This window comes from Dermacentor silvarum, chromosome 1 (assembly GCF_013339745.2).
Source record: "Dermacentor silvarum isolate Dsil-2018 chromosome 1, BIME_Dsil_1.4, whole genome shotgun sequence".
Lineage (NCBI taxonomy): Eukaryota > Metazoa > Arthropoda > Arachnida > Ixodida > Ixodidae > Dermacentor > Dermacentor silvarum.
In genome coordinates, this window is record NC_051154.1 from 423901471 (window position 1) to 423967471 (window position 66001).

The 66001-nt window shown below is 46.3% G+C and overlaps 1 protein-coding gene, 1 non-coding gene and 1 pseudogene across 2 annotated transcripts; 1 reads left to right on the forward strand and 2 right to left on the reverse strand.

Moving 5' to 3' along the window:
* The first annotated feature begins 2277 nt into the window (after window positions 1-2277).
* Trnag-gcc (transfer RNA glycine (anticodon GCC)) lies at window positions 2278-2348 on the forward strand. The gene has a single exon. It is a non-coding gene; the product is annotated as a tRNA-Gly (tRNA).
* Window positions 2349-28448: 26100 nt separating this feature from the next.
* LOC125944089 (uncharacterized) lies at window positions 28449-52799 on the reverse strand. The gene is made up of 5 exons (XM_049663944.1): window positions 52390-52799; window positions 35907-36009; window positions 31822-31876; window positions 30574-30693; window positions 28449-28569 (listed from the first exon to the last, which is right to left on the reverse strand). The coding sequence occupies exons 1-5, from the start codon at window positions 52648-52650 to the stop codon at window positions 28449-28451; spliced, it is 660 nt and encodes a 219-aa protein (XP_049519901.1). The 5' UTR covers window positions 52651-52799.
* A 12090-nt stretch (window positions 52800-64889) lies between these two features.
* LOC119437916 (U2 spliceosomal RNA) lies at window positions 64890-65059 on the reverse strand (annotated as a pseudogene).
* Between the last annotated feature and the right edge of the window lie 942 nt (window positions 65060-66001).

Here is a 66001-nt window from a genome sequence, read left to right on the forward strand (position 1 = left end):
CTCGGGTTAGATATGGGCGTATTCAGCACTCCCTATCTACCCAACGCCAGTTATTTTTTGAGAACCCCCATTTTACTACCGCAACATCCCCTTAATGTTCATCTGAATGAGGTCGAGGGTAAAATAAAGGTTCTAGCTTGTTTTACTCCATCTCGTGGCGTAACTGTTTTGAGCTTGGGAGGAAAAGGGCATGTCAGCTGTTAAAACGCCCATATGGGCTAATTTGTGTTTACAGTGACGGTACTGCGCTTGTGCAGGCCCCTCTGCGCATGCGCAGTATTGTATCCCCTAGCGCTAGGGGGCCCCAACGCTTGCGTCCCCCTAATCTAAAACTCTCTATTACCTTGTACCGCGCAGTGCAGCCTTTCTTTACGTTAGCGTTGGGTCGCACGATAACGCTAACGTAAGCGTTTTCCGCTTTACTAAAACTCCCTATTTTAGTTTCGGTTCAGGGCTGCCCACAGGCGAAATACTGCACTCAGTAGTACCTACGACGATTTTTGTGAAGTTGTTGGGCAACATACGACTTCCTGGCTTCAATTTTGCAAATTCAATATTGCCTCTAAAATCGCTATTTAAAACTTTATTTAACTATGTTTGTTACTTGTGAGCCATATTTTCCACGATGCCGCATCTGTATTGGCTGCCAAGCCTTACAGTCTGACAGCAGATGTGCACATGTGCTTATCCCAAGTTATTATTGCAGCACCCAGTGTTATTTGGTGCAGAAAATAAAACAGCGTGTACACCTGCTACATTCGCGATCTCTGGGAACGAAAAGCGAAAGGGGGGGTGGGGGGCGTATCTAAGGTGGCTGTGCTGGGGCTGAAACCTCACCCCCCCCTTTTCCCCGGAACTTTTCGTTATGCTCGCCTTCCTGACTACACCCAAGGGGGGGGCGGAGTGACAGAAGACCTATGGGCTCCGGGTGCCAGACGACCTAGCTACGCCACTGGCCATGGACGCGAACTTTACCACGTAAATACGAGTACACAGGCCTCCTTCCGACAGCTCATCAGTGAAAGCATGTTCGACAAAGTTGACGAAGTCTCCAATGATTCAATTTCTTACTAGACTAGTCGATGAACCTAATTTGACTTCTCTCCGATGTCAGGTCCCCGGCAGTCACTGTTCCTTTCGAACCATTCTCCTCTCAATCAGTCGAGTAAATTGGTTATTTAAGTATATGTCTTTTAATAAGTTTCACCTTTTCCTAAACAATGCATCGATATTTAAAACAAAGCTTTCAGAGGTGCTATCAGAGGTGCCGGAAACACCACAGGGGTTGCCTTTTATAAAGCTATATATATATTTTTTCATTAATAAACGTTTCTTTCTCTCTCAAAGTTCCGTGCGGATGTCGCGGAAATGCAGCCGAAACATTCCTCGACCATTTGTTTTTGTCTTTCCTTTTATACCAATTAATTATTGTTTTTCGGTGCCGAAGAATGTCTTTGTCCACGTTAAAATCTGTAGCGTTTGTCATCATGCTATTCACGCTCGACAATAGACACCAAAGACTTGCCGCATCGCGTGCGTCATCGACTCTTGCCCGCACCTGCTAGCTTCCCAGAGAATCAGCATAATAACTGCAGAAGGAAAAGCTCAGTGAAAAGGTGACAACCTCAAAGGCGCCGCGATGTGAAAGTTCCTCATTTTGGACAGCGCAATTATTTCGAAATTGCCGAAATTAATTTTATATAGCGGTAAAAATACTCGGAATGTAATGCCAAAATAAGAATTTTCGAGTAGCAAGTACGCATAGCCATTGTGAAAAGCTAATTCCGTGTACTTTTAGAAAGATCCGGTGGGAATTTATGAAAGCTTTATCAAATTTGCCGGGCCTGAGAGGATGTGTTTGCAGGCGCCTTAACTAGATGGCGCCACCATAACCAGCGAGGTTCGGGGTCTCGTCAGAAGCGCATGTCGGCGTCAGCGTTTGCTGTTGCACTTGTGGTGCTGACGGAGTGGATGTCGTTGTTGTTGCTGCTGCTCATATGTCTTTAGTTTCTCAGTCTTTTCTTTACTTTCTCTTTTACCATTACTTATTTTAGTGCGGCGAGCAATAGACATGTATGGCTTTGGGTCTGTCATTTGTTACTCACTTTCTATTTGTATCATAACTTTGGCCCGGAGTTGCATGACATCAGCCTGCTCCAAAGGCTCAGATTACCTCAGCTAGCTACCTGCTCGGTTTTTCGCCGGGCGTTTGCAGCCAGTTACCCTTGGACAGGTCTCCTTATATGTGTATGTCTGTTTCACAGTCACATGTCGAGAGCGTCGGTGGTTCAGTGGTAGAATACTCGCCTGCCACGCGGGTGGCCCGGGTTCGATTCCCGGCCGACGCAGCTTCTTTTTTTTTTCTTTTTCTTTGGCACGTTTTTATAAGGTTAATGGAAGTCGACGTGTTACAGTCGCCTGTGGCGGTATTTTCTTGATTGCTGCTATAAGAAAACATCCTGACAGTTGTGCTCAGATCCGGGCACACGTACGTACAAGGGAGACATGGAATCAGAGCTACGAGTTAAGAAGCGTGAATTAGAGAGCGGTAATTGCAGCGGCCACACATTTAATAGTGCTGGCCTCGGCTCCCCAGCAACCTGAGGCTTGGGGCGACGAGTCGAGGCGGTCTGTTGGATGCATGAAGGGAGGCAGCGCCGGGTGCCCCGCCCTGCCTCCCTGGATCAACAAACTCTCCTTTGCTGGAACTGGGTTCGGATTCTTTTTCTTTTCTTTTTTTTTCTTCTCTTTTTGCACTCATCAAGCGCAGCCTAATTCAGCGAGTTCACATTTCATTGCTCTAATTGCATGAAACTCCTATATGTACATCCATCGCTTAGCTATAAATGTTCATTGAGGTTGCGGTTCAACACACATGTGGAGCGTAAGGACACGATGACAGAAACCAGTGAGATGATCAGAAACGACAGCTAATTTTTTAACAGCGGAGCTTTTTAAGATCTTCGTTGCGCCGCTTAGCATAGACCAGAAACTGCGCCTGGCAATGGCGTCACCGCGCGTTGCCTAGCAACCACTTTGCACAGCTGCGCCTCGCTTCGCCTAGCTTCGGCAACGCTCCTCCGCCGCTGCGCCAGCTGCTGATCGCGCACCTGCTCCGTCTAGCCATGACGTCACTTCGCATCGCCTAGCAACCACCTGGCATAGCTGCTCCCCCGCTTCACCTTGGCATGCCATAGCTTCGCCAAGCTCTTCACGCCACCCTTCCCAACTACCGCGCACACGCTTCGCCTAGCGACACCGACACCGCACGCCCGCCGAGGGATCACGTGACCTCACCACAACAACTACCGCGCACACGCTTCGCCTAGCGACACCGACACCGCACGCCCGCCGAGGGATCACGTGACCTCACCACAACATCTGGCTCCCGCCAAAACCTCCTCGCTCCGCCGGGTAGGTGGAGCCGAAAACCTTGACGTCATTGCGCGCCAACACGATGCGCGGGTTGTGTGGGCTTTGCCTAGCTGTGCCCGGCAAATGTGGAGGCGGAGCTTAGTCGTGACGTCACCGGGATATATAAGTTCGGAGCCGCCGTGACGGCGGCATAACTCTCGTTGACTCTGTTGCGAGTACGCCTCGACATGGGACAACTAAAGCCCCTCAATAAGGGGCTTTAGGGACGACCAAAGAAGATCCGGACCCCACAAGAAAAAGCCGCTCATCATGAAGCGCGTTGCGCGGCCAAGCAAGAATCTGCGCGTCGGCGGCGAGCCGATTCAGAATACCGTGCCTATAGCAGCACTTAGCATTTCCTAGCAAAACTTAGCCAAGCGTAGTAAAACCTGGAAGAAGTAAGGTCGATCACCAGCTCCGCTGTTTACTCCAGCCTTGCACCACTAGTGCAAGCTGCCCACTTTTTATTCCCGGTTCGTACTGTACTACATCGGTGCCCAGCCTGGCACGTGCACCACTGCGGCGCTATGGAGTTGGCAATTCGGATTGTCCGGGTCACGCTGACTGCTTATAACACGTATGAGGGCCATGCCGCTACAGACATATATGGTTCTTTGAAATGGCACTGAAACAAGTTTCACAAATACAAATACACTTCTTTCGAGGGTGTTGAATTAACACGGCACACGCACTTCTCCTTCGTTACGCTTTCGTACTTCAAACCCCGCTTTTTGTACTCTTGTAAGCAATGGACCGTTCGCGCAAACTACCGAAAGGAGTATTATAATCTTGGTTGGCAAGCTTCTAAAAACCTAATGTCACACTGCTTACATAACTGATCGCATAATACATATGCGGGCGTCTTAGCCGCAAAGCCAGAGTCCCCTCTCCCCCCCCCCCCCCCTTTTTTTTTTGCTTTTCTGAAGACGGTGCGTGTTTGCTTTCGTTGAGTGATCCGGCTCGCTTCTAATGTGATCTGAACGATTCAATCCGCATTTCTTAATTCACAGCTCCAACTTGGTAGGCATACTATCTCAAACTACGTTCAATATGTACACCGTCTCATAGAAGTGTCAGACGCAAATTTAGCGAAACTGCATCTTATTTTGCTCTGCCTAAACAAAAAGATGTCGCGCGCATATGAGTTAAAAAAGAAAGAGTGCCAAAAGAACAGTTGAACACGCGTGGCGGGTGTCACATGACTTCTAGAACATAGTGCTGAGCGTGTGGTTCCGGCGCTCGGTGAATATCCAGTGTGGCAGTCGGTGATATTCGGCGTTGAGGTTTACCGTGAGCAGGATCATGAGCAGAGCGATGGACTTCAGAGTCAACCCCATGAGCAACTGCAAGAGAGACAGTACCGTATGCATGGAGTATACGGGGTAATAATTTTTTTAAGTTTTGCGGAATTTTTAAATCTCGCCTATTGCAGATAACGTAATTCTACTCATTGAGCTGGATTATTCAGAGAGGCGGACAAAACTTGGACGAAAAATCGAAACAAAAATTAGATAAGTACAAAAAAATCGCACATTAACTTCGTAATAACTTTATGGCACATATTGCAATTCACGAATTGTAGCTGGTGAGTTCGCAAGGCGTATCTGCCTAGAATGAATTTCCAGAATGAACACCAGTTTGCAGATATGCGCCATCAAACTCGCGTTTTTTTTTTTTTTTTCATTGAAGCACAAAAATACCTGGAACGAACATGTATTTCGTCGCACACTTTGAGCAATAATAGATAGTTTTAGTATTGCGGAAATGGCACCACACTAAACGCAACAAAATAGCGGGGTCAGACTGCGCATGCTCAGAACGCTATTTCTGTTTTCCGCGCAGCGTGCATTCGCTATTTTTCGAATATTTTTTAGCGTGGCAATCATGGCGGCGCCCTCGGAATGGACGGCTGCCGCTTCGCAGAAATCGTCTCGCCCTGCTGCCTTGTGGGACTCGCTGATTTATAAATAAATGGTGCTGCTGCTTTTCGCTCCGGGTATTCAGGCTTCGGTAACGGCCTACGGTCGATAAGACAGCGTCGTTTTCGCTGGCGATTCCAGGTTAAGCACTCTCCACATGCACAGCGAAAGCGTAACTCTGCCTGTAAACACTCGTCAGACTGAGGCAAGAAATCTTCAAATTATTGTTGCCCAATTTATTTTATTATTAGTGCTTTACGTGCTTCAATTGTTTTGAACTTACTAACAGCGTCCGATACGTCTCAAAGTTGTTACCGATTAATTCCCGTGCCTGACAGCTTGACCATACAGGCTCCATTCAAGGCTTGGCGTGGATCCACACGGCTAGTTTGGTTGTCGAGCTGCTCAGTTTGCTGCGTTGACTACTCGCAGCTAGATGGCGTGGCGAAGTTTTGCGCTTAGCGGCGCATCGTTGTAGTCTTACGCTACACTAAAACTCTATCGAACAGCGTTCTGCAAAGATTTAGCGTACGTAACGCGCTAACGCTAACGCAAACATTTTCCTCAATACTAAAACTCTCTAATATCTAGAAACTGCATGGTCTATCCTGCAGATTCATTTCAAGTGGATATACGTCTTGCAAGCTCACCGCGGCTACAATTCGTAAATTGCAATAGGTGTCGTAAACTAATTAATAAAGAGGTGAATTAGTGCATTTTTGTTAGTTAGTTGAATATGTGTTTCGATTTTTCGTGCTAGCAATCTCTGCCTCTTCGAATAATCCAGCAAGAGGACAAGAATTATGCTCTCTGCCACAGACGAGATCTTTAAAAATTTCGAAACACTTAAAAATTGATCACCCCAAATAAGTAGTGCCAAAAGTTGGCGTGTGCTAAATGCGGGAAAGTCGCGATGCTCCGATTTTTTCCCTGTCGTTACCTATGGTTTCTTGGTAATTAAGTTTAGCAGACAACGTTTCCTTCCTCCTGCAATACCTGCACTTTCTTTCGTAGATGCAGCCTAATCAATCAATACAAACAAAATCGATAATCGTCCACGACTCTAATCAGCTGATAGCGGCGACATTCCGCGATCATTTCGCGCGCACTGACGTCATAGCTGAATAAGGGCCCATTACCGAGCTCCATGATCGCTCACTGCGCGTGAGCGATGACGAGGGGGGGGGGGGGTGTCATGAGTGCATGGATGCATCCCACAAGGGGAGAACAGCAGTTTCGACAATGCAAAGTCTTACCAGCTGCACGGGTCCTATGTCAATGAGGTTGGTGAGAACGGCAAGGCTGACGCCCGAGGTGGGCAGCACGAGGGACGTGGAGGCGGCCACCGTCACCGGTATGGCGAAGTAAAGCGGGTTGCACGGTGTTGTCACTGCCTGCGTTTTACGGCGTTGTCACGAGTAGCAACGTGTCCCGCGCGTTATCGTGCGAGGACAGTGCGACACCATCACTTTGTCAGCAAACTTCGTTTTGTCACTTTCATACCTGCACTAATTGGCTTCTTCACACGCAAGACTGAGAATACTACAGGTAGGAGTGCCAACTGCATGTGCTGAAAATTGCACTGGTAAAAAATTCCATTAACTTAGGCAGAAAAGCAAGAGAGAACGGGTCAGCACAAGCGCTAAGCGTCCATACCTTTTCGATTCGAGAACCGGACATGTACCGCGCGAATACGGTTATGGACGAATGGAATATGATGCGTTAGACGGCGCTATGCGCACTGAAACATTTTGCAGTTAAGTAACAGCACATGCATAAGGCACAATGTCAGACACGTTACTTTGGATGCACACGTTACCTTGTCTATAAAAAGCGACGCAAGGGGCACAAAAGAAATGTTTAGACACCTACTCCGTCACATATCGCGAACCGTCTACGGTGATTAGTCTTGTTTGGGACAGTTGTATCAAGGTATGTACTGAGCCCTAGTGAAACATAGCCCACCACAGTCAACGCAATCACACGAGGTGTCCTGGTGTCGTGTCTCTAGCTAATAAATCGCCACGAGCTCGTCCAATGTCGTCTTTATAACACGCACGGCGCCGCATTTTATAGTGCACACACAGCACTTCGATGTGGCTTCGAGCCGTAACATTGTGGACACAACCAGGATTAGTCGTTCAAAGAAAACTGGCTGCATCATAAAAGGGCGAAAGGAAGGCAGTCTTGCAAGAAATGTGTAGTAGCTAGTCGGAGTAAATGTATACTGCGCTTTCGACAAATAGTCATTGTGATTTTTTGGAATTTTAGTTAATGCGGATAGAGAAAAATTGTTTGACAAATATTCTTCGCTTAAACGAAGCATGTCTTACGTTGATTCACAAAATTCAATCAATTTTTTGGTGTCACCGGAGGCGAACAAGAACCCAATAAAACACTGCATTAGCTTCTCTTGAATTTTGAACAGCGCATCAAAAGATAAGAGCATAAGAAGATCATCGCTGCTATTTCGACAAACTGGGTGGTGTTCACAACTGAAGCAATTTGGGATTGTTGGTATACCATGGTACAGGACATTGAAAAGCGCAAGTACGTGAGAAGAATACAGGGAAAGACAGCCTGTGCGCCTATAATATAGCGCTCTGTCTTTCCTCGTATTCTTCTCACATACGTGCGCTTTTCAAAGTCCTTTACCATGGGTGGTGTGTTAAGGATATGCTAAGTGAGCATGAAGGCAACCTGACAAGGTTACGTTAAAAGAAACAAGATTTATGTTTATGCAGCTTTTCGCTGAAACAACCAGCCAGAATTCCTATCTGGTAAATAAAGTAAAATGAAAGTGAACGGTTCGTAAGATTATTGCCAGCAGTGTGGCCGCGGCCGGGATTTCAAGCGCACAAGAATTCTTCGCACACATCGCAATGAGTTGACTAGAGAAATCTTCGAAGCAAGTGATATCAATCTCTTGAGAAGGTCATGCGTAAGCATGGCGTCATTTGCACTGTCCGGTAAGGAGTTACGGCTTTTGTGCGTCTACGACGTGAGTAAATGACATGATTACATATCAGTTTACTTTTCCGTGTTCGTTTTTTTTTCTTTCTTTTCCTTTTTCATGTCTGTTTATATATCGCTGATCTTTCGGAACAAAGTGTTGGAAGTCATGGAAGTCAGAGTTGTATGCCTCCTCTTATTCTGTGCTTGCCCTTTGTTGCGCAGTTCAACATTCATGATTATTAGACAACAAGCACTAACTCTGACGTTATCAAGATATATTCTCCTTAGTTCAAGGAGTTTGTCTGTGTGCCTTGACCAAACACCATGTGAACGCACAATGTCGACGGCGACCGGGAGGAGGACGGAGACAGCCGAGGTGTTGCTGACCAGCTCGGTAAGCAGCGACGAGCAGAGGGCCAGGACGCACTGCATCACCAGCTGACTGGGCGCGTACCGTTGCAGCTGCGTCGACAGCCACTGGGTGAAGCCGCTCACCTGACGACGACAGGGCGCAACTTGCGTTAACGCAATGCTGTGATAACGTGGAACTGCAATATTTGGCCGACAGGGCCAGCCTTTCTCCAGAAAACCTTCTAGACTGATGTTCGAACACTAACCAAGAGTGTGTCGTGCTTTCGTATACTTCGGTGTACTAACGGGAACGTTGGATGTCCGTAGTCGCGGACGATCAGTCGGTGTGGTGTCGGGTGTTCCGCAAGTGTGTTAGGCATTGTTTTATTCCTGATCTTTATAAATGACTTGCCTAGTAATGCCTTGGAGATATGGGCGAACCAGCTATATCTCCAAGTCGGATTCCAATTGACAGCGTGTAGGTCGAGAGTAGAACCGACTACATTTGGTGTTAATTGAGGGAAAGTTAATTAAGGCACAGTTAATTAAACTATAGTTAGTTAAGATACAGTTAATTAAGATACTCAAACCCGAGACCTTTGATGGGAGTCGAACCCACGACCTTTGGTGTTAAGGCGAAGTTAATTAAGGAACAGTTAATTAATGTAGAGTTAATTGTGGCACTCGAACTTACGACCTTTGGTGGGAGAAAACAAGTAATAGGAAGTAACAACGCATTACAATGAAAATGTCAAGTAATGTAATGAATGTCTCGCGAGCGCGCAAACTTTCGCCTTCATCCTCGTATATGCTAAAGTGACTGTGACTTTTTGTTTGTTTTGTTGGCACGAGAGCGATAGTTGGAACGATGCCCCGAGTGAACGGCTCTTCCGTCGTACGGTAACGCTTCTCTGATGCAAGCAGCAGTCGGCGCACATCGCTGGCGAGTGCCAGAGCTGTCACACGGCATTGCATCAACTGAACAGGCCTGGGTCTATCTATAGCCAGGTTAACAGAAATAGTCACTCCGGCCCTCAGGCCATCATTGAGCAAGTAATGACGCGCGTTGGTGTGCGGCTGAAAAAAAAATACGAGGGAGAGGGAACAATTCAATATTGCAGTAAATTTTGGAAGAAGGGAACGAGGTATTGGCGTACACGTGTTGTAACCCAGGCAACGACGTTAAAATGCACTGCAACCAAAAACATACACTTTATTGTGCTAACGTTAGCTTTGCCTCTAGAATCCTCAGATGAAACTATACACGCCGCGTTTTCGCTCGCATTTTAGGGCGCATTTCTTCTCCCACCGTACAGAGCATCGAGTTGAGAAAATCGCACATGAATTGCAATGGTAAAAATTTCATTCACCACCATGCATTATTGTGCGTCTTGATCGTCGTTATACTTAGCTCATTCGGAATTGAACGGATCAAGGTAAGAATATTTATTATATAAATAAATAAATAAATGCCCTGTCTGTATACTACCATTTGGCTGCAATCCTTAGGAAAGGCTCAAGTGCTATACGCGTAACAATAATATGAATTTACTTAGAGCACTCTTTGACACGATATAACATGGTGACGTACTAATTATAGCGCTGCGTTGCTAAGCCCGAGAGCGAGGGATCAAATCCCGGACACAACGACCGCACTACGATGGGTGCGAAATGCAAAAACGCCCGTGTACCGTGCATTGAGTTGTACGCGCGTTAAAGAACCCCGAGTGGTCAAAAATAACCCGGTGTTCACCACTACAGCGTGCCTTATAATCATGTCGTAGTTTTAGCGCATAAAGCTCCTAGAAAAAACAAAGACACTAGACTGGCACGTTGCTATACCCGTGGCATGCACTTGGCATAAACTGCAAAACGAATGGTGGAAATGGTTAACGTATATTACTAGAAGAAAAGAGGAACCGAGGGGTCCGATTTACAGATATTTTGTTAGTTGTCGCCACATGAAGCCAACAGACATGGTGCCAAGGAAAACATAGGGGAAAGAAGTGTTATTTTAATATATGTATCGGAATAATTAGAAAAAAGGAAATGAAAGCGGACAAAAGCAGGAATTACAACCGGGAGGAGCGGAACTCTTATCTACCTTATTGAACGTGCGATGTTGTACCATTGATTGATTAACAGCGCAAAGACACCAGAGGTGACAGAAGAGAGAACGGAGCGCTGCTCTCTGTTCAGCGCTCTGCTCTGCCTTCTGTCCCCTCTGGTGTCCTTTCGCTGCTAATCAAACCGTAAAAGCACGTTTCACGAACAAGCCCAATTTTACACCCGTCTACCATTGAGCTATTGCGGAGGCCGTCCACCCGTTCACTTTCTTGAGCATTTGCGTATGTGTAATACAAATCTAGTCATTGGAGTGTTAGCCAGTGCCACTTCAGACCATGGCGATGGATGTGGAACATCCTTTCCACTACAGACGTCACGTAATACGTGAGCTTACGAGTACGCCACTGGCCTCGTGTGCTAAATCATGGCACCAAAGTCGCGACTATGCAATGAGCAATAGGATTAAGGGGAACCGAGGGGCTTATTTTTTTCGTTAGTTGATTTGATTTGATTTGATTTGTTTATTTGTTTACATCAGATGAAGCCACCCGCCGTGTTTGCTTAGTGGCTATGGTGTTGGGCTGCTAAGCATGAGGTCAAGGGATCGAATCCCGGCCATGGCGGCCGCACGGCCGCATTTAGATGGGGGCGAGATGCGAAAACACCCGCTTACTTAGATTTAGGTCACGTTAAAGAACCCCAGGTGCCCCAAATTTCCCGGAGTCCCCCACTACGGCGTGCCTCATAATCAAATCGTGGTTTTGGCACGCAAAATCCCATAATTAAATTTTTTTAACAATCAGATGAAGCCAACAGTTAATGAAGTCAAAGAAAAGCATAAAGTGAAAATTACCTGTTCTTTGAATAACAAGTAGAAATAAGATAAATGCAAACCAAAGAGGATAAAAACGACTTGTCGCAGATGAGAGCGGAACCCAGATCTTCCGACGGAAGATGTCGCTTAAACTTCGCACTGGTGGGTTCCAATAAACCACCACCATTGGCATGAGTAATTCCTTTTCAATAAAGGGAACCGCTCTTTCCCTAATCCCTCATGGCGATGCACATGCTGGCCTCGTGTGGGGAACAAACCCGTTAAATGATGATGCACTCCCTGAGTTAGTGGAAAACAAATACGTCAGGGACGGCCTCTCTTTTGTGCATTTCTGAAGTGCCATAACATAGGACAGCAAAATTATTCCAAAATGTTTGCGCGATTTGCCGCGCATTAGAATTGAAACTAACTTACTACAATGCAAACGTCTTACGAATCTACCCAGAATTATATATTATTTACCAATTTATAGTTAACACGAACAAAATAGAAGGTTATTGTTCTACTGCCGAGCGAATAACCGAATTTCCTGTGCTCTCTTTCACTTCCATAACTGCTGCTTTATTCTTCTGTTGTAATTACACTCACTCGCGGATAATCTGTACAAGCACTGCATGTTCTCTGCACAGGCATTCTCTGCCGCCCCCACCAGACAACGCATTTACGACTTCGCCTGAAGTCCGATGCTGGTGAGTGTGAGGTGCCACAGCCCTGTCTGTTGCTCGCTGTGAAACTTTCCCCGACAGCTGGCCTTCATTGTTTTTGACAATACACATGCGCCATGCCACACGTAATACGTGCCACATAAAAGTGTTTTTTCCGAGCGGGAAAAGAGCCCGCGAATCTTCGCTAAGTGGCTCGAGGGGCCAGTCGCGCGGCAATCTTGCCTATATTCGCGGGCTTCTTTCAAGCTAAAGAGAAACACTTTTATGTAGCACGTATTGAGCAAGAGAAATCTGTATCGGGAGTTTTTCATGTTGCTCTACAATTTTCTCACTGACACTTTTCATCTAAGTATAATATTTGAGAAGTGGATTATTAATTAGGACTTATCTAATTACGCGGAATGCAAAACAAGTATCTTAGTATCTCCAAGCGATGGCAAACAACATTACCATGGTTATGTCTAGCTACGTGGCATTTAGATATTTTTAAATCTTGGTGCAAGATAGTTGGGATCCCTGTATAAGTGTAGGTATCCCCGGTATTCGGTTTGAACAGAAATATGGTCGGTAAAAAATTACGGTCTCTGAAAAGGGGAAACACCGTTATTTGCTCACTTCCGCACTTGTATCTATATTTAATCCCAGTGATTATTAAACACCATGTTTGAATGAAGACTTAAAAATTTTAATTCCTAAGAAGAATGAGTTGAATATTAGGAGTTCATTGGTGTCACATCATTCTCCGCGGGGGAAGACAGACATCGTGTGAGAATAACACACTAACTGTTTGCTTAGTAAAAATTAATTGTAATGACTTTAGTGAAATCACGCTGTAATTGTGGAATTCATGCCGGCCAGTATTCAAGGTATGACCCCGTTGTAGGCCACCCGAGATTACGCATAGCAGTAGGCTGGAGATATACGTCCCCGATCATTCGACAAAATGCATGGGCGTTTCACTAATTATTGCTTTCCAGTGAAGCCTTTCCGTGAACGCCGAGAGTCCACGGCAGGTTTTGGGGACTAGCATTTACAGGGTGTTTCTAAGAACTTGTTCCAAGCCTTTAAAAAAAACACGTGTGCACTACAAGAATGCAATCAAATCAGCATTGTAAACTGCCCTCTTGAGCAACTCAAAATATATGTTTACGTCATTTATCAAAAAATAGCTAAGCAACTTTTAAAGCACTGCTTTAAACGCAATGTCTTCAATGGAGAAGTTGCACACACTATTCAGAAATATTCAAATAAGTTGTTCGTGCAAAGATAGCTAATGTGGTTTTAATTCTTTTGCCCGGCTGCAAGGAAAGCACGCGAGATTTGAAAAAGTGTCACGTTTGCGCGCAGCGACATTAGTGCCCTCAAACATGCGAACAACGAATGATCGACTCTGCAGGCCTGGGTTCTCTTGCTATATATACGGCCCAGCGCACGCCATGCGAGTCAACCACGAACCCCCCCCCCCCCCCAACAATGGCTTTTCAGTGCCTTAACCAATATCGGATAGATAGTAACTTAAGAAGACCTGCGCATCACATGACATGACATCGTCTACGTAACGGAAGCCGTTTCACTGACACGAGGGAAACATATTAAAGCATTGAATGCGACACATATGGGGCCAGGTAGTGCGCATTTTCTTTTTTGCTCTTCTTAACTATAGAGGCTAATGGTATCAAGGCGAAATTCAACACGGAAAGCCACCGGCCCAACGAGAATAAAAGCTCCGGAATCATTCGTATTTAGCGCCCATTTTTGAACTGTATAGAAGTGAGGTAAAAGGATTTGCTTATCAATCGGTGTAAAATCATGAATGTTCAATTGCGAATGAGCGCAACCTTATTTACAGTCGGCAGGTTCCACTGCTGCAATCTATCCATTTCAGCCAAGGTGTACCAACCTTGAAACATTACGTATGCGCAGGAGATATCGCTGACACGGGTTATGCATGTGCGATACGTGATGCTTCAAGGACAGCGCACACGAATTCAGGCAAGGACCATGCAGTGTTAAGTGCCTAAGGCCTTGAGAAACTGTGCCCGTGTTTACAAAAACACAAAGAAGAACGTTCTTACGCTATATAACTGTTGGTAAGGGCAGACACCAGGCTTTGTGAATTTTGCCACGGATTCTTCGAAAGCCCCAGCAAGCTGCGTATGAGGCTTATATCCTTATTCCTTTCAGGCCAGGTGCGTCTTGTGTGTTTCGCTCCGGCTTTTTACGAAGCCGTATACGATGAATAATTGTAACAATTTTGTTGCTGATTTGGAACGCAAAAGAGACGCGGGCTATACCACGTCCAAATCGCTCGCGTTCCTCAGACAATAATGTTCGATATGGGTCAGGGTTGCAACATTGGGCGTAAGTAAAGAGCGCACAGCTTTTAACGGCACGCTTGCATTTTCAGGCACACAGTGTTTAAGACACATTAAAGACGAACAAGACGAGCAGTGAAAGATTCTTACCTTCGCGTAGTAAACGTATAGGCCCAAAAGGTTTCCTAATAATGGCGTTGATCCAGCTTTTATAAACGTTTCCATATTTCGAAAATGAAAGTACCTGCTCCTTCTTTTCTGTTTGCTGATTTCCAGGACAGCCTAGCACGCAAAACGTGTTTGGCATGGCGCCTTCAACCTTCCACACCACACTTCGGTAACATTTGGAATGACGACAGAGGGAAATGACTAATATTTAGGCAAACAAATGAAAGAGCAATCGAAACGAGTTTGAAGCACGGTAAAAGAAATTTTAAAGTGACTTCAAAATTTTGCGTGCAAGCCTTAAAAGGTACCAGTGAAATGCTGGTTTCACAATGGCTTACGCCGGTATTATGCTTGAGCGGCTCTGAAAGCTGTATAGACCTTTTCGCTGTTTACAAACATATCCCTAGAGAGCTTCCAGTTTTGCCCACTGACATAGCTTGCTAAATTTAGTGGGCAAGAAAAACAAGGGCGTCAGTAGCAGAAGTGTGTTAAAATAGAAGCCTGCAGATCTTAAACACTTATCACCTGTACATAATAGCAATTTTACAAGTCAAGCTTGCCGGAAGTTACGCAAAAAAAATTAAAAGTAGTAGTTTTAGGGCGTTATGCACCTTATTTTTATCCTAAAACCTAGAAAGACACTTCCCGCACATCGAAACAAATGAAAAATGTTTTTCGTTCCGACTAATAGACTCTAAGGCATGTGACCGGAAGTGTCATGGGGGGCGGGCTCGTTGCTGTTAAATGCGTGCACTGCTCGCACCTTGATGATGAGCATAATGGCGTCGCTTCCGGCGACGGTGATGATTGCGCCCCAAGGCAGTCTTTGCACGATGCCGTCGAAGTCCATGAAGACCCCGTTAAGCGACTTGGTGAAAGGCAGGGCGTACGCTAGCACCAGACATAGCATGCCTAGCGGATGCCTGGCAAGACGATAAGGGAAGACGAGGAGAACATGAAACTCAAGACGATAGCCAACCTATTAAAAGCAGCCATACATCCCCAATCACCTGCATACAGCACAATCCAATTTGAACAAGTGCGACTAGTGGATATGTAGGTAAAAGGGTGTGTATGATTATTATTGCGATTGGTATTCTTTGCGAACTTCGCCTAGTTTTCAGAATGTTTGTCTCTAACTTGTTTCACGCCAACTTGAGTCACTCGATATATGCCACTGGGCATGTGCCGCTCTTCAATGAAAAAAAAAAAAAGAATCCTTTAAAATTTCACCGCTGCCGGGCGAATAGGAACTCGCGTCCGTTCGTGAGTTCTGAATATATATTCAGATATAGAGACATTGCGGCGGCGCCTATAGATGGCGCAACGTGTCCCGAGGGGGATGTAGCTAAACGACGGGGATTAGACGCGGACGTCCGACTCGTTCGTCGTCCATGGCAGCAACTGAGCGAGCCAGCGCCCGTGGCCACTGCTCGTGCTCGGCGCACCTTCTTCTTTATTTCGTAAAGGAAGCGCGAGGCTGCAGTAGGCGCCTCGTACATGACCTGAATGCCACCAGTCATCCTGAGATGGTTTCTGTAGGAATATTTTTCTTTGTTTCATTGGCTAAGGCAACAAGGAAGTTAACAAGGATCTATGAAGATTATTCTGTAGTTCTATGGGTGTTTCCCAGATAGCTGTGTGAGAGCGAAAACTTATAAAAGTGGCAGGAAGGCTGTTGGCGCAGAACGAATTGGACAGTTTGCCTAGCACACGCAGTTTGCGCGGGTTACGCATGCCCTAGATGAAAACCTAGCTAGGGAAAGACGCCAAAAAAAAATGTTGAACCTACAAAAATAATAAAACAATACAGTTACATTCGGGAAAGGACCTTCGCCTCGAGTCAATGCTTCGAACAGGTTTAAAAAAAAAGACCGCATTGCCATGCTGCATTAAATATTTCCCTAGTTGGTTGCAAACTTGTACCACTATACCGCTGGTAACCTAAACGCTGTTTAGTTAGAATTAGTTAGGACTAACTGCGAATTGCTTTCTTAGCGTGGTTATCACAAGCGGCACTCGGCGATCTCACTCGGCGTTCACAAATACAGTAAAAGAACGCGGCACCCATAAGAGGAGTTTTATATGGAAGCAGAATTTTCTGCAACGCGAGTTCGTTAGTATTTAGCATCAAATGGCCCTTAATCCGTACATGATAACACAATATGCTGGCATTACGATGAAATTCGCTCGCGGGTATGCTGTAATGGCACCGGGAGTAATGATGAACAATTCATTATAGCAAAGGGCTTTAGTTAAGCCAGTGCATGATGTTTACAATAGCAAGCATTACGGTTAGCGTCCACGGTAAGAGTTGCGAATCGTGGCCCGTATTGCCGAAATACTTTTTACGCTAAAATTGCCCTCAAGAACAAATGCCAGCCAATCCTGATCGAAGGCAGCCGGTTAATTGCAAAGAATTAACCCTTACGAACTAGAAGCTTTGTGAATTCTTCCCCTGGGCCCGTATTCACAAAAAAATCTCTTACGGCAGGATTGTTTGTAAGGGCATATGTGAAACAGTCGTTATGTCGGAAATAATTTTAGCGAAAGGGCCGGCCAGTAAAGACAGAACACTTAACGAACGACAAACTTGGTAAATTCGGTCACTAAAACATATGACGGACACCCGCGTGCGGGTAACAAACAAGTTGAAATCTCTGAAAAATACAAGCACGCTTTGCGGTGCCACAGAAATTTGTGCGCTCAACATTACTGCACGTTTATAAATTGACTTCTCGTTACGACGTCGACCGATCTACCTATTGATGGCTCACATATATTCATATGCATACGAGCGCCGCGGCTTTGCACGACAACAACAGACTGGACAGCGCTCTTAAAACCGAAGTTTAGGTCGCGGTGAACTTCGACTTTCGATTGAAATGCGACTGTTTTTGTTGTAAACGAAAATGATGGCCTAAAAAATCTGCATCGATTTTGGCATTTATGTTTAAACACAAGTTTCGCGAATATTGTTTCGGTGAATACTGAGTAATGAGATTTTTGCGTTCTAATGTATTTTAATATGGGTGTTCCGGTAGTAAAGCTCCATTGAAACAGTTCACTGGGAAGACGTAATTACTGCAACACGTTTTGGCTGCATAGGAAGGCGTGAGAGAATTATTGGGGAAAATCAACCGACACGAGGCGTTACCGAAGGCAAGAAGGTGATCTTTAACTGACGACGCATGCCGCAAAATACACACACGTATATAGCTTTGCTTGCAAAAGGAAAATAAATTGTAACGCAAAAATGCTGCAATACGGCTAACATCATCTTAATGCGTCACTCGGCTTCGAGCTAGTGGCACGCGCTGATTGAGCTCTCTTGAAATCTGCTGACTTGTTGGGAAAGGAACGGTGAAAGTGACATGCATAATAGTCTTAGGGTGGAGCACATAAGTGGCGTAGCAACATAGGCGCCGACTACGGGGGGGGGGGGGCTCCGGGGCTCGAGCCCCCTCCGGAATTTTCCCGGGGGGGCTGCCCCCCCCCCCCAGAGATCCGTAGCCCCCCCCCCCCCCCCGCCCCTAAAATGTCATCACCGGAGTTCTGTTACCCACATAATTTGATTATTTTCTTGCGTTGCCTCCACATTTTCACTTTTGTTGTGGCTAAAAGCTTACGGCACCATTGTTGTGCGGATGTGCACGGCTTTTAATTTATACTTTCGCTTTATTTCGGCAAATCCTGACAATAGGAGGACAAGCGCATTAGAAGCACCAGCGGCGGCTACCTCATCCGTGTTTCCTCACTTTAACATTTCTTTTAAAATTTCCGCTGACCACGGCGGGTCGCCCACGGAACCACGGCGGGTCGCCTTTTATCATTGCACCCACGAATGATTACCAACAATTAGATATGGCACGCGGGCCCCATAAGCGTTAGCCGCGCAAACTGATTCACAGCTACGGCAGGGCTAGAGGAGAAGACGCGTGCTCTCCTTCACATTCGCGTTTGATTACGTGACCTACAACTAACCCGAATATTGAGCGCGTGGGAAATAATGCCAGCAAGCCGTCATCCCTTTCGGCTCACTGTTACTTGCTTTTTCCCGCACCCACAGGGTATGGGTCGCTCATGTATATGGCTTTTGGATTTAATGCGGAACATCACGGCGACGACAACCGCGACAATTTGCCTGCAGTGTCGATGGAAGTGCTTTCGCCATAAAGCTAGATATAGAAAATTGCTAGCAGAGGGTATATATATATATATATATATATATATATATATATATATATGGGTAGGTTTCGAAAGCTGGTCGCCCCCCCCCCCCAGGAAAAATGAAAACTTTCCGCCTATGCGTAGCAATGTGCGTTCAAATCATCCGACCCGTCATACTAGACGTCAGAAGGGTCAGAAGAATCTGCGAGTACAGTAACCCAGACTCTAGAATTTTCTTCGTGAAGCTGCTATCTTATCGATCACTGAATGAATGACAATGGAAAGGAGTGCTTATCTAGAATAGCGCTGCAAGTGTGTCGGCTCGCTACTATAGCAAGTGAACACAATGAGATGACTCACATATCATCAGTAGTGGTCCTGAGACCGACATTCCTATCGGTAATGCTGTGCACCACGGTCCAGACACTGAACAGTAGCACCGGCAGGCATTCGGTGCGTCTGAAACAAGATTGGTTACGCGTTGTTCGCGCTCGTGAATAATATGACGCGCGGCAAGAAGCTACAACCATCATTCCGGATAGATCATCAATAACATGTATACTGCCATGGGCATGTTAACAGGCACAGACAGGAGCACTAGTCAAGAGTGTTAATGAGAAGAATACAACCGTTTAATTGCGCCAGCTTGGGCCCGGAAAGCAAGGCAAGGCTTAGATAGCAACGACAGTGGTCGGCGACCGTCGAATCGAATCAGTCTGCTTGGAGTTGCTCGTCTATTTATACACACGCCATCGTACACATGCAGCCATTGATGCTCGCGTTGGTTCGAGAATGCACTACATCATATGACGACATGTATACAATTCGATGAGCCCATCTCGATCTCGCAGTGACGACAACGTTCACGTCTGTGCCGCTACAGCAGGCGTGCATCCGTTGCGCGAGGGCGATATATAACTCGATAACATTGGCACTTCGGTAAAATTGTTAACCAGACAACAGCAATGAAAAGCATGCATGAATATATTAAATAACACACCGGCAAACTTATATCATTCGAGCTTGGCGTGGCTTGCAAAATTTATCCCCACTTCTCGAGCTTGTTACTGAATGGTGCGCTTTAAAAAGGGCGTTTGCATGTTTTGGCGACGTCGAACATTAGCCTAACTGAGAGTGAGGCCGGAACAACCGCTGTTGAATGAACTGATTAGACATGAGTTCGGAATCCGAATCCGCGCAACGTTTCCACGCGGAATGTGGCACGGCCACATTGGATGAATTTCAGCGAAGAGCCGAAGTTCTTAGCATTATGTATTATTTTACTGGAAATTCCGGCACCTGAGCCTTCTGAGAAGACTATCGAAAAGTGCACCTGTTAGCCCCTTCCCGCGCTGCAACATTTCGCGATTTTACGTTGCTGCTCTGGCGTTACTGGATGTATCCTGCATTAGAGTCACGGAAAGCACCACTACTGGCTGCTTTCTTCGTGCATGCGAGCTGGCGTGGAAACTTCGGAGGGGCCGCGCCACCCCGTCTTTCGCTCTTGCTTATTTTCTGGCTTACGAAGTCGCCCCTTTCGGTAAAGGTGGTCACTTTGCTATAGCAGAAGCATAATTTGCTGATACAACTTTTTATTCCTCCTAAGTCTCCCTCTCAGGCCATAAACATGTAGCGGAGTTTCGGGTCGAGAACGTTAGCTGTGTATACGGAATCCAAGTGGACAGTGAGGAACGCGCTACGACAATTCTTATCACACATCTCGCGTACAACAGCGATAATATTTATTCGTCGATTGTCCGAGAAATCTCAGCATCCGTACACAGTACGGGCGTATAAAATAGCGAAATTTTCTAACCAAATTGAATAATAATATTCGAGAAAAAACGAACTTCATATGCCGAATCAAATACTGGATCTTTTCTCATTTCTAAACAAAGTGAACTATAACGTTGGTGTGGAGTCCGTTTGGTTGAAAATAAGTCTTATTTATGTACATTATCTGATACGTGCCTGTAATGCGGTTCGCTACTGGCCGTCGGGTCAACTTAGGAGCTTGTAAACGAGAAACATCTGTTTTGGCCTTCTAGCGCACTATGGCAATGACAGTAACGTAACAACCGAACAGAGCGTCACCAGATGCTTGTATTGTTGTTTTCGTTGAAGCAGAGAAGTGAGCTCATCGCACATCGTTTTAAAGAATACAAACGTTGTGACACTGTCCAAATAATAAATTGTTTTGCCTAAGCAAAGACAAGTTCGTATATAGGCTGCCTAAAAGCGAGGCATCGTTACCGAATGATTAGATATTATTGAGCAGAAGTTAGAAGAAGCAGACGTGCATTTGCTCAGGAACTGGTGCGCCTCCGCGCAACAAACACGTAGACCCTCCCCCTCTCTCCTTCTTGCAGCAGAATCAATCGGACAGTTTCTGTCTCTCTTGAATTGGTCTCTATTTCTCGGGACTTCAATACGTGTTGTTATCCCTAATGTTCGAAGAGAAACGAATACTGAACAATTTCGAATAGTGAATTGTTGAAACGACTACGAATCGAATAGCGAAGACTATTCGATTCGTATACAAAATTTCGTATATTCGCACACGCCTAATGCACAAAGATTAGAATAAAGCGTATAACTTTCAGCAAAGCAGTTCAATTCCCGCCACTGAGTTTCTATATATCGGCACGTACAATTCAGCGGCCACCATATTGGGCATGGCGCGACGCGTGGCCCATATACGCACCCGATGCGTCCCATGCCGTCGCGCTTCTTCTGCAGGAAGAGTTGGATGTTGATCTGAGTATTCTTGTTCAACTCCACGTCACTGCAAGAATGATTAAGTGTGAGAAACGAACTCTGCTAATCATCATGCGCAGGTCGACACCTGGCTCACACACACACACACACACACACATGTGCGTGCGTGTGTGTGTCAATGAGAGAGAACAGTAACTGCGCAACTCTCACTTTTATTGCGATAGCAATTATATGGACACTTCAACCGGATTTCTGCTGTCGGCGTAGCCGTCGCCGTGAGGTTCCGTGTAAAGTCCAAGGGCAATAAAATCGTCGCCGCGCGCCGTATTCCCCCGTGCGCTATCACGGAGAGCGAACGCACGGCGGAAAGCAAACGCGACAGTCGCGCGCAAGGCCGTGGAGCAGGCGCGTAGCCAGGGGGGGGGGGGCTGATGGGGCTTCAGCCCCCCCCGAAATTTTTTCGTGCCGGCATGCACCGCCGACCAAAACTACCACTGACGCCGGGAATAATAATAATAATAATAATAATAATAATAATAATAATAATAATAATAATAATAATAATAATAATAATAATTTACTTCCCATGAAAAGAATGACATGGTGGGGTTCTGGATAAAATGTTGCACGCAGGCAACTTGACCAGCCCAAAAACCCATCAAAGGCAACAGAGGGCGTCGGGCGCTCACATGTGAGTAAACAGATGGGAAGGTGTCAATTAAAAAAAAATGTGTATACGAGACAGGCAGTAATACACTTTAACAATTAGAAAAACACGTAGTCTGCATTAACAAGGAAATATTGAATTTATACATGAGCATTATAGATTACATAAAGAAAGTCTTATTACACGAAAACAGGAAAAAAATAGGGGAAAAAACATAACATAGCACTATATTCAGTGAAGCATAAACTAAAGCAAATAAAGGGGGGGGGAAGTCATACAGTATTGCATATGAACAAACTCATTAAACAACAAGGATTAGTTTGACTGAAAGTAGTTGTGCAGGCTGCATAAGGACAGAAGGTCTATTTCTCGCAAGGCGAGGTTACTGAGGTGAAGTCGGAAGTGTATGTCGAAGCATTTGTTGACCATAATTAGTTCTTGAGTGCAGAATTCTCCATTGTTCAGGTGTCCTAGTGTATCAAGCTGCGACATGTTCGTGTAGGCGAGCTATGTTCAATCATTCTGCATTCTGTCTACAATGTCTTTTTCACGCTCGAAAGACATTTCGGCACGAACATTGCGAACTCGGGCTGGATTTCGTGGCACCTGTGGTGGATTTTGTGGCACCTGGGGTCACGTAACGCAAGGAGCCCCATCCGAGCACAAACTTTCAAGGGCTTTTCGATAGCGAGCGGGCGCGTTGCGGCATCTCGCAGCGGCCGCAGAATCTACGGAGCGCATGGATTTCAATTGCAAATTTTATGGGTGTAAAGTTCTCATAAACTTTTGACGCGAAAGGTGTACTGACATTTTTAAAGGCGTGCTTCAAAAGATTTTCAATTCTGGAACTTTATGGGGTTAATGCTGCTATAAACTTGGACCAACATGCGTGCATTGGAGCCCTCGTGTCCAAGCCGTTCCAGAAATGAAAGCACGCGCTCGCAATCTTCCACACACACGAAAATACTAAATATTACCGTGACTGTGAGCTAGCAGCTGATAATTTTCTCCAAACATTTTCAGGACGCGTGCCCAATGTGATCGATCAGCTGGACCAGGGCAGGCAAAGTAAAATTTGAGAAAACAGGAGAAAGGAAATGGCCTATTATTGAGGAAATTCTTTTTGCGGGCTACAAGGTCTGGCTCTCGTTGGCCAGAGGGACAGTGGCCCTATGGATTCAAGCATAGGCCTCCCTGAAAATACAGGTATTTTCAGGGCGCTTCTTCGCATGCGAGCTGATTGTGGAGATAAATATCTGAAGAACCGTTTGGAAAGTTGCCCCAGTAATGCCTCGTATTTAAGCCCAGATGCACAAAACAAATTATAGAAATTTGTGGCGGAATTATCAAAGAAAGCCTAGTTGCATAAGCAGGCTGCTTCTCCGTACTTGCTGACGAAACGACGGACATCGCCGGAATCGAACAGCCTACTGTTTGTGCAAAGTACCTAAACAAGGATGCCAATGACATCGAGGGAGTGTTTTAGGTTTTAGCACCGGAATAGATGCCCATCTCTCATTGCGACTGCAGGTTCTATGTAAATGTGTACAAACTGTTCCAGATTCTAGTCACCCTTCCAGTGACCACTGCCAGCGCAGAGAGAATATTTTTTTACAAGAGTTTACTAAAAAACTACTCGCGCTCCACAATGTCTGTGAAACGCATGGTTAGACTGGTGCTTCTATACACCCACAAAGACGTCGGCATCAACGTGTCCGAAGTCATTGACCGCTTCGCTCAACTTCCCCGCCCGGAGAAGTTTGTCCTTTAGATAGCGACGCAGCAAAAATCAATGCAACTAAAAAGCTCTATTCCTTCAGGTCCATAAGCTCGTAATTGCGAAAACATATGACTGTTCGTTAGCTTTTAAAACCGCAGAAATTTTAGCCGTTTATTCTAGCAGTTAGCATCATGATCAAAATTATCATTCGAATACGAAAATTACGAGGACATCAATAACCAATTTTGACCGACCTTGCTCATTGAAAGCCCGGCCCACGATGCGTTTGCCAAAAATACATTCGGATATTGGGTAGTAACTTGTCGCATCATCTGTGTCTTTCGCTTGTCCTTTTCTTTCCTTTTTAGCTACCTGCTTTTATTTCTTTTTTGAAACGAAGCAAAACCCTCCTTTAATTTTGGGTGCAGAATAATTGTTGCCGCTGTGCAGGCAGTTAAATTACACATTTTCGTACTGATTTCTGCATTATTCCTCCATTATTCTACCTGTATGGTGCTGTCGCGACCGCTGCATGGCCCGAGTACATATCATGATGTCTGCGATCATAGTTTTGTTCTTGCCTAAATCATCTGTCTTTCTGTGCGCAAAGTTTACTATCTCTGACTCCGCAACGTGTTTATTTGTCTTGTTTGACGCATAATATACAGTGACGTTTGCTTAAATACGTAGATTTATTGGAGACTTAGAAGTACATTTAAATATCTTGTGGCGAGGTGTTGTGTATACAAGCAGTGAACTTTGTTCCTAGCGACTCTTTTTTGCCCTTAGCGAGTTGTATCTTCGCATTTGTATATTCCATTCTATCTTCGCATTTCTAATGTATATTTTGCAGAACTCCTACTTTTATGTGACTGCCACAGATACGAAGAAGAGAGGATTGCCCTTCGGACGGCTTTGGGGCACTTAGACGACAGGTTTTTTACGGAGGAAAATATCTTGGGCGCGTGGCCTCGTGCGTCTGCTATGTGCAGGGCTATAAAGGCGCTGCTGTGTTTTTTGAAGTGCACAAGTCTGTATACGACCGCCTGTGACGAAACTCAGCGATGAACGCTTAACTGTAAATATGAAACGTGTGAACTGTGAACTTCTCTCTTCCTTCTCTTTCAATCCCTTCTACCCCTTCCTCAGTGCAGGGTAGCCTACCGGGCTCAGCATGTTTAACCTCCCTGCCTTTCCCTTATGACTTCTCTCTCTCTCTCTTACTTTTTATTTGTACTCACTGTTGCGAGTATAATCTCGGTGTAATTACAATACACGACCGATAACAGCTGCTCCTGCGCAATCTATTGCAACGAGGGACAGCGTCATTGAGGTTTTTTCCTGGCCGTTGCATATGTGCAAAAATGTAAACAAGGTTCTTGAATGACGAAGATTCATCAAAATATTTGTCCTCAACTTATTCATTAGATGGCCTTTACGTTCTTCATATCAGCTGTATACATTGCTTTGCTGGTTTCGAACTCATATAGTTCTAATGTCCGTGTGATATTTTCTTTCCTTATTAAATAGACGAAAAAAAAAAACGCAGCCGCATTGACATCAGTTATTTCTGCCAGAATTTTTAAGACATACGAATATATTCTTTTATGAAAAAATACATATTTTACTTGACAGTGCGTAGCGTTCAATAATTCGTTTGCAGCATCTAATATACAATGGCATTGGCAATGCAGTTATTATTCATGTATTTGATCCCTCGACAAATTCTATAAGGAGGAGGCCGCGCTGCAACCTCAGCCCCCCCCGAACAAAATTTCTGGCTACGCCACTGCCGTGGAGGTATGGGAGGGAGGGAGGTGGAGCGACGCTGTGCTCCGGCACGAAATGCGTATCTTGCAACCGGGCGCAAGGGGAACTGGCCACTCAATCTCCCACGCGAAAGCAAGAAAGCGGGAAGGCAGCGCGGGAGGGAGGGGGTGGGCAGCTTCTACTCTGCCAACAAGTGCGTTTGTACTTTGCCTGGCTGTGGCGGTCGCCCGCCCCGTCTCTTATCTCCACACAGCTCTGACCTTTGTATGCGCTGTGCATTCGCCGCTCAGTTTCCGTTGAAGCGATAGACCGCACGAACATTCGCCCGCTGCGGCGGCTGCGCTTGCTGCCAGCGTTTTTACAGACGTTGTCGGCGGTCATTCAGTGTGATCTATTCATGTTTGCTTGCACGCGCTGACACCACGCTTCTTAATTCAGTTAGTAAGCGAATGTGTCCAAGTTTATGCAGCCGATAAAACTACTATCCCTACTCCGAATAGCTTTCTACTAATTTGCTATCGCAATTGATGCTTCGCCTTTCGGACGAAACTGCGACATTTTTTTACACAATTCGCATAGCTGGAGATCGAATTCAGTCACCTATCAATCGAATGGCGCTTTTAGATACGTTTACTCATTTGTTTGGGTTTACTCTGGCAAAAGTTAAATCATTCTGGTGCATGCTAAGTTTGTGCCGCGTGTTTTCAAGCAAGAAGAAAGAAAGAAATAAAGACAGAAACCAGGAACGAAAGTGAAACTGGTAAAACACGTTGGCGGGCTAGTTGGTCAGAATCCATGATAAAACGTGTAAGCGCGACTGAACGATGACGTAGATCGTCCTCGTGAAGTCACCTCGTTTGTTCAGACGTCCTCGTTCAGTTGCGCTTAAACATCATATCCTGAAGTAGAACTGCCTTCGGGTACTGTATATTGGGCAAGAAAAAATGAATCAGGGCCGGTATTCATTCATTTTTCGCCCGTAAGTGCTCTGTGCCACTGGCTCACCGCTTCGCTAATAATATGTCGAGCATCAGGATTGTTTGTAATTTCCCCTTACTAACAATTCTAGCGTAAGATATGTTTGTGAACATGGGCCAGTTTCAATGGTACAGTGTAGTAGTAACTCCTCTGAGGACATAGCATACTAAAACATAGTTCACGTGCATTTTTAAATCTTTGTGCACTACGTCCTACTAAGCTCAAAATTGTGTTTTCTTTGGGCCAGGAGTTTTGAATATTTTTTGTAGGAATTCACCATATTGACCTGCGACACTTGCCACGCAAAAACGAGGGCACGTGGGTAGCCAAAGCAGCGTGATAATAATAAAACACGCGTGGCGGCTGGATTTTAGCAGCACCAAGAAATACCTGGCAAGAACGAATAACGACGCAGAACGAACGTAATTGACAGCATAGACGTCTGTCTTTTAATAATGTGATAAGAGTACTTCTATACGCATAATGTCGCATATTTTGTGATTCGCACATATACGAAAGGATGCACCTTCGCTCGGCGCGACACCGAATAGTTGTTTCTGCTCCCGCGCCTAAGCTGCACCGCGCATCACCGAAAAGACTAAAAAACCGGCGTGGCATCCTTTTGATGCGAAAGCATTAAATGCCCCCACTGAGCGAAAAATCCGGCGGCTGTAGCAGCCAAACGGCACGTAAATTCCCATTGGCTGCGACGCCAGGTCTCGAGCGCGCCTCGAGGGAGCAGAGCGGACGAATCGGATCACCTGCGGCCGCGATAGCGCGCCAGGCGTTGCGCGAGGGGAGAAGGCATCGCAGCGACGCCACGCCGCCAGCGCACCTCGACAGCGAGGCAGTTGTCGACGGCGAGGCAGTCGCGTCTCGCTCTCGGAAGCCGGCGCGTGGTACGTATCTCCTTCTCACCCCCACTGGGCTCAGCTGCTGCGCGCGCCTGCCGGCCTCGGTGGCGCTGTTGCCTCCTCAGTCTCTCATCGCGCAGGACATCTGTGGCGTGCGGCGTCCCTAATTTCTCGGGTATATCGTCCAAATGATTCTAGTCTACAGCCAACATGCTAACGCAAAAATTGTAGAAATTAAAATTACCCGCACCAGTGTAATCGTAAAACTCGACAGCATACCCCGCTGCAAAACGCGAAAGACTGCTCAGCGACGTTCAATTAGGCATTAATGCTTTCGCATTGACAACTCATAAGGAGTGCTTAGGTGTCCTCAGATTTTTTTATCATCGCTACCACTCAAGCAGCGTGAGCTCCGATTAAAAAAAAATATGCAGATCCAACGCGCATCTTGGAATCTATATAGCGGTTAATAATGTGCTATAAATTTGCCCATTTCATTCCTGCGTTTTTGGCGTAAACTGGCGCGTGCGGATGTGCTCTCGCGCTACGCAATGGGACATACGTCATGATCATCTCAAACCGCTATTTGGTGTTGGTACGACCGAAGTAAATGCCCAATTGTGACCTAATGGTTGGAGCATTGGTGCTACTGTGTTGCGAGACCGAGGTTCAATGCCCCCCCAAACCCATCGGGAACAAAATAAATTTGTTAAATGCGAACTGTTCGGCAAGACAACAGCAGTAGCACTCAGCAGCCACGGTCAGTAAAGTCCCCAGGATGGGTTCGCTTTAAAATAGTTTTATCGAAGCCACAATAACATGCGCCATGAAGTGACACTGTACAGAATGACATCATGACATATGTCTGACAGGATATTGCACTCACAACTGCCGCAGGACGAAGGCCCGAACGTGTAGCCACGCCACCATCAGCGTGACGCATTCCATCGGCAGGACCATGGCCACCCAGACCAAGTTGCTCGTGACCTCGGCGTTGAACCTGCTGCCGGGTCGCCAACAAATATAACAGAGGCTCCGTGAACGTTCAGGCACTGGTTATGTGCTAAAGCATTATATAGACCCAACGTACATTTGGGAATTTATGTGAAGCGGTGAATTAAAGACTGTGCAGCTGTTCATGCAACGCCTTTTGCAGAATAGCAATTACGTGGATGCCAAGAAATCAGCAAGACCAGAAAAAGCCCAGCACGCGACGAACGTCATACCCGCGACAGCGCATCACACGGTATCCGGGGTCGGCCCACATTTAAACGCACCATGTCCTTGATCAGCCGAGTTTCATCATCATCATCAACAGCATATATTTATGTCCACTGCAAAACGAAGGCCTCTCCCTGCGATCTCCAATTACCCCTGTCTTGCGCTAGCTGATTCCAACTTGCGCCTGCAAATTTCCTAACTTCACCCCATCTAGTTTTCTGTCGTCCTCGACAGCGCTTCCTTCTCTTGGTATCCATTCTCTAACTCTAATGATCCACCGGTTATTCATCCTACGCGTTACATGACCTGCCCAGCTCCATTTTTTTTCTCCTAATGTCAATTAGAATATCGGCTACCCCGTTTGCTCTCTGATCCACACCGCTCTCCTCCCGTCTCTTAACGTTAGGCCTAACATTTTCCATTCCATCGCTCTTTCCCTATTGAAAAATCCATATGCCCCATAACTCCCATATCAAATAATCCGATATGAAGCATATAGGATCCCATACAAAAACCCGTTTTTCCTATGCGCCATATGATGTTATTGAATATAGGGGTTATGGGGGACAAGAGGTTTTTTCAGTAGGGTTGTGCGGTCCTTAATTTGTTGTCGGGCTTCTTTGTTAACCTCCAAGTTTCTGCCCGATCAGTTAGCACCGTACAAGGAGTACAGGAGGCATACGTGAATATCTTGGCAAATATCTACAAGGATTCCACAGCTACCTTGGTTCTCATCAAGAAAAGTAGAAAGTTACCTATCAAGAAAGGGGTCAGGAAAGGAGACACAATCTCTCCAATGCTATTCATTGCATGCTTAGAAGAAGTATTCAAGCTCAGGCTAGGAAGGCTTAAGAGTGAGGATCAACGCGAATATCTCAGCAACCTTCGGTTTGCAGATGACATTGTCCTATTCAGCAACAATGGAGACGAATTACAACAAATGATTGAGGACCTTAACCGAAAAAAGTGTAATACTGGGGTTGAAGATTATTATGCAGAAGACAAAGATAATGTTCAATAGCCTGACAAGAGAACAAGAATTCAGGATCGCCAGTCAGCCTCTAGGGTCTATAAAGAAGTGCGTTTATCTAGGTCAATTACTCACAGGGGACCCCCCTGATCATGAGTACAAAATTTACAGAAGAACAAACTTGAGTTTGAGTGCATACGGCAGGCATTACCAAATCCTGACTGGGAGCTTGCCACTGTCCTTGAAAAGAAAAGTGTACAACAATTGCATTCTGAATGGACCGCATCCGCGAATGGACCGCATCACCCAGAATGGACCCAGAATGGACCGCATCCGGTCCACCCAGAACAGGACGTCACCCAGAATGAACCGCATCCGCAATTGCAACAATTGCGGATGTGGTCCATTCTGGGTGACGAGGCCGGCGCGAAATTCTGCATGTCGCATCTCGACGCCGGCTGCAGCCGGGAACGCCAAAGAACGCCGGACACGTCGGCCGCGCCTCGCACAGGGGCGAGGGTAACCTGGGAGAGGGTGGTAATCTCGCCGAGCGATGACGTCACCGCGCGTTGCCTAGCAACGCCTCGCCACAGCTGTGCGAAGTGTTGCTAGGCAACGCGCGGTGACGTCATCGCCAGGCGCAGTTTTTTGTTCGCACTACGAGGCCTAACCAAGAGCTTAAACAGCTCCGTTGTTGAAATGCGTAATAGGGGCGCAGGTCGTTTTCTGCGCTGTGCAATTCACGCTACAATTCAATCGGATCGGGCGCAAAAAGAACAAGCGTTCGCCCTGTAGCAGTGCACAGGGCACACTTACTCGCGGAAGTAGTCGAGGAAGTACACGTTGGCACGGTTTCGGCTCAGGCTCATAGCCGAGCTGAGCGTGCAGGCGATGATTGTTGTCACGGCTAGCTGCCGGTGAATCGTTTGTTGCTTCCTGCGGACGAAATCAACTCAGGCACCACGAGAAAGTGCTGCAAGCCACTCAGAAGAAGGCTGCAGACCAAAGCAGCACAATATTGTGTAATAGGATATCGAACCGCTCCCTTCCATAATGCATTTGAACAATTATTGTTAGAGATATCACGTGTAGCCGGAGACTTGAGTTGAAATCATACAGGTGAAAACAATCTGCACGTTTGCTGAAAAACGGAAGCAACGCACACACTAGTCGTGGATACGAATCAATTGTGTCCCCGTACATGTCTAATGCAAGGTGCACGAGTTTTTTTTTTTTTTTTTTTTTTTTTTGCATTAGCCCCATATTAGAATGCAGCCGCCACGCCCGCGATTTCATCCCGTTCAGCACCAAAACCGTCGCGACTGGTTAAAGGAAGTCAATATATATATATATATATATATATATATATATATATATATATATATATATATATATACTTTTTTGTGCTGAGCATATAAGTAGGAAGCGAAGTGTTAGCAAATGCATATTGTCATCTTGCGCTTCCCCCACAAACGAAGATAGAACCCCCAATTAAACGTAGCGATAGAACCCGAAGAGTTCGATGGCAGTAGCAGGATGTCATACACAAACTGACAAAAATGTTCTGCACGCGATCACCAAGAGGGATGTTCTCAGACGTTTTCTCAGGGGCCAACGTACGCAATCACCGCGGCTCGGTGCCATCGCATTGGGTCCTTATAACGGGCATCATCCACTTGCGAGTTCTCCATCGCTGTCTGTGATCACGGTACACTTCATGTCAGGCAATCTGCTCTGCATAAAAGCGTCTATTCAAAGCGCATTTGGCGTCTCTCTGTCATTGTGGTCACTTCCGTGCAAATCGTTTACTATATGCGTTGTGTATAATTGGAATTGAAAAATATAACTACATTTTTACTCGTGCATACCTTATAATTTTTTTAATCCATCGTTGTCTTGTCTTCAAAAAATTTCAAGATATCTGTGACGCTGTCCAGATAAAGAGCAGGCAAAGCGTCATAGGCGCATTCGTGTCAAGATCCTCGCGATTTATTTTGTGCTACCATTGAAAGGCGCAACAAATATTGCCGCTCATAAGTAGCAAGGAACTGTTTATTTACTTACTGGTATTTAAAGCCGATGTATTCTCGTACCGGACGTCTTGTTCCATATAGGAAGCCTGCAGTGATAAATTAAACTTACACCATAGTTTTTTTCGGGTGGTGGGGGTGCCACCCACTTGTCCGCGGACGGCGGGAGGGAGGGGGAGGGCAATGGGAAGGCCGCATACTAACACAGAAATATAAGGGGAGGGGGATAATGGCGTAGCTACCCCCTGGCTACGCCACTTGTACTTACACAAACTCGCGTGCACTGCCCGAGATAAAAGAAAAACAGCAGCGTTCTCCCTCTTGTCTTATACCACTACTAGCTACGTATGGTGACGCTAACAATAAACGCTTTTGCTGGCTGTTTGGGAAGCCAGAATCTCTTGGTATCGTCTCTTTACAAATCTAAAGAAAAACATTCTGCAGTGCGCTCAGTAAGCCCCGGAAGATTCAAAATGAAATCCGCTGACTAGAGGTATCCTAGTTATCATTCAATTAGTAGCGGACGTCAGTTAACTAGCAGAATAAATAGTACGAGAATGTATTACCATAACGATCACCACAGTTGTTGCAGTGGACCCGGTGAGCCGCTCATTCATACCCCTTTAGTCTGAGCTGAAGCAACCCGGATGCCCCACGAAGGCCAAAAGGCCGATAGGAGCTCCCAATCTTATTCTGTTGTGCTACATAGATACTTTGCATGCTATGTATATATATATATATATGAACGAGAGCAGAAGGGAAACCGAGGCGCTCGATATTTGTTGATGACCATATAAAGCCAACATACAATGACGCCAAGGCAAGCATCGGGGTAACTAACTATGGTTGAAGTTTAAATGTACAAAATAATAAAGAAAAGGAAATGAAAGTGGACGAAAGCATGACATGTCGCCGGTGCGAGCCGAACCATCGGTGACATGTTATCTTTTCGTTCACTTCAATTTCCACTTTCTTTATTATTTTCTACATGACAATTTCAACCACAGTTAGTTACCCCGATGCTTTCCTTACCTTCATTGTCATAGCTATCACATTTTCATCGCTGCCATTAGAGCACTCAAACTTTCTACAAAAGGGAATCAATGCATACAGTATATCAGAGTGCACGCAATTACTGGGGCTTTTCCTTTTTCTTTTTGCAAGATGATGGTGCCCTAGTGCTTAGAATGTGAAATGCAACATTTTTATTCCTTCAGCTACAGAACCCAGTGGGAGAGAGAAATACCATGGTCGCACTGGGAAATCTGAATACCTCAGTAAGTATAGAATGAACAGACATCGCTCTAACGATATGGGAAGATTAACGCGCACAGTCAGTAAGGCTACAGTGTATGACTTTGAAAGTTTTGCCTTGGTGTGCCGATGCAGAACTTTATCTCCCGGCCAGACGACTTAATGACTAAAGGTATACAACCACGCGGTGTGGTGCGGCTACAGCAGCCAGTGTACCACAGCCAGTAAAATATTCGCAGTTACGAAACTCCTCACAGGACTACGATCATCGAAAGATTCGTTTCCGCTGTCTGCTGCGCCCGCCGGGCAAAGCTCTGTCGATTATGCGGCCTCGCGCAGGTAACAAAGAGCGGTCAGACGTGGCATGGCCTCCGAAATCGGCACCCAAACCTCAAACGTTAGAGAGGTTTAGCTTTGCGGGATATACGTGACACTTCACCGTGATACGCTGAACGGTAGGCCCACTGCGCATGCGCGTCTTATACCACTGACTACCGCGGCAGGTAATCGTGATTGCGCAACACCCTGGCAACCGCCGGACCAACCTAGATAGGCAAATGAATAAATAAATAAAAAAATAAGTGGTAAAAATCAGTCATCACTTGCTTCCATATCACGCAGACGGCATAGTGTTAACGGCGGTATGTCATTGTTATTGAGATATGTTGTTTATTTAACGCTGCTATAGACGATTTTATTTTCGATTCATAGGCGCCGCCATCTTTGGCTATTATACAAACAATTTCTTAGTTTCATGAGAAGTTAAGTCACGTAACATGGTCATGAAACGCTGAATGCATTTATACAACTGTTTCCATGCTTGCGAATCGAGTGTAGCGCCGTAAACTTCGTTGTTAAAGACAGAAAACAGAAGCGTTATCAGCCCAATATGGCGGCACCTAAACGCTTCCGTAAAATATTCTATATACCTAAAAGACAGCACCGAGCCGGAAAAGTGTTTTGATTTCCGCCTAGCAGATGGCGCCACAGCATTAGCGTTGGTGATGCATTGACGGTGCGGAATGCTATAATTACCTACTTCTTCACTGCATTATTAATTTCGTTCTACGCACTAGCACGCTATGCAATGACAATATGTTGATTACTTGGCATGTCTGACGTAGTTCTGCGGAGAGGCGGCGTATGCTCGCAGTAACAAACATATCACCTATCACAGTAATTTATCCCGCAAAAGCTAAAACTCTTTCTTGTGCTGGCCATCACGTGATGAACAACACAGAGTGGTCACGTGCTTCTCGGCCTCCGAGATCGGGAGCGCGCGCATTGTCTCAGTCTCGTCCCGCGTGAGCCTCGCGAGCCCTTTCAGTCGTCTGCGGCGTGGCTGCGCGCACTGCTGAGTTTGTTAAAGAAAGCGGGCAATCAAGTGCGAGGTAATTAGAAGTAGAAGTACACAATTCTAAGTGTGCGCGGGTGGAAGGCCACACAGTGTTCGAGCCACCAAGAGAGCCTTTGCATTGTTAGCTTATAAAGCGTGGTGTGACAGCGGTACGTCATACGTGGTATAAATATTATAATCAGGGATAAGGTGCCTCAGATAGGCTGACCAACGTTTCAATAGGAGGACCCACCTTCGTCGACCTATCTTTGACGAAGATAGGTCGTCAGAGGACCTATCTTTGAAGAGGACCTATCTTTTGAAGAGGACCTATCTTTTACGAAGATAAGCCCTCCTATCGAAACATTGGCCACCCTTTCTCAGGCACCTTATCCCTGTTTATAGTCTTTATTCCTCGTGTGCTACTCCATTTGTAAGGCCCCTTTTTGATTAGAGATACGTCATAGGTATTCTGGTTTGTCCGGTGTCTTATCCTGCTTAGAAATAGGCCTAGCTATTGACTTCATCCCGTCATCTGGAACAGTTGATATTATCCATGCATGGTTTAACACATGCTGGAACTGTGCGTACGTCCTATTTTGACACACCTGGTGTGGCAGTGTATCATGCCCAGACGCTATGTATTTCTTTAGGGGCCTCCACTGGCAGCCATTAATTTAGTCGTTCCAAATGGGGAATCCATACCCTCTGAGTCTTAGCGCATGTTGCTAGGGAGCCGGTAGTAGGCGATAGGAGAAGCATAAAGCGGGCAAAATTGTCGCGACCCTCAACAGCGAATTGCTGCTTGCTATCGCCGGTACGGCGCCGATGGCTACAGCAGATGTTTCATTTCTCGTAGCGTTTTTCTATTGTGTGTTACGTAGACCAGAGTTTCCCATTGTTGGTGCACTCGTTCAGCCGGTCGCAAAATTCTTGCCACCGGCGTCTGCAAAGAGCCTTACTCGCGTGTTTTACAAATGTTGTGATGCGCCGAACTTACAGAAGAGCACTATCTCGTTGTACGTTGCACGGTGTAGAACAGCTGTATAGAACGTCGCCGACAAGCCCAAAAATTCAATAGGTGCAAGTCAGGCATCGGCTTGTTCTCCTAATTCTCGTTATTTTTCGTTACATGCTGGATAGCCGTTTAGAGAATTTTGAATGGAGAAAAAATCACGGAAGAGATGGAGACGGGATCGTCGCAGGCATAGATAACTTTAAGACATAAGGCAGAGAAAGGCAGAATGCTAGCTTACCATATGGTGCAGCACATAAGTAGCTCGCAAGTAGCTCGCACGTGCTATAGGTGACTAGTTCTTCCGCCCCAATTCGATGTAATTCGAAGTAATAATTATCATCAAGCCTAGCGTCAGTTTGCCTGCTCGACATACGGTATAGCAGAAGGGGTCACGTCAGTCATTCGCACAGCTGCTATTGGCACGTGATTCTAGAAACACTGCAACGTGCCATCAAGGTGAATCACATGTGGCACATCACATTCATGTGAGTCTAGGTGGCGCCGCACTTACTGCCCATGTCGTCCGAGTTACTCGCGGTGGCTTTGGGCGGGGGAGAAGATGCTCCGGGCATCACGATCTTGCCACCTTCCATAATGGACGTCCGCTTCCTAGTCTGCAAGAGACACCCGCCCAGCCCAGGTGTCTGACAGGTATGCTGAGATTCTAGCAACAACGCTAGAGCACGGGAAATCTGCGAGGCTAGTAACGGTTGGTTAACATTAGTCAACATTTCGTGCCAAGCTCACATAATTATTCAAAAAGGAGCGATGTCTATCGCTCAAAAATTCTCCTTCAATGCGTCATTCGGACAATGCATTTCTGCATCAGCTATGCTGTATTACTAGAACGGAAACCTCCCTGATAACTTTTTGGTTAAGCACCTTGAACCCAAACGTGCGTTAACGTTAAATTTGATGTTCTGCTGAGTAATTATCAGTTATTCTGTAAGAATGACTCGCTTTCAGGCTGCCTACAAATTTCTTGTCCCGCTTTAGGCAAAGCAAATGTTGATTTTCTAGTCTCACCATCTTTGCATCACTTTAAAATAATATTCAACATACAAAACACTCTACGTGTGTCTGCTGAGGTCAGTTCTCTTGTGCCGTTACTGTAATGGTGCGTCAAGTCAACTGAAAGCTGTTTGTTATTTATACAACCTGATCAGTTGACTTGACATCCAGTTGTAAACGACATTATATGCAGTTAGTTAGTGATGTAAATATACATTTATGTACAAAACAAAATAATTTATACACTGTACGTGTGGGCGTGCCTTTTTGTATACTATATATTATTTTTTTACAGAATACCACGAGCGCAGCGAACGTGGCGTTTTTGCCGAAAGGTTCCTACGCGGACATACTTTGCTGCCTAATAACGCGGGTTTCAGACGACTTAACAAAAATGCGATGATTAACGTTCTTAGAACCTTGAGGGCCGTTGTGTACATGGCAAATTTGGAGACAGTCATATTTGAATCGACCCCCATTTTATATAAAAAAGTCACAGTTTCGCCCCGAAGGCTAAAGCATCGATTGCGAGAGCAAATTAGTAGACAGCTATACGAGGTATAAGGATAGTAGTTTTATCGGTCGTATAAACTTGTGAACATTCGCTTACTGACTAAATGAACAAGCATGGTGTCACGCGCGTGCAAACATGAACACATCTCACTCGGCGACGGCGGATACTTATTGTCAAAGCGCTAGCCTGAGGAGGCATGGCAGCAGCAGTGAGCGAATTGATCTCAGTGCTGCCTCTCGTTTCAACGCGAACTAAGTGGTGAGAACAAAGCACACACGAAGCTATCAGCGCCCAGCGCTCTCTGTCCCCATGGCAGATCTCTTTCAAGATAGGGCGCGCGCGGCGGCGTCATACACAGTCACCACCGGAGTAAAACGATGCCCCCCGCCTCCTCCCCCCCTGGCGTCTTGCGCGCGATGGAAGACTGCGCCCTTCCTTCCGCTTTCCCCCCTTACACGCGCAAGATCGAGCCACCATCGTCGGCTGATCCTCGCACGGTTTCACTCGCACATACAGCATACGGCATGCGGCCACGCTGTTATCGCGCTTAGACTTTATACGGAACATCACGGCGACGACGATGACGGCGGCGGCGGAAATGCGCCTGGGCTGTCCATATAATTGCTATCGCAATAAAATCTTGAAAATTGTACCTAATTTGAGATATTCATCACCTAATTTCAACGCCTAATCCAGGCACTATGAAAACGGCAGCGGCAGGGCACAAAATGCCGGCGCAATAGCATATCAGATGGAAACGCCCCGCGACGAAAAGCATGACGTAGTTTGAAACTGAATGTCACGGCCAGTCACGGCAGATACTGATAATGGCAGCTTTTGTCTGGCCAGTCTCTGCAGCGACATGGCGTAAATCAGTATTTGCCGCGACATGCCATCATTCAAGCCAAGTCACGCACTTCAGCAGGGGGCATTTCAGTCTGACGTAGCAGCGCGCGCTCGGTTTCGATATTGCCTGAATTGAGAGCTGAAATTCAGGTATCAGTATATCGAATTGGGTGCGATTTTCAAGGTTTAAAAGAAAAGGAAGAGCATTAAAATGTGACTGCCTCCAAATCTGTCATGAAAGAACTGCGCTCAAAAATCTAAAGAAATAGTTTGCAAATGTTTGTTAGTTAGTCTTCTGAAAATCACGTTATTAGAGGCAAAGTATGCCCACATAGCCTAGGAACTCTTTTCCAGAAACGCCACGTTCGCTATACGCTCATAGCCTTTTTTATAAAAAATATGCAGATTAAAAAAAAACACTGTATTTCCCTGTGTTTAGAAATGAGCAAATATTCGTAATTAAATTCGATATTCAAAGGTCGTTTTCCCTAATACTCATATTCAATTCGGAAATATCTCTGTCTTAGCACCCTTAAAGCTAAGAGATCATAAATCACGAAACAAAAAGTTTCGTAGTTACAGGGCACTGCCTGCTTTTGCAAGTTCCTACCTGCTTTTGCAAGTGTGAGAACTTGCAAACCTAGTTTTGCAAGTTCTCACAAAATTTTAATTACATCCAAATTAACAAAAAGAAAACAAGAACAACAACAAATTTCGGGGGAAATAAGCTTCCAAAACATTAGGACGCATGATTTAACAAAAAAATCAGTCACATTGGATGTGCTACAGTGCCAAGATCGGGACGGATGGCATGGAATTAATGGTGCAGACTAGTGTTCCTGTATATGCTGCGTTATGCAGTGACTCCAGTGCACATGGCTTCTTGGATTTCAGTAACACTACACGTTATGCACCCGCCATCGTCTGTATTCGTTGGTTGGATTGCAAAAGACGCACAGAATTCCAAAGAAGAAAGAAAGATTTATTTGACAAAAAAGTTTCGTTGCCGGGTCGCCTGAACCCCAATGAGATTGCTCACCGCCGTGCGCGAGAACTCACGCGTCGCTGACGGGGGTGGGACCTCTGCGAGTTCAGAGACTTTTGGCCATAGTGACCCTCTACTTACGCTCCATGAAATTACCGCACATCACAAAGGGGAGCGGCGATGTTTGCCAACTCCCCATCCTAAATTGAGTAGAGCACAGTCCCGTACGCTCAGGATGCTTCAGACGGGTTCGTATCCATCGAGAGGCTTCCTGAGTAGACTACACACAGAGATAGATCCTCATTGTCCGGATTGCGGGGAAGAATTCTGTACTTTAGCCCACATGCTCTTGCAGTGCCCTGTGTTACATGACTTCAACAACAGCGAGGACTGGGACAAGGCCATCACGAGCACTAAACAGGAAGACCAGTACAAGGCTGTCCAGAGGGCCCGTGAGAGAGCAGAGAGGCATGGCCTCCCGGCTCCAAGATGGGATTAGCCAACAGCTACCCAGGGGCCTCTCTGGGGCTCCAATGGCTGGCTCCTCAGGACCTTAATAAAGTTTTTTGTCTGTCTGTCTGTCTTCAAAACATTAATATGCCACAGAGCACGACTGGGTGTCTTTAGCGCTTTACATATCAAGGAAATGTTGAGTATTCATATCTTTACCAATATAACGTTGACTTAAATCTCGGCTAAGAGCCATTTCAACTGGCGCTTCATCTGCGAGAGAGCACTTATCCCGACTAACACTGGCGTTGCACCTTAGCACTAAATTGCCAACTTGATAATTCTAAGGCTCCTTATTCTATACAGCTGTGCGCAAAAACCAGCGCCGGCTGATCGTTATAAAGAACGAAGTATTAGTGAATGCGGGTAGCCAGCGATAAAGAATAGTTAAAGGAAAGCGTCGCTAACACGGGCCCATGGCTCCTATTCGCAAAGGAATTTTGCACGCAACAAGCTGTAAAAAAAGTCGCCGGCCAATCGAAGAGTGAATACATTATTAACGAAGGAGGCTGACCTTGTGATAAAGAGCTCAGATTATGTATTAACAAAACTTCTTTTACGAAAGAGCTTTCCCTCATTATCCGGCGTTCGGGCGTTGACCACTCCTGATAACGATCGCTTCGATAAAGGGACGAGCTCCACCGCGATGACCAATCACGGACGGCGCCTACGTAAGCGATGTTTTGTGAATACGGACGCTGGCGAAGGGGTACGCCGCGGTTCAGGATGACGTCGTCGAGGAGAAAGTCAACGATGTAAGTGTGGCGCAACTGATCGGCAGGTCTCACGTGAAGACGTATCGTGTTGCATATAGTCCGTTGGCCCACCGGCGATCTAATTGCTTCGTGCGGCTGAAATAGGAAAAAAAGGCCAAGTAAGTAGATCCCCGCACGGAATAATGGCTTGATGTGGGCATCAGTAGAAGGAGAAAATCAGTATGAAGCGAAGCAGGTGTCTCCAGGCGCTGACAGCAGATCTCATGCAGTGACACACCAGCGCGCAGAACGATAAATCCAGGACCAGAAGAAACGGCACTTGGGATGGTGGCCATGTGCGAGTTATTTCTACAGGTGGCCACTGAAAGGGGGCGTCGTAAAGGGGCTGGAGTGAGTTGGAGGCGCCTTTTAGAGGGTTAAGGATCGGCAGGATGAAGGTTGCGAGACTGCATATAGTCAGTCCCGCTGGGCTGGGAAAACATACGCAGGGAAGGTTCAGTGACTACTTAGTCTATAGCCGTTCCTCAACAAACGGAGTACAGGACCGCGGCGCTACAGGTATACTCAGTGGCAACCTCAAAATTCAGCACAAGCTGCACTCACGCACACACGCACAAAAAAAGAAAAATTAAGAGCTTCGGCTGCGCTTTGTGCATTTGCTCTCAAAAAACAGTTCCCGAGAGGCGCTGAAATTTGAAAGAAGCTTAATGAAGTTCCCGTGACGTCACGTAAATGAGCGATTTTAATTAGGTGACGCATGTATGCATTTTATTATTATCATTGTTTTAGTTAGAGAACGGTTTATTTACCGTTGCATTCTTATGGTACATTCGACTGGTGCGCTCTAGAGTGCTCTCGCGCTGTGGTTTAGGTTTGGCTAGTCAAGATCGAGCGCTCGGAACACATTCGCCTGGTTCATTCAGATCTCCAGGTCAGAGCACACGGGAGTGCTCCCACCTTCAACCTGGGAGTGCGACCGACATCCGACAGAAACGCGGTCACACGGCTACACCGGTTGCTCTCGGAGCAGCCATAGCACGTTCGGCTGGGACAGCCTAATTTATCTGGCTCCAATCACGAGTACAGGCTCCGCATTGTTGGAAACCCAGTTGGAGCCTGGTACGAACTAGTCGAATGTGCCATTAGGTTGTCGCTGACTAGATATGAAGAAATTTGCAGAGGAACAAAATGCGGACGTCTAATAGTTCGTATCTGCTACACCCGGTGGATCCACAAAATGGCGAGACACGTAGTCGGCGTCCTGATGAAAGCGTGCCAATTTATAAACATGTTACCACTGGACGAAGGGGACGAGTTCGCAAAATTTATTGTTCGTGGAACTTTTTAATGGGCCTTGTCGTCTTCACTAATAGTATTTTCGCTATCACGATTGAGTTCCGCTTGTTTTGACGCGCATCTGCAATTTACGATTTACCGGGTGAACGGGCCCAGGACACTAATTCATAAATCAGTGTCTTTCGTAAAAAACAGGAAGAAAACAAAGCGACGGTGGCAAAGAGCTGAATCTCGCCTTTGCGGGTGACATGGGGCGATGGACACAGCTTGAACAACAAATTACAACGGTTGGTTAAATGTTTATCAGAATTCACCAATACAATTTAATTACTGAGGTTAGGGCTTACGCTTATACGGCATTGTACAACTTACGAATGTCCTCATACGAAGATATCCAGTTTTTAATTTTTTTCTCACAAATTTTGCCATCAGGCTGCCTATTCATTGCTTAAATAGCGGTTCAAGTGAACTGTTTGTTTATGCTTTGTAAGAGAGCTGATCCGGCTGCGATGTACGTCATCGATTTGATCGCCGCGTTTGTGCAAGAGGAGAGGGATGCGCCATCAGTATATTTTGTGCCTGCCGACATGGGTTGCTTTGTGTGAGGCCGAAATGCATTGAGAGAGGCGGGCATGCACAGGTGTTCATACAGCTGGCTGGCAGCGCAGTACGGTGTGTTTACTAAAACATGACCTGATTAAAAAAAAGGAAAGAAAAAACGTGGACCGTCATCAGTTGCGGAAACATTGATGGGCTTAGGCACCGAGTCTGTTACCCTGTTTGTGTGTTAGGTACAGATGCATCTTCTGCATCAAGACTGCGAACTGTTTATACGGCCAATAGTCCGCATAAGAAACCTAATTAAATGTGCGGGTTGGAAAACAAGAAGGACTTTGATCACGTTATATGAATTGCCAAGCGTTGGGAAATGTTATTTCAGTGCTAGCGCAAAAATGGTGAAGTGGCCTGAGTATACAGCTCTGACGTCGCATTTTGCATTTTGCAAGTGTGTTTTGAATGCAATTGCGCATATAACACCGCCGTAACAAAATTGCGTCGAGGATGGGAAGACCAAGTGCCTATTACAACAGACGTATCTGTAGCTGCAGGAATGTTAGCGTGGAAAGGTCGCATCACTAGCGACACCGGTTTATGAACCCAGTGTCATCATCATCAGCCTATATTTTATGTCCACTGCAGGACGAAGGCCTCTCCCTGCGATCTTTAATTACCCCTGTCTTGCGCTAGCTTATTCCAACTTGCGCCTGCAACTTTCCTAACCTTATCATCCCATCTGGTTTTCTGCCGACCTCGACTGCGCTTCCCTTCTCTTGGTATCCATTCTGTAACCCTGATGGTCCACCGGTTACCCATCCTACGCATTACATGGCCTGCCCAGCTCCATTTCTTCCGCTTAATGTCAACTAAATATCGGCTATCCCCGTTTGTTCTCTGATCCACACCGCTAGATCTCTTCCTGTCTCTAAGCGTTAGTCCTAAGATTTTTCGTTCCATCGCTCTTTGTGCGGTCCTTAACTTGTTCTCGAGCTTCTTTGTTAACCTCCGAGTGTATCCGAGTGTTAACCGAGTGTATACCTTCCTTTTCTAGCACTCCTTTAGTATTGAACGCAAATACTGGTAGCCTCGCATATTTTGTCTGAGTATTAGCACAGTTGCCTTGCTGTAGTCAAGGAGAAAAGTGACCCGAGCAAAAAAATGAGCTCGGCAGGAAATCGGGCGGCCGCCCCTGGCCAGTTAAAGAGACGAAGGCCCGATCTCGGCCTTCTGGGTCGGGCCGGGCTCGGTTGTTGTACGTGGCCAATCTGTTTGCCGACCACATACCGGTGGTCGGCATTGGGCCGACGTCATGGCCGCCGGTTACTTCATTGTGGCCGTAGTTGGCCGCCGTACGGGCCAACGACTTCCGCACGACGGTCACAACGTGGCTTGTCCACGGCCAGCATTCTATTGCCGGCATTTGTATGTCGGTTTTTTTTTTTTCTTTTTGCTCACATGCACGGCCTGTTTTTTTTTTTTTCTTATGTCGATTTTTTAAAGCCCTTGCTGCAGATACGAAATATTCCGCTTGTGCAGCAGAGTTACCTTAACTGCAGACATTATTCAAGTTCAAGTTCAAGTTCATTTATTTTACCATTTATTATGCAAAATGGTTACCATTATGTAAATGGTAAAATGGTTACCATTTTATTACATTCTGGATAACTTGCAAGTGCAGCAGCATTTAATTGAAAGAGTCGCGCTAATTACATTTTTAATTACTCGCTTTAGGATACATGTAATGGCGGAATTAGAGGCCATAAGCGCGCAGGACCTATTCAATCGGAACCAATTTTGTAACTAGCACCAATTTTGAGATATACGAAGTCGAAGTCACCAAAATGAGTTGGTGTCCTGAATACTACCCTCGAGCATTGGGTATATTCATTGTGCAGAAAGAAAATACAGATGACACCAAGGTATTTTTGCCCTATACTTTGACGTATACCCTGAAACTGGTACTACAAAATTGGTTCCAACTGAATAGGCCCTGTATGTTAATGGGCTCATTTCCACCATTGCAACATGTGCACTAAAGTTAATAATTAAAAAAATAATTGGCACGATTTTGTCAATTAGCAACTTATGCACTATACTACTCATTTAGAAAGTAATGTCCACATCTTAAATGCAACCCTGATGAAAAAACGGAAGGCTGGTATCTGCAACAAGAATAAAAAAGATACTTTGACATAAGAAAGGACACGTATAATTCGCTATTTAATTCATGCACACGTTTGTGTCCTTAAGCGCGCTATATAAAGAAGGCGAGCGCTTTGTAGACAAATTAACACTACAGTTGATTTTGACGACTTTTATTGAACTATTCAGATACAAACACAACAAAAACTGGAATACTTTGTTGTGAGATGCTGTAATAGTAGGTTAGTGGTAGTGACCGACATAAAATGGGAATTAATGAATGACAGTCTTGTATGGGTACTTGAAGATGTCCTTCCTTGAATTGCGTAAGCCCATTTACCAGAGAACTGTGCAGCCAGGTCACGTGACTAATTCTGCTATGGTCCCGCTCGAGTATCTCAAATACAGACGTACTACGCAAGTTTCAGAAATGGGACATGTATAACTATAATATTGGACCACATGCTTCGTGGCCTCTCCATAACTCTTTAAGCATTGTACTTAATTATGAACAAGTTCTGACAAAACCCAGATTTTTCATGACAAACCCTAAAAACGCATCGCACAAGCAAACGCAGTCTCACATTATTTAGCCTCAAAACAAGCGTCGCGAAAATCTCACGCTAGCGGGGCGAAATTCCCCTTTCTACAAATTACCTTCATCACGACTGCAACGTAGTAAATACATCGTGCGCACGCCATATGCTACTATAGGGTGTCCCAACTATCATGCACCAAGATTTAAAAATATGCAAATGCCACGTAGCTGGACAGAACCAAGGTAATATTGTTTGCCATCGCTTGGAGATACTCAGATTATTTTTTAGATGCGAAGCATCTTATGGTCGGGGCTATGTCACTCCCTCCCTCCCTCCGCCATGCGCTGTCCACACCCCTACTGCGCATGCGCATCCTCCTCCCCCTCCTCTCCTCTCCTCCCTCCTCCCCCTCCTCTCCTCTCCTTGTCTCATCTCTTCCTCTCGGCATTCCTTCTCTCCACTCCGACGCTCCTCTCCTCTCTGGATTGCGCAACGAATGGCAACACCTGCGGCTCCGCGCGCGATAATGCGAAGCAGCTTAGGTTAGAGGCGCGACGGTAGGCGCCCCAGAGGCACCGGCAACAGTCACCAACGCCGCGCGCGTTCGGTGCGAACGCGGGCAAAACGCCGACGGCGTCGACAACAGTTCTGCGCGTTGCTGGTGCTGCTGCATGTCCAAGTTTATACAGCTGATAAAACTACCTTGAGTCGACCCCATGGCTGCTTCGCATACTACTCAGGGTTCCCATACGGAAAGATGGTGTAATTTTTTGCATTCCACCTAATTACATATTTAGTCCTAATTAATTATTCAACTTCTCAAATACCATAATTAGACGAAAAGTGTCAACGAGAAAATTGTAGAGCAACATGAAAACTCCCGATACAGCTTTCTGTTGCTCAATACGTGTTACATAAAAGTGCCTTTCCCAGCATGAAAGAAGCCCGCGAATACACGCAAATTTGCAGCGCAACTCGCCGCTCGAACAGTGTTGCCCGGTTTGGCTATATATAGCCAAATTGGGCTACAGACAAATATTTTTCGCGTTGACTTGGACAAGTTGGCAATGTGGCTATATTTGGGTTACTGAAAATCTGCGACTTGGCTTTGTTTGGGCTATAAGTGGCGCCCTAATCCACGCTGATCGAGTAGAAAGAAATCTCGAAGACTATGTTTTAGCTGGCTGAGCCGGCAGCGTGGTTATGCATGTGTGCGTGCGCGAAATGCGCCCCCCCCCCTCTCTGCTCCGTTGTCCGAGCCGGTGGCTTTGATCTTTGATGCACTTAAATTTACACCCCGCTTGACCGTCGGACACCCAGTCCCCGGGCATCGGGATGATCCTGGGAGTAGAGGGTTTTTCACAGTACACTGTACTAACATGGCTATGCTCAGAAAGGGAGAGCAACAAAATAGGGTCGGGCAATCGTGGCGCCGACATGAAAGAAGCACGGGTAGATGACACACTCCAGTGTGTTCCCGGCCATGGCTTCTGGGTAAAATATCGCGCGGGGCAGAGCTTTCGACCTGTTCCACGTCTCTCACGCTAAGCTTTACTGTAATTTTGCTTTTCCTCCGAGATGAATTTTTGTTCGAGATTCATTTCGATAGGTTGGACTTAAGATCGGATCCTCCTCGGAGAGGAGAATTGAACCATGGGGGAGTGGGCCAAGTATGCGAGAAAGTATAAAAACGAATGGGAGGAAGGTCCCGAGCTCAAAGGCAGGTCCTGGTGCTTTTACTTATAGATGGCTTGCCCGTAACGTCACAGATGCAGGTACTCATCGTGCTAATATCGAAACATGTTTGCCACGATGACATCAGTGCACCACGTCACTTGAACATCACCCACCGTGTTAGCTTAGCAGATGAGGTGTCACGCTGCTGGCTCGAAGACGCGGGTTTGATTCCCGGCCACGGCGGTCGCATTTCGATCGAGGCGAAATGCAGGAACACCCGTGTACTCAGATTTAGGCGCACGTTAAAGAACCCCAGATCAACAAAATTCGTCCGGAGTCCGCCACAGCGTCATGGCTCCCAATCATATCGTGGTTTTGGAACGTAGATCCCCAGCAATTATTATTAGCACATCTACATAGTTTGCTTTTTCACAGTAACCGGTTTTCACAGCATTACCACTCTTATCAATTTGTCGTTTACCTCTGCTCTTTGCGCACCCTCGCGGCTTTTACCATTTCGAGCGAGTTACGTTTGGGACGTGGTCGTCGCCGAAAATGACTGCGCGCTTCTTACACTTGTGTGCCGGTTTGCGCAGTAATCTTTTAAAGCTTCGCTTACACCGATTCAGACAGTGAGTGGCATCTTTTGTCTGTCACTTGTTTAACGCATGTTCTTGTCGTGCTAGAGACCTAAGATGGCGGCCAGGTTGATGTATATGGACACTATATAGAGCATGTACCAGCTAACCCGGGCCCGGCAAATTGAAAAAAACAACAACTAGAAAACAAGATAGGACGATGAGACAAATAACGCGAGATATCATAGGGCGAAAGAAAGGTTTTGGCTCATAAAATAGAAGCCGTGGGCGCGTCGCCGTCTCAGACCGCTGGACAGCTGAACTTGTTGTACGCTTTAGGCAGAGGTCACTTGAGAGGTCGATGATGCTGAACATTATTTTGCGTTCACGACAGCTAAACGCAGAGCTCGCCGTTAATATTACTGCAAATACCTAAAAAGAATCACTTAGTACTATCTGCCATAAAATAAAAGCACTGTGATTGCGCCCTCTGCAGCGATTCGCTGGAAATTGAGAGCTTCCGGGGCCAATAAAAAGTATCCGGTGTACAAGCATGATGTCGCTTTTGTTGAGGTCAAGGGTCGACTGCCACGGCGGCACAGACATTTTGTTGCGACGGGTTGCGGAAAAAAGGATTGCCGTAGTAAATGTGAAAATGTTTACACAGATAAAACTGCACATAAAAATGGCTATATTTGGCTACGAAATTTTTTGCTCTTTTTACTGTTTGGCTACGTTTGGGCTACAATTTTTCTAGCTTTGGGCTACGCCACCTCGTCCGACCTGGCAACACTGCGCTCGAGGCACTTTGCGTGTATTCGCAGGCTTCTTTCACACTCGGAAAACACTTTTATGCAGCACGTATTAATTGCAACAGAAAGCTGTATCGGGATTTTCATGTTTCTCTACATTTTTCTCATTGACACTTTTATAATAATTTATAAGTTTAATCATTAATTAGGACTAGTTAGGTAATAAGACAGAATGCAAAAAATAATCTGAGTATCTTCAAGTGACGGTAAACAACATTACCTTGGTTCTGTCCAACTACGTGGCATTTGCATATTTCAAGATCTTGGTGCATGATAGTTGGGACCCCCTGTACAGTATACGTTACGGGTACGGCTTGCACACATCGGTGCTTCATGCATATCACGACGCACCCAGTCTCTTAATTCGCTCGCACGACAAGCTTTGGCATGCTTTGACAAGCTCTTGCACATTGAGTGCAGCTCCATAAACCACAAGAGATGACATTTTGGCCGCGCTATTATAATGTTGCTATCAATAGATCGAAAAGCGCAGAGGAGCTCTCGAAACAAAGAAACGCAGCCTTACGCTCTCTCCTTCCAAATTAACGCTACAAAAGATCGCCTCTAATAGCATAAATACGTGCAACTTACGAGTAAATGTGGACGTCCGTAGGAGGTGAAAATCCGCAGGCTGGAAATGTCAATTTATCGCGAACAAGAAGCGCAGCGCCATAGAAACCCTGCGAAGCTGCGCCGACCAAGCAGCCACCGAACGTCTCTTCCCGCCAAAAGCTCCCCCGAACAGCCACCATCTACGCGCCTGCCTCTTGCTGGTTCCTCCCCATGAATGCTGCCTGAACCGACTGCCACAGACGGTTGAGGCGACCTCATTCTCCATTCTTTCGCTCCCCAATCCCCCCCCCCCCCCCAAGTCGGAAGTCGACGCCGACTAGGCGGCGACTTCTATTCGAGCGCCGACTAGGCGGCGGGCGGGGGCATCCTATATTGATCGGCCAGCAGCGTCAGGCCAGCGTCAGTCAAAACTTTCGTGCTCGGCATTATGCAGCCCTACGCAGCCCTACGCATCCGGGCCAGCATCCGTGACCAAGCCAGCGCCGACGGGGTCGGCAACATAAGTCGGCCTCTTTACGGCCCAAGCTCTTCAAGCCGACATGATCGGCTCCCAGCGATCTGCCGAGCGCCACCCGATGGTCGGCCCTCAGCCAATTTCGCTTGGGGAGCTGAACAGTGAAATATAGTGAATGTTCTTACTCATTATAGAGTAAAAGAAAGCAGCGCATGAAGCCAAAGGCGGTACCCTGAAATGTGTCACTTTAAGTCAGTTCATTACCATGCAAGCGTTGTTGGATAGCGCTTTATGTGTCGATAATAATTGTATGCATCTTCCAGTAATTTGCGTAGTTGCATCCATATACACCATAGCTGTAAAAAGTGACGCCTGAAAAATACTTTGCGTGTATAACTGGGCATGTAAACGAAATCACAGTGATAGGGTACGACAGTTAGTAAAAGTTCAGCAGGGTTCTTTTTGGTTAGTCACAATATCAGTGATAAGTGACACGTTTAAAGTCGAGCAGCTCAGCACGATCGAGCAGCTCCAGAAAAAGATAAAATAAAAAATACGCAGAATAACGTCTTCGCGTATGTGTGGCGGCGCGAACACGGGTGCACGACACGAGTTTTTAGGCAACTACATGTGTCCGCTGAAGCACATTAAACTAATGCGCTAGGTGGGCACTATGTGGAGCGTTACCACCAGACTTATGGCACATGCGGCTGGTCGATATCGACAGCTAAGCACACAATCTCCTGGTTCGTTCAGAACGCCATGCTCCAGATCAGAGGGCTCGGAGGCGCTATCACCTTCAAACTGGGTGCATGATTAAGATCAAACAGAATCCTTATCACGTGGCTTCTCTGTTTGCTCTGGGATCTGCAGAACGGTGGGCTCGACCAGGCTTTCTCTGGCTGTAATCGTGAGAGCCCTAGGTACCGCTGCAAACCGAGATGGAGCACGGCAGGAACAAGTCGAATGTGCCATTACTTACGTCAACTAATGGCCGGACGTGCCGGAGAGAGAGAGATTAAATACAGCGAAGTTAACCTGAGAAGTTTCCGGTCGGCCGGGGAAAATCCGTTGCGTCTTCGTAACGCGGCACACAACAAAAGAGAAGTCACACGTAGCATGGCCTCTTCGAGTGCTTCTCCGTTCTCCTCCGCGAGATGGCACTGTGACCATGGGCATCACTTCAAATGCAATGTTAACTCAAGTAGAGAACAAGAAGACCAGCTTTGGCTACGCAGAGAAAATACAAATATGAAAAAGTACACGGCCATTTGGCTGGGAGTCTTTTCGAATCACATTAGGTTTATGGCAAAGTCTAGGTAGAAAAAAGACTGAGGAATATGAACGAACATACAGGGTGCACATGTGTTTTTTGTGTGTTTTTTTAACGGTACAGATTCCATATTTAAAACATACTATAAGCGAAGCGAACGTGGCGTTTTTCTAGGGCAGTTTTTAAGTGCGGCGGGCATACATTTTCGCTAATAACGTGAGCTTCAAATGACTGATTGAAAGAAAAAAAAACAATAAACTTTTTTTTTCTTGCTGCTTTGGGAGCACTTGTCCAAATGGCAAATTTGGAGGCATGCAGTAACATTTTATTACAACCTTATTTTTTTTTCTTTAACGTGCATCCAATGCACTGCTCAGAAGGCGTTTTACATGTCGCCCCCCATCGAAATGCGGCCGCCGCGGCCGGGATTTTGATCCCAAGACCTCGTGCTTAAAGTTGCGCTGCATATAGCAGCACAACGTCATAGCCGCTGAGAAACCACGGTGGCTCGCGTAGCGTGTGGAAATAGTAATTTTTTTTTCAAATGAGAATTTCCTTCTGGCTTGTCGCAGTATCCATGCAGACGTAAATGAGGCCGTAGTTACCCTGCCCGAAGCCTTGTTTATGATGTGAGCACCGGGGTTAATCTGTTGTGGAGGATACACTGAACGGTAAAACGTGCCTTGTTTATCGGTTACCGGCGCTCTTTTATTACCTTAAATATAATAGAAATGCAGTTTGAACGTTTTGAATATCGTTTGTCAGGCCTAAAGCTGTAATCGAGTGCCCATGGAGTAAACATTCCAGGAATAAACGGCACACTACCGCGGTGCCAAGTGTCAATTATAGCACGTGCTAAAATCGCATAAGGCGCTGTAGGCACGGTACATGTACGCTGTGGGTAGGCTTCTAAAGGTTACTAACATCGATGACAGCTTAAGGACTAATAAACAACATCCAAGACCACGCAGCTTCTGCCATTATAAGATGGCAAAACATAGACATTTATAAAAGCTACAATTTAGTCGAGTAAACGACGGTCAAAAGGTTGGTGACGTAAAAATAAGGAAAAAACAGACTGAACAGCACATTGCTGTTATAAGACAATAATAATAATAAATGAGGATTCAATGGATTACTAGCATTCCCCACGAATAATAAATAAATGCCGCAAATATTCTAAAAAATAATGTTGGTGGCACTAGCCACCACCCCGAATCGAAGGGGCTCTCATAAATAGCCCATCAAAGTCCAAGGCTAGGTCAACGTATAGGCTGCTTAGATTCGAGTGTATTTGCTTCGACGCAAGCTGTATCTTCCTGCGGATATGTCCATAGTGGTGAATGATCACATCGATACACCCTACACCTCCTCTCACCGAATCCTTGAAGTGTTGTCAAACCTACGAATTGCGCCAACCAATCTGGAATCAGAACAATAGCAATAACCAATCCTCCACTATATCATTGTGCGAAATGTTCGCTGATATTACACATCCCTTGTCTCTTCCATTGAACTGCTGCCATGCTTGAGATGATCAGAGGCGCACGGTGGATGGAGCCGTTCTTCTGGTTCTCGTTCCTGATTTGCCGCTTCGTTCCACAGCTTTGATTCCAATGGGCGGGTTTGGTGCCACAGGATAATAGGCAGATGTGCCTATTCCCCTATGTGCCGATGTACCGTTTGGGCGCGCGTACATCGAATAGACACTAGAGTACCTGCTATTCTATAATAAAGAACACGTGGCATGTTACGTGCCACATCTCCGGTGTCTGCAGTATGGCAGCGCACGCGCTACGGCCCTTGTCTTTCAGGATGATACAGGAAAGGCTAATTAATAGGGGTGATGGAGAATAGTCACAAACAGCTAGAGTATTGGTGCTGTGAGAACAGAGAACATAAAGAACTCACAAAGATTTTCGTTTGTAAGTGCTGTTTTCCACTGTCTCGACGTATCCAGCCAATCAAGATATCCAACATCTCGATTGGCTGGCACGGATGGTTCTGTAGTGCAGGAACCTTTTTACGAATACTGACCGAGATGTTAGGGTAATAAACTTCTATCAGGCTCAATGGTTTGTTAATAGGAACCATGGGTCTTACGAGCTTCTAATAGGTAATGTAGAAAGGGAAAAGTAACATTCTTGGAGGCATACGCCACCCCCCCCCCCCCGATTCAAGGGCGATGATCGTAATATCTATCTAGCCTTCATTCCTCGGCTGGCACGGCAGGCACCGGAACCGATGTGTCTATTCTGGACCACCATGTTCTGGTGATCGTGAAATTCCGCCATATTGTGAAATTCTGTAATGGTGGCATTTTGAGCTCATCAGAAAGGCCATATAGACCTGTGGACCAACCAGAGCTGACAAGATGTTGAATTCGAAAGTATGGCGGAGTTCGATACTATCCAATATAGTATCACGAATCACTCGCGGCGCGCGTCCCGCTCGATAGTAGGGCAAATAAAGGTAAGCTAGAAATGTTGCTTTCAGCAGCGTGTGCGCACCTTTTTTATGTTTCTTTTCAGGGCGCCGGTGCTCACCGACGACCTGTGCGGTCGAAGCCGGCTGCGCAGCTGACCCAGCTCATCGGAGAATGGCTCCGACTCGAGCGACGACTTGCGGCTCGGGGAGCACGGCGGTTTCGTAGAACTCGTGATCACGCCCTGAGCAGCCCTCTCTGAGAACGCCGGTGGGCAGGTCACAGCTTGGCCCGTCTCCGGATCGGTGGAAAGCGCAGACGGTGGCGTGATGAGTGTTGCGGACATCAGCAGCCCCGGGGAAGGCGGCGCCTGGTCGACAGGACTCACAATCTGGCGGACGGGGTCTGAAAGTTCCGCACTTCGTTCGGCCCGATTAGGCAGAAAGAGCCGAGGTTTCGGATCACAAATATAAGCGGTTACGCGGCGCTTCTATATCACACTCCATCTTACGTCAGCGGCGCTGGCTAACACTTGCAGAGCTAATATTGAATACACACATATACAAATACCCAATAATGTGAACGGGAGGATGGCCGAAGCGTTAGCTGAGTTGGCAAAGCACCGCAGGTGTAATGCTGAGGATGTGGGATCGCTCCCCACTTGCGGCAACTTATCGCTTCGTCCACTTTAATTTCCCTTTTCATTATTACTTCTAGATTTCAATTACACACAACAAATAATTTCCTCTATGCTTTCTCTAGCTTCATTGTCTGTTTCTTCGTGTGGCTATGACTATAAGAGCGCTTACACCACCAACTTATCGTGTTTAGCAAGAATATACACCAACGGAAAACTTTTTTTTAACATGCTGATAACTTTATGTGAGTCATGTACAGTCAAGAAGTTTGCTTCCGAGCTAATTTGTGCTTTTACTCCGGGCAACAGCATTCGACACCGGAATGTTTTTCGCACGGCGCTGAGGTCGCCTTCTTTGGTAACGTGAGTAATGGTAACGAGTATAAGGGAAAAAATACTTCATAGTGCACATGCATGAAAACATGAATTGGAATGTAATACAAAATCCCGAATTGAGTTCTAAAAGTACGCCAAGTGAAGCTACATTTCTAGTACAAAACTAACGAAGTAACATATAGCAGTCCGCTATATGTTAGCACCGTTAAACGTGTAAGGAGGGTGGCATCGCGATCTTTGCACTTCTGGAGGAGCTCCCTGTGACATCAGATAATGCGGCAACATTCCGACGAGGCTACTTGCACATGCTGTATTTAAAGGAAAGCTGCAGTGCTTCCTAAAAAATAATAACTCAATATGACCACATTTGGAGGCATTACCTGTACAAAGAAGGCCGGATCTCAGCCCGTGGTTGTGGAGCGACATATGGTTGGATCAGAATTCAAAATATTCGGATTTGTTTTACGTTGACCCTTTGCTTTCATTTAAAATCCCGTCCACATTGGCTATAAACACCTTTGAAACGCTGATTCACCGTCTGAGGTTCAGTCCCACGTATACAAAACACTTCCTGCATAAAATTACGAGAGCTGACAGTCTGAAGTGCACTTGTGGCCACGTGGGTGAGGATATACAACATCTTCTGCTAGAATGTCAGCGACGCGACACACAAAGACAACGTTAAATACGCAATTTAGTGGCATTGGACCGCAGGCCCTTCAGCCTGGGTAAGATCTTAGGTTCATGGCCAACATATTCATGGCAAAGACGAGCGTAAATGGCGCTCCAAAGATTTCTAGTAGCGAGCGATATTGTCGGAAATTATTGAGTACAGCATTTATCTGTAATAAGCTCACTCGGTGAGTTTAGTTTGGCCCGAATTTAGCGCTTGAATTCTTGTGCGTTCGTGTGAACCTATTCTTGGTTTTCTTATGGCCTCGACTTTAGTGTAGTTATTTCACTGGACTTTCTGTTAACTTTAGTGCACTTACGCACCTAAGTACACTAAAGTCAACACAGAGCGTACATTTTGAGCTGCTGTGTTTCTGAGTTGACTTTCACTTGCAGTGTAACTTTAGTGTGTTTATATGACTCGAATTTGCGTCACTACTGTGGTAAAAATCTACTCCTTCTACAGAGGACCTCTCACTTCCGCGAATATACCGTACGAATATTCTAAAGAAGAAATTGTTCCAGTGTACCCTGACTTACTGTCTTTCCTTCAATGTTCCTCTAAGCAGAAACTCGCCGCTAGAAGCAGACAGAAAGTGTAAAAGCGAATAACGCGGAAAACAGTGATTGGATATCATCTGGGTTACTTGGAAATATTAAGTCACTTGCATAGAAGTGCGTATTTTCGATCTGGCTGTACATACTGCACTAATTCATAAAGTGCAGCACTTTGGCCCTCGTTCTGGAAGTCCGGCGTGCGCGGCCTGCACTACGACCTTCCATTTGATGCCGTGCAGAAGCCCGTTCTGTACAAGTTCACTGCTCCTCTGTATTTGCTACTTTAGGAGCGCAGGTCATGCAATTTCTCTTCGTAGCAGAGGACATGGCGCTGCCCTTGTTGATTAGTGGTTCGCAGAAGGAAACGTCTCACGTATTTTGATTGCAACAGTGAGCCAAGTTGGAAGCATGGACAGTCATCGGGACATACGTTGATGAAGGTTTTACATGGTGTGTAAATTGATTTCGTACCAGGGGCTGTGCGGTGGGCAGCTTTTCCTGGCAAAACGTAGAATAGCAAAATGTAGCGCCACTTCGTTTGACCGCTTAGCACTGCTGCAATACGAATTACAGTAGCAATGAAAATAAGATGCTATTACAATGCTTACGTGTGCATTTGTCAAAAGGACTTAACCTCCAGCAGAGCAACATGTGGTACCACGCACGGTATACTATCCAGCGCTGAATGGTTCATAGGCTATGGCTTACGTTGCGTTCCGCACAGATGTGCGCACTGCCTGGTTCGCCCATCTCGCGATGCGCTTTTAATAAGGGCACACTGAACTGCGTACGTATATAGATTTTAGGTTTCTTAAACTCTGCTGAAAGGCGGCTCTGAGGCTGAGCAAACGCCGGCAATTCCAGCAAGGCTAGATCCGCCTGCAGCCAACAACACCCTCCTCAGTCTCCTAATGCCAGTATTCTCAAAAAGCGTTTACACTAGAATTGTTCGTAACAGAAAATTTTTGCCTGTCCTGATGTTGTACATATCATAAGCGAAGGCAACTGGCCAATGGCAAATAGAATTTACGAAAGAGAAACTTTGTGAATTCGGCCCCAGAAGTGCAGGTTCAAAAAGCCCAGTCTAATTGAAGAGACCACAGCTAAGCTCTGGTATAGGTACATGTGACTTGCGCCTGTTACGAAGCGACGGCAACGTTGACGGGTCTCGTGCCGCTTGTGACCTTTTTCTCGTGCCCCATCAAATATCCCTCCCGCAACCTCAAACCATTAATTAGTAGCAAGGAGCTTTGGGAGACTGCCCTGCGAAGCTCCGATCCCACCCTGCAGGACCGAGTCCTGAGGTGGGCTGAGCAGGTAACGGAGGCCTACCACAACTGGTAGGCGGACGTCTGGCAGCAGAAGTTGCTAAGACTGGAGCACACATGCCTCCCTCTCCCCCCCCACCCCCAGCCTCTCCCCTTTCTTAAAAAGGGAAATACAAGTTCATTCATTCATTCATTCATTCCCGTCAAAACTCCACCAGAACTGAGTGTACACCTACCGTTGGCGTCTTGCGAAGAAAACGTGCGTTCCGTGAAGTTTTCTCGTGCAGCAGTGATCCCCCTTTCTTCATTACCGTCCGTCAGCGGCTGGCGCAGCGGCGTTGCCAGGGCCTGAGCTCGTAGTGGCGCTAGTGGGCCCAGCGAGATCATCGAGGTCAGAGGACTAATCGGGCTGCCGACGTCGTCGGACATGATCGTGCCGGAAATATCGCCGAGGCTACACTTCTTGCGGATCGTTTGTGGAAGCCGCTTGCGCTGGGATTCGCGCTCCTGCTGCACCATGCAGGACTGAGCAAGAAGCGGCCAGTCATTATACAACGGCAGTATGAAGAAAAGAAGCTGGTGTAACGGAGGTAGTTTGCAAATCATCAGCTTTAGTCGCGGCAATGTACCCCCGCATTACATACGCACACCTTGCACGTAAATGTCACCGGGTTCACGTATTGCGAACACGCGACACTTGATGAATACATTGAAGGGACTCAGGCTACACAAGCCTCGTAGCGCAGCCGAGCAGCGGATATGAGCAACCATGCAGCGTAGATAGATCTTCCACAGTAAACTACAGCCAGAGAAAATAATTCCCGCACGCGCTACGGCGACCCAGATGAGTCCTTTGCACGCAAATTAGCCCATATATATATATATATATATATATATATATATATATATATATATATATACTAAGTGCATACAAGTAACTGAAGCTGTCTGGTGGCAATGTGCAGGGAGTCACTCATCGAGATGTGAACAGATGGTGAAGAGACAAACCGGGAGTTTGAGCCTGACGTGTGCGTATTACAGTTCACAGATTACCGGAGATCCGAGAACGTAACTTAAACTGCATAGAGTTCGCGACGGGAGGTGTTGGGTTCACCCCAAGTGTGCAGAAGTCTCGCTGAATGAACACGTTTTGCTTGCGTGGTTGCGTTAAGGTGGGAACAGCAAAACAATTATTCATTAAAGCATTTCGGGCTGTTTCTTTTCGCATTCATCGAAAAGGCTCAAGCAAGATATCGTCAAAACATGCGGCCACCTGCGCTCTTCTTAGCATCTACGTCCCCGTGGTATTCCGGGAGCTGAAATACGAATACATGAGGTTGGAAATTATTCAATATTTTTGGGACGAAACTACCAATTTTTACTACCTGAGAACATTTGTATCGGCAGTAGCGGTTTGGCGCAGCAGTGTGAAACATTTATTTACCTCAAGGCCGCAGTGAACACTTGAATAATGGTATATTGCCGGTGTCTGACAGTGGTCCAGGTTTTGACGGATGGTTTTTCCATCCTGGTGATTGTGTATGTGTCGCAATAACGTCGCTTTCTCATAGCGCTCGCGTTTTAAGGAGAAATAAAAAACACATGCGCTGTATAAATGCTTTGGTGAATAGCTTGAGAACATAGGTTGTCGCGCAGAAGATATTTGGCATTTGAAAAATGTGATCTTTACTTTTTATGTTCCCTTAGCCAAAGTCTCGGCAAGAGGTAATAATTGTTGGCGTAAAAAAATACTGTACATAGGTTCCCGCAAAAACAAGCAACAAAAGCTTAGCGAGCTTACAATCTCAAATAGGCATTTGGCATGAAATATTTAGCTTTTATCGAGTTATGCCTAAAAATAAACTATAAGTTGAATTCTCTGTTCACTGACATAGCCTACAGTGTACACAGTTAACATGATAATTTTTCCCTACGCACTTCCCGGGAAATATTAAATATTATTACGTCATGGAAACACAGGCACCACGCCACTCGTGTTTTCGAATCCAACACGTATCAGCCAGCACAGACAAGGATGGCGCATTAGGAATACACACAATATGCCGCTGTTGTTTCGTCTTGTACGACCTTTCTCCGTGTTTCCCTTTCTATGTATGTCCCTTTGACAATGTATTATTTTCACATTTGTTAACGGAAATTTTTCCTGTGTACTTGCATACTCTTAGCAAAAAACGTGTTGTGGTGGTGTATACGTCACTGACAATTTCTTGCTCTGTACCACATGAGTGTCCACATGTGATGGAACCACGTCAGGCAGGTATGATGCCTTTAGTCCCAGGCGACTGAACAGTGGCTGTCCAAGTGCAATTGAAATGAATAAAAAAATAATAATAGCTCAGACACGAACCAGTCTGAATGTCAGGAGCTACGTATATATCGCAAAGCGCTGGAGTGCAGAACTCAAAGGAATTCGTTGCCGTAGTGACGGAATTTACAAGAGTAGGGCGCTTGTTGATTTAGCTTCAATGATGAGCAAAGCTCCAAAAATACAAGACTACGTGGAGCTACGAGTAACCCGCAACGCTACGTCTTATCCGTAGCTGTACCATGTGATATGCCCATTAAGCCCCAGTTCTCCTGCATATTTAATTTTTTTTTTCTTTTTCCATTAGTTCGTCTGTCACGCGAAATTCGGGGAAATCTGCAAGATACTCAGCGGCTACACATCGCGAGCCGCGTATAGCGTTATGCCAGAGCTGCAGTGATGACACATGTGTGATTAAACATCTGCATATACAGGTTGTTTCAGCGAACACTTTCAAAATTTATTTAGGTTTGCCTGTGGCAGATAGCCCAATTCTAGTTAATGAGCTGGTCTTCTCGATGAGGCGGACATTACTTGCACAAAAAATTGAAATGCATATTCGACTAATCAGCAAAAATTGACTAATTAAGTTTTTAACTAATTACCTGATGGCCCATATTGCAATTTACAAATTGTAGTCGTGTAGTTCGCAAGGCGGATCCACTTTGAATTAATTATCGAGATGACACCAGTTTGGAGATAATAATTCCCAAACTTTGCGGGGAAATGCATTGGTGTTCCAGTTAATTTTGTGCTTCAATGCATAAAGCGACGTTTTGTTAACAAACTACCTGGAACGCCAATGCATTTCGCCGCAAATTTCAGAAATTAATATCTCGAAACTGGTGCTATCCCGAGAATTTGTTCCAAGTGGATCCGCCTCGCGAACTCTACAGCTACAGTTTGTCAATTACAATATGGGCTTTGAGGTAATTAGTTAAAAACTTAATTAATGATTTTTTGTTAATTAGTCGATTATGCATTTCAATTACTTGTGCACGTAATGTCCACCTCTTCGAGTAGACCAGCTCATGAACTAGAATGGTGTTATCTGCCACAGGCAACCTTTAAGAATTTTTGAAAGAGTTCGCTGAAACACCCTGTATATACAATGTGGTATCAAAATGTTTCGAGACTGGCTCTGCTTTGAAGAAAGTAATTTATTTATGTGCACTGAAACACTATCTCACTTGAAAAAGTCCCCTTCCGCAACAATACAGCGCTTCCAGCGTTCCTGACACTTTGCGAATACGTTCCAAGGTGTTTGTCCTGTATGTCTTCCTTCCGAAACGAGTCCAGCACGCTTCTGCGATTTGAGCTTGATTTATGCAATCGCGTTGAGTTGGCGACCTTTCAGCTGGATTTTTAATTTTAGGAAGACAGGGAAATATGCGGGCGAGCTAAATCTGACGAATGACCCGGCTTTCACATCGAGGATCATCACTAGTGACAAAACTTAGGTGCGTGGGTATGACCCTGAGACAAAGAAACTCGTCGCAGTGGAAAAACCAAACCTTCACACGACTGAAAAATAACTCTAGGTATGTCTGCAGCACTACAAAATGCATGCTCATCGCCTTGTTCGCAATTTCCGGTATTGTGCACCAGGAATTCCTCCCCAATGGTCGGGCAACGAACAGCGAGCTTTACTGCCAAGTTTTGGGGCGTCTGAGTGAGATCGTTTGGAGAAAACGGCTCGATCTGGCGCGCTCGAGGAGTTAGATGCTGCCCGACGACAATGCCTCCTGTGACTGATCACGCCGTACAGTTTTTCTCCAGAATAAAACGCGATTTCCACCTTTTGCGCGTCAGATTTGATTTCCGCTTATTTCAGTCCCCAGAACTGAAAACCCAGCTATAGAAATTCGCCATTTTGGCATGATTTCTTAATTAAGCTCGAATCGAAGAAGAGTGCTCGACTCCTTCGGGAAAGACGACGGCCAGGATGTATTCGCGAATTGGCAGGAACACGGCATTCGCTGTAGTGCTGGCAAAGGGACTAAATGGCGTACATACGTGCGTTCGTGCGTGTGTGCATGCACGTGCATGTACGTGTGTGTACGTGTGCGTGCGTGTGCGTGGGCGTGCGTGTGCGTGCGTGCGTGCGTGTGCGTGTGTTTGTGTGCGTGCGTGTGTGTGTGACGGAATAGAGGGAGTGGCACCACGCTTAAAGTGACGTGTTTTTATGTATACAACGGCTACGAGAAACCAGGTTTTCTTCCCGTATGTGGCGTCCAGCAGGCTCACCTGGACGCTGTCGTTCATGTAGTCGGCGACGAGCCGCCTGACGAGCGTAAGCACGAGCAGCGCAGCGAGCGTATCGTGCAGAACGAGAGGCGCCAGCAGCGCGGCCGACATGCAGAGCAGCGCCACGCTACGCAGCCGGGCCCCCAACGCATCCAGCAGCCACAGCGACAAGCGCTGGTACACGCTCGTCAAGCACAGCAGGAACACCATCATCACGTCCACCAGGACCACCAGCAGCGTTCCCTGCGCAGTTGCCAGACGTTGCGCACGAGCTCACTGATGACGCATTAGATGGTATAGTGTTTAATGCGTCCTGATCGTGAAAAAAGATAGACGGGAACACTGACTTGCATATTTCGCAATGCATTTGGTGTGTCCAACCGCGATGCGTGCAAATAGCGATGCGTGCAAATAGGCCAATCGCTTGACCCCGGCATTCGCCTGAAACGCGCGTCGTCGAAGCGTGTCAGCTATATTTATCTGCAGCAGCAAAAGAAATTCCTGCAGAGCCCATCTCACGATGGCTGTAGACGTTATTAATGCGGGTAGTATTGAACACGATGACGGCTTGATGACGACAGTGTGATGAGAATCGGATGACGAAGCTGGAATTACAACGATGGAACGACGACGACTGTGTCACGGTGGCGCAGTGGCGACGATGACATGGCACCGATGGAACGATTACGATGAAATGACGAAGAAGGACTGACGTCGATACAACGGTGAATGTGGTAATTGCGACGTCGGGATGACGACGATGGCGTGACGTTGACGGCATGACGAGAGTCGGATGACAAAGCTAAAATGTTGACGATGCGATGACCATAACTGCATTGTGACCCCGAAAACATACATAGTGGCCCAAGCTATAGTAGACAACTTGGGTCACCGGTCAGACAACAGAAAGGTCGCCAAGCATCCTAAGAATGCTAATCGCCCTAAATGAAGCGATAGGCTCATTCCTGCGCCGAGAGGTCGCGGTGTTGTTGGTGTTGCGAGAGGGCTCAAGCGTCGCGCTCGCAGCTCTAGCTTGGAGTTCCAATGAATTTTTAACGCCACTTGTGTGTTTGTTGTTCTACATGAAGTCTGAATATCAGACTGACGGTAGTTGGACGGCCTCATCAGGCGTGTTGGCATCATACTGTCTGCGCTACTGTGTGGTTCTGAGCGCATTGGGCTATGAGCGCCGTAGTAGTGGAGGGATACACATTGCACTTTTGTCCGCGGCATTGTCAAGATTCTTTCCTCCTATTCTCTTCATTTCTAGGCTCCCGTCTCGCCGAGTGGCCGATCCCGGCGATGAGGTCCGGCTTCGCGCGAGCCAACGATTGAAGGCAATAAAAAAGAAAACATTAAAAGGATTCTCACAAAATACGGCTTCAGGGGTACATTGAAGTACGCCTAAATAGGAGTGTACACGAATTTTTTTTTTTGCACTCCTCCTTCATCGAAACGCAGCGGCGACTTCACCTCGCGCTCACGTGTATATAACGCCCCTGTGCCACCGCGGCGATTTTCCGGGTTACATTCCCGATTAATGTTTCGGACGCGAATGGGGCTTGCAGATTGCTTCTTGGTTGTATATAACGTGCGTGCGGAGTATGCAGGGAAAATGTTCCTTGCGTAATCGCAAAATCTACTTGAGACCACAATAGTTCTTGGTCGACCGTGGCTTAAAGGACTTTTGTCAGTCACTCGCGACAAGAAAGCAGCTAAAAAACGCGCGTGGTCAACGTACCGACAATACGGACATCTGCAAGCACGCGTTGTCGGCGAGTCCCAGGTCGGTGAAGACGAAGAGTGGCAGCAGCGCTGTGATGGGCGCCGGCAGAGTCTCTGTCAGCAATAGGATGGACACCGTGGAGATGCAGAAACCACAGCGAGACTCCTGCGTGAGCACCAAGTAATGCTTTTGATTTGACTAATTATGGATTTATTTAAAAAAGTGATGTGGTTTCACGTGCCACAAGCACAACATTATTTTGAGGCACACCCGATTAATTTTGACCACCACCAGCGGAATGCGGCCGCTACGGACGGGATCGAACTCACGACCTCGTGCTCAGCAGTGCAACGCCATATCCACTGAGCTATCGAGGAGGGCAATTATGATTAATTAATTCTTATGTTCCAAACCTACATTGAAATATTAACGCATGGCGCCTTATAAAGGAGAATACGTTCGGACTCCTTGGGGGTTCTTCGAATGCCAGAGTGTACTTGCGCGCAAACAAAATACAATCAACAGCTCATGGTACATTGAGTACGCAAGGCATCGCCTCTACCATAGTGAACCAGCTTTGATAGAAAGTATTTTGCTGATGAAACTACTGCTGGCCGGTGTCAAGTCGCTTTCGTGCCCAATTGCGCTCGTTTTATAGTAGGCCCAGTACAGCTATACCCAAAGCGACCAGAGATGCCACTGTTCATCTCGAACAGCCAACGTAAGTGTAAAATATGTAGATAAAATTTCGCTCTTCTCAGATGAGAATAGTCGCCCGAAATTCTCGCATCAGCTCGCCCTGGCGTCACATATTTCGACAACACGTCTGCTCGGAGCTAGTTAACTGTTAACCAATGAAAAGGTATTACGCCAAATTCAAAAGCAAGCAAAACCTCAACTTCGTGGCCGTTCAAAACTTCCAGGGCGTAAGAAGGGCCAAAATACGTAAAAATACCTGTGGAAATCCATGTCGTACAGCTTTGACGTCATCGATGCCGCAGTCAGGGCGATAAATTAAGAAACCAAAAGTCCGCATCTCGTTTTCCTCCGCTAATAACCAACCTTGTCCCCCGTGATCAATGCTTGATTGTTCGTTTTGAATGCCTTGATCATGATTTCTTCAATCATCAGCATAAGCTGATCTGAGGCTGTACTGTATAAATACGCAGCAGCCAGGGCAGCCTGACTTTCGCGTGGCTGTATGTTTCTGGCACAAGAGTCCGAATCTCGCGTTTCAATTTGTGCGTCTCTCCTGGCGGGCACGTTATTCTGCGGAAGGTGTAAACGCAGCGCGATCGTGGATACATCGACGGATAGCGAGTCAGACCAACACGATTGCTTGCCTCATTTAGAATTCGTTCATATACTACAAGTACGACATTATTGACCAACCAACCAGCGCACAAATATCTGCTCTACCTGTTGAAGCTGTTTCAGTTCTCTCATAAAGCTTGCAGCCCATCCACTACGTGGTGCTACTTGGGGTGCGCGCTTAGCTAGAGTGCGTAAATGTCACAACGAAGAACACGGGTCGCACTTGTGCAAAACATCACAACAGTGCACCAATTATTTTGACACTGTCTGATGAAGGCAGTGTCAAGTGTAAAAAATGCACTTGATATTCAGTCGTATTCCACAGAAACTATACTGAAGGCAATAAAATATCAGTAAAATCTACATATTTTCTATTACGACTTATAAAGGCCAAACTACACGTACACTTGGCGGCGCGCGAAAGCTCGCGCCCGCGCGCCTTGCGTTTACCGCGCCTCGCGGCTAATGGCGGTTTTGACACAACAAGATGGGCGCCGCGCGCCCACTTAGCTCACTATTTCCGTCTTGGTAGACATTGTTTAGTATTTTTTGTGGCAGTCAGAGCAGCCAGAGCACCGATTTTTTTCTGGCGAAGATATCTGTGCTCGCGCCGCACTTCGACGGGTACGATCTGTCCCGCACCATCTGCGCATGCGTAGGCGCGCGGCGCGAGCTTTCGCGCGCCGGCGTTATAGTTTGGCCTTAAAAGGCATGCTGCGCCACCTTGCTGCCTTCGAAGAGAAGTGGACTAAGCAGGATCGGAGAGCCGACGCCCAGGCATGTCAGAAACTTGCTGTAAGATGTGCCGAATTATGGCGCCTCGGGCTAGAAGGACCGGACAAGGTCATGTTCCTGCGTCCAAGTAATTCACAATGTATAATGAATGTCGTTCCAAACTAAAATGTGCACGTATGCACTAAAACAATTCATAGACGTGAAATCTAAACAATATGACCAAGCTTCTTGCGCTCCTAGCAATTAAAAAGTTGACATCAACCGCTTGGTCTTGTCTGGCCGCCATTTAAAGCCATATCAAGCATGGATCTGTTGTTACGCTCTCTTTATCTTTCAGTGACTTATTTGTGGGTCAACAGCAAGATTCATGCAGTGTTTAGTTTTCGGAAACATTTATTCAGATGCCTCTAACTGTGCTTGCTGAGTCACTCCGATTTAGGTGACATCATTTTGGTTGAAATACTAACAGTTGGTTGCTAACTTAATGTTTTATGCACACACAATGCAAAGGCCCTTCAGGTGAGAATAGACAACTAGTGATAGCATAAACTCTGCTTCTTTCGTGTATAGTTAACAGGTTACCCTTTAAAATTGTGGCCCGCATTTACGTCGTACAACCAGCACTAGGGATGGGATTTCTGGGGTCACCCGAGTCACGGTCACTTTCAAAACGCATCGACTCTCTACCGTGTTTCTTTTTTTTTCTTTTTTTTTTACAGCGAAGCTGGATATGGCTAGTTTCCAGCGGATCGATGTCCGTAGATCGAGAACGTGGGCCGATCCCGAAGATAGTACAATACCGGGATGAGCAGCGGTGGAGGTGAAGCAGGCTCAAGTACTCCGCCAACTTGTAAAAATAAGTTTAATATCTTGGATCCAAATACAACCCGTATAAGATATTACACTGATACTACACTTTGTCCGCGTCGGCCATGTCTACGTTCACACCATACACGTGTACGCCATCCCGCGCATTCAAACTAGTGCAGGCTTACCATCTGAGTGTCTTCTGTCTCCTGACGTCATACTCTACGTAGGCTGCTTTCCTCAGTTCTGCTCTGACTGTGAAATGGGTAGGCCGCTCGTTCTACGGTCCGAAGAATAACAGCGTGCCTACCAAGACACGACGGCGTGAACCGAAAGGGAATGGGCGCGGCGGCGGCGGAAGGAGATCACCGACGATGAGCGGGCCGCGGATGCCAAGTGTAAGCGTGCTGCCCACCAGGACCGCGAAAAGGAAAGAAATGCGAACCGTCTATGTGGCCCAATCCCGCAAACTTGGAATGCTTCATCGGAGCAACGGTCAATCACCACATACACAGCTTTGCTGGTCAACCACCTTCACAGAGTGGAATGGCACTGAATTTTTTTTGCTTATCTCAAGCCCAGTAGTCTCGCACGCACCCCAACGTCGTTTCGTGAAAGGCGCATCGAATGCCGATGTGTTAGTAGGAAGCGTCACAGCATCTAGAGTGCGAATTGCCCAAAATGCTTTTACTGTACACTTATTCTGTCGTTTTGCGTCGACCATGACAGCATGTCATCTGCAAAGCATAGATATCAGGGTGTCGTTAGTGCTCAGGTACACTAAAGGTAACGGAAGGATGTTGCGTGCGTTCCGGAACGTTCAGTTCGGCATGGTGCGCTTTTTTGTGGTTATCGGCGTATGGCCGTACCATGCAAATACATGATAAATGATGGCTGCTTCCACAGTTTCATACATCATGAATTGTCAGATCCGGTGACTACTTCACGCCAGCAGAGTAGCGAATTTTATTTGGCTGACAGCTTCAGGACAACTGCGACGAACTTGAACAGCGTTCCACACGCGCCCACTTCAAGTAGGAATGAAGCCCGTCCACGCTTTTCAATGAAAAA

Excerpts from the sequence above, each read along its gene's own strand:
- LOC125944089 (XM_049663944.1), bottom strand. The coding sequence starts at position 52,650 with ATGTCCGCAACACTCATCACGCCACCGTCTGCGCTTTCCACCGATCCG. Across the intron at positions 30,694-31,821 it reads TACATCGGCTTTAAATACCA|GAAGCAACAAACGATTCACC; the intron begins GTAAGTAAATAA and ends TTTCGTCCGCAG. Across the intron at positions 28,570-30,573 it reads TTCCTCGACTACTTCCGCGA|CAGGTTCAACGCCGAGGTCA; the intron begins GTAAGTGTGCCC and ends GCGACCCGGCAG.